Below are 70052 nucleotides of genomic sequence, written 5' to 3' on the forward strand. Positions count from 1 at the left end.
CTGGTTGCCCTTTGAGAAACTTTTAGTTCTAGTCAATCAAAAATTGATCAACGTGACTCACTAATACAGCTCCAGGTACAGACAGGAAGTGAGGGACACCTTCCCAGTGTCTTAGTCATGTTGACTCTTGGCTTCTTTGTTTTACCAAGAATACATCATTTTCTAGATAAGTTAAAACATTTAAAAGATAACTCCCTTAGTACCAGTCATGTGATAGGAATTTAACATATGATTACTAAATACGTATAGGGGGTTTTTTTTCACTCCATGTATCAAGTGAAGTCTTACAGTTTTGCCAAGTACAATAAACCAAGAACCTTGAGGAATTCTGATGCATTGGAACTCTTTTCACTTTCTTCCCTTCACCAAAATGCCTAGATCAGGGCTGTGTAAACAGTACTCACACATGCACATACGACTACACAGGAACATGCATGTACACACAGGCTATTGTGTGACTGTACAGCACCCCAAACCAATCAGCTTTGAAGTGTATCTACTGAAAGTGTGACTATTTCCCTGAATGTGGAGAATAGCAATATTATTACAGGAACTCAAGGAGAGAAAAAAAAACTATTTGTGTTTATTTTGATGGTTGCTTAGCACTTTTGATTTTAAAGTCATAGTTATAGTTGAATAACTGATTGTCCTAGTAAGCAGATTTCTATCTAATCTTTTATCACAAATAAATTATACAGCGTAATAGTGCTGTTGACTGAGAGCAACCCGCCGGTCAGATAGTTTTAGTTATTACTTAGGTTGTCATTAGCACTCGGCCCAGTCTGTTTTGATATGGCCTATTTTCTTTCCATTCAAAGCTATGAACGTAAATTTTAAAAACACTTAAGACAGTGAGAAATGGGGATTTGGGAGTCAGGCGGAATATATGCTAGGCCGCATAGGAGATGGAAGGACTTCGGCCTGGTTACTCAATTCTTAGAACTTTACTTTTCTCAGCTGTAAAATGAAGATAACAATAGTACACACCGCTTAGAGTTGCTGGAGGGATTGTGCGATGTAACGTATGTAAAGTATCTGGCTAATAATAGGCCTTAGAGAATGTTAGCTACAGTCCCCCTTCTTCCCTAGGATTAATAATCCAAACAGTGCCTACAATGTCAGTGTAAGAGCATTTGCCAGGTAACAAGCACTTCCCTTCCATGGGCCGTGAGGCCGGGGAGGTCCAGGGCTGACTACCTCCCCAGCTCTTTCCCTTGTGCTGTGCTTTGGATCTGGAGTGCTCCCCAGGGTCTCAATGCTGGGGGCTGGGTCACCATCTGATGGGCTTTTGGAAAATGACTGAATCATGGGGGCTCTAACTTCGTCAGTGGATTAACCTACAGATGGCTTCATAATTAATGACATTCGTGGGAGGTGAGAGGAGGCTGGAACTAGTGGAAAGTAGCAGATCCTGCAGCCATGCCCTTGGGAATTATATCTTGTCCCGGTCCCTCCTCCACCGGCTCTCTCACTCTCTGGGCTTCCTGGCTACTGCAAGGTGAGCAGCCTTCTCTGCCATGCTCCACATGATGCCCTCGTACCTACTGGCCTCCTCCTGTTCCTCTGGTCACCGTGCTTCTCCCACTGCAGGGCCTTCTCAACCACTCTGTCCCCAGGCAGTTTCTAGAACATTCTAGACTGTCCCTCTACCTGTGTAATCACCCCTCAACCTTCATCTATCAGCTCAAATGTCACTTACTTGGCAGTACTTTCCTGAGATTATGCATCCTTTTATGCCCATTCATGTATCCAAGACTTTCTCTGTTGTAGTTGTCACGCTCTTAATTGCACAGTTTTCCATAATTGTTTGTTATGGACTGAACTGTGCCCTCTCCCCCATTCACGTGTGACGCCCTAACCCCTAGTACCTCTGAATGACTGTATTTGGAGATAGGACCATTAAGAAGCAAATTAAATTAAAATCGAGGGGACCCCAATCCATTCAGACCTGTGCACTTATAAGAGATTAGGACACACAAAGAGAGATACCAGGGATGGGTGCACAGAGAAAGACCACAGGACACAGGAAGAAGGCAAGGAGAAATCAAACCCACTGACACCTTGATCTTGGACTTCCAGCCCCCAGGACTGTGAGAAAATAAATTTCTATTCTCTGAGCCAGCTAGACTTGACAGCCCAAGCCAGCCAGCACATATTTAAGGCCTGGCTCCCTCTGCTAGACTATGAGCTCCCCAGGATGGAGAATGTGCCTTCATTTCACCACTGAAATCTCTGCGCATGGTCCAAGAAGAACTAGTGCTCTTTGGTTTAATTCATGAGTTCATGGATAAACAAATGATGCAGGGATATGTCAATTTCATGCTAAAAACTCTGTCTTCTGGGTTCTCCTAAGAGACTGACAGCAGACCTGGTGAGTATTTATTTGGGGAAGGCAGGAATACCCCGCCCAGAAGTCTCAAACCCTAGCCTGCTGAAAGGGTTGAGAAATGTGTCGTTGCACTGCAGGACACTGGGCAGCTCAGGCACAAGGGCCTGCAGGTGGTTCTCAGAGGTTCACTGCTTTTTCTCCTGGGTGCGTGCCCAGGGCAGGATGTGCAGGGCTAGGCTTCGGGGGCACCGTGGCTGCCCTCTAGGATCTTGCCCTGGTTCTCAACACTGGGTTTCCAAACGTGCTGTGGCCCCACAGGACCATCTGAGTTCCAGTTTCCTAGAGTTGACCAACACCAAGAGTCTCACACTAGTTTTTGGTGGACATGGAAAGCCAGATGCCTCCCACATATTTGCAAGAATTATGGACACCAAGCTCATGACTTGTGTGAACGGTACTTGGAGTTATACGGCCCCTGGGAGCCCACGCATCCTTAGGTGTATGAAGCCATCTGGTCACCTGACCTACAAGAAAGTCCTTTCTCTACCTCGACAGCATCTCTGTCCATTAGTAGGTGGCTAAACACTGAAGATTAATCGAGAACATGTCACTTTGGGTCATAGCACCCATTTGGAACCTCTTTTTAAAAGTGAATCTGCACCCACCAGCTGTGCATCCTTTTCAGTCGTGAACTTTTCACCCTTAGTTTACTAATTCTTTTCTCCAGATGGACCTGAGCTGGCACAGACAGGGAGATCTATCTTGAATGTGATTTCTGCACTGTTTGTGTGCAGCGCTCAGGTCCTCGATCCCATCCCCTAAATACCCCCTGAGTCATACACAGGGGAGCTCCGGCATCCACAGCGCCAGCTAGGGGAAGCCAAGCTGTGGGAGTCCCCCAGCTGGGGAGGGTAAAGGTCACAGAGGGCATTTCCTGTGCAGTGGCCCTTTGTTCCCTTGTCCCCACTTGGCTATAAATGGTTAATCTAGCTCAGCTGGCAGGAGAAGGTTTCTGCCGGCTATAAAGTTTGACTCCTGGAGGCAGATTTTTTTTTAAATCCAGCAAGTGTCAGATAATTGGAAGGGTGGAGTAACGCTGTAAACCACAACACGCCTTTGTCAGGGCTTGTTTGGGAGCAGAGAGAAACAAGGAGGAGAGATGAAGTGAACATTTTTGGAGGATCACTCAGCTCTAACACACCTTGGCTGGGTCTGGATAAAAAAAAGTGGGCACTGCAAACCTGTGGAAGACAACGTCAAAGGAAGAAAGAGAGGGGGATTTACTAAAAGTTCTTTCCAGTTCCGTCAAAATCGCAAGCCAGGTAAGCAGCAGGAAGACTGACCTTCCTCTTTCTTTCTGAGACTTTGATTTAGGGGTTTGAGACTTAGGAATCAAATTTTTATTGGCAAAAATAAATAAGATGAAGTTCTTCATTTCTAGAGTTCTTCTAGTTGAAGTGATGGATTTTGGTCATAAATGACGACTCTGATATATGTGTTTGTGCATAGGGCAAGTCTTTTAAAGGAGTAACAACAATAAAAAAAAATCCAGGGGTGGAAAAATGAAGCCAGTTATGACATACTGGGCTCCAGTGGCAAGATTTGTCTGTATGATTCTCGGTATTGTGGAATGACTTGTAGTAAGGCATTTTATTTAGACTCTGATAAGGACTGTGATTCCGTCTCTCTGCACCCCAGTTCCCTCTCTCACTGCCTGCTCTCCCCCTCCCTCCGTTTCCCTCTCCCCACTGGACAGCAGAGAAGGGCAGGGGGAAGGTGAGGAGCGGGTGGGGGCCTCCCAGGAGCAGGCCCCACGCTGCCCAGCCTACCTGCTGACAAGTTCAGATGGAGCCCCTGGGGCTGGGCAAAACATTGCTGCTGTTCATGTTGTAAAACTGTTACTGCCTGTAATCTAAGGTAAAGTGAAATCTCTGAAATGGCCCAATTGATCCAGGAATTTCCTAGAGTTGACCTCAGAGGTGTTAAAAAAGAAAAAGAAGAAGAAGAAAGAATATTTTTTCTTATACATACTCTCACCAGTCAGGTCAGCCTCCTCCCCCACCCCCAGGATCACTTTGGGATGAGAATTACCAGTTTATGCATCTACCTAGACTACAGTAACTGCAAACTAACAAATTAGCACTTCACTTTTTGAAGCGAAGGCAAAACCTCTGGCGCCTCACTTCTTTTGAGAAGCAGTTAACAGGGAGTGTAAAGTCGGACTGGCTGTGTCCACAGAAGCGTAGTGAGATATTTTAAAAGGTGTTTGTTTGAAAAGCAGAACCGTCTCCTCTCACCTACATTATCCTGTCTGGAAGCCGAGGCACACATGTGAGTCAGAACTAACCCAGCACACCTGTCCAGCCGCTGAGAGCCTCAAAGAAACAGAGCCTGTTTTTTTCATGGGCGCTGTGAATCTGATCAGAGTTTGTCGGGGATGGTTAAAGTGACCACCTTGCTTCAAACTGGCATAGAAACTCCTTCAACTGGAGAAACTAATCAGGCTAAGAACTACCCACATTCTAAAATTGGGCCTGACCAAAAGGAGCCTGTGCCTGCGTTGATTTGCTCCTTTGACATTATTAACAGCAGCAACCACACAACCCAGCTGGCGTCCCCTCCTGCACCCCTGTGGTTGTGAAAATCGAGGGTGTCAGATGTAGCAAGTGGCAAGCTCATCCCGTGGTGTTGTAGAGACAAAACCTCCAGCATCTCCACCCCAGGGCACTGGTTTTCCTGCGGTCAAACTGCTCCTTCCTCGTATGTTATCCGGTCAATAGGCTGAGGATGGTTTTCTCACATTTTAGCAATGACGTTTTTGTTTTAAATCTTCAAGTATACAGAGATTGAAGTAATAATTGTAAAAAAAATTTTGTTATTCCTTAGCAGGCATGAAAACATTTGTTCCTAAAATTAGAAAATAGAAAAACACTTAGCATCCTTATTCTCTCTCTTTTTTCCCCCTGCATCGAGGATAAAGTGTCCCTCACATCAGGAGATTGGATGAGGTCCGTGTGGTAGCAGTTGGTCCCACTTGTGGGTTAGGTTATGTCACTATCTGAACAGTTTTAGACAGATGTGACATCATTTAAATAACAGGGAAAGGATAAAAGAATGAATGAAATTGTATCTTCTTGCCGAAGAACATGGTGTGGGATCATTTTTACATCTTCCAGAAGACATCAGTTGTGAACTAACCCCCGGCAGCCCCTTAGGAAGTGCAGACAAGCATGTTTTCCGTTACGTGGAAGCTGAGAAGTAGAGTAGCTATTCCTAGAGGCTGGGGGACAGCAGGGACCAAAATACAGCTAGATGGGAAGAGCAAGCTGGTGTTCAGGGGCGCAGCAGACTAGAGTGAACAAACAGCTCAGTATATATTTCATAAGGTACTGGAAGAGAGAAGTTCACAGGCTCCAAACACTGAAAAATGATCCATGTTTCTGAGAGGCTGAGGTAAGAGAATCGTAAGTTTGGGCCCAGCCTAAGCAATTTAGCAACTTGGCAAGACCCTGTCTCAAATAAGGAGGTAGTTCAGAGCAGAGGGCCTGGGTTCAACCCCCAGTACCAAACACACACACAATCAAGGATAAACGTTTAAGATGACAGAAATGCTAATTACTCTAATTGGTTCGTTACATGTATACATGTATCAAACTATCATGCTGGAGCTCATAAATGTGTACCATTATTATGTCTATTAAAAATGATTTTTTTTTTTTTTTTTTTCTTTTAGAGACAGGAGTCTCGCTATGCAGTTCAGGCTGGACTTTAGCTCATTTTGTAGCCAAGGCTAGTCTTGAACTTGCAACAATCCTCCTGCCTCAGCTTCCTGAGTGCTGGGATTACAGGCATGTGCCACCACGCCCGGCTTTAAAGATAAATTTTAATCTGGGCATGATAGCACATGCCTATAATTTCAGCACTCAGGAGGCTGAGACAGGAAGATCACCATGAGTTGGAGGCCAACTTGGGCTACATGGTGAGTTCAAGGCTAGTGCAAACTACATTGCAAGCCCCTGTGTCAAAAAGAAAAATAAATAAATAAACAAATATAAGAAAGAACTACGGGTGTAAGTTAGTATAATTTGGAATTGAGGACTTGAATTATTTGCTCATCCTAGTGCCAGTCCAGTAACCCCAATGTCTAGGAAGTTAAAAATTATGCTATTCCACAGAGCTTCCATTATGTGGTGCTTTTGGAAGATGAACTCAGGTGAGGCCTGCTACGAAGGGCAGGCTCAGGCAAGAACCCAGGCAGACTTTCCTTTCCCGGACGTTACACTTCCAAAACCCCCAGCACCTCCAGTGTTTCACAGAGAAGTCCTATAGGTACCCTAAGGTGATCCTGATCGGAGTTATACCTTCCCCCGCTATTTTCCCTGAAATATCTCCCTTACAGAGAGACTCCTCTTACTGCTAGTGTAAAAGAATCTGTCACCCAACACATCCCTGCCTCCTCTGTCAGACTGGCAGGGAATTCTGCAGGCCTCTGCAGGCCGAGGGACACACAGCTGTTTGAGTGACTTTAAGCTGAGAAACGGGCATCCTTGTGCCCCTGCCCGGGGCAGGTGCCATCCACAGGGCGCCTCCCCCTGGAGCACTCCCAGGCCTTGAGGGGGGCACCTGACTTCTTAACAGGCTGTTCCTTTGTGTCTCCTGCAAGTTGGGGAGCCCTCAGCTTTTCACTATAGAAATTGAATCTCTGCCATTGGAGTTTAGGGAAGAGATGGCAAGTCTAGAAGTGCCAGTTATTTTCCAGGAGGCAGAGAGAAGGGGCAGAATTTGCCAGAGGAGCTGTCTGGAGACAGAACTCTCCCCAAACAGCTATCATCCATCTGCCTTGATGCCTACAAGTGGAATAAACCCAGCTAGTCCTACCTGTGAATTTCACTGAAGGATCAAAAATCAGCAAGAACTTATGGGTAGTAAGAGCTTCTGTGAATTGTTACAGACAGACCTTTTTGGAAAAATATTACCTCTCCTGGCTGTCACCCCAGGCAGCAGTCACCTCCCCACCGGCAGCCAGGTATACTTAAATGTTTACTCTCCCCCAATGCCTCCTGTCCCACAGCTGATGACCAGTGGGCATGGGGGAGAAGGCAGAGAGGGGCTCCTGAAGGCAAGTTGTGCTTCGAGAAAGGATTTCTGAGAGTCCAGCTGCACAGGTTTGCAGGCCAGAGTCCCACGGGCGCAACTGGAACACAGACATAGTCATAGGCCAGGTGTGGCCTGTAATGAGGCCAGCCTCTCCCATAAACTGCTTACGGGGCCCTTCCTTTTAGCTCCAGGAAACATACCTAAAAAGACATTCTGTGGCACTGCAGATCCAGATAGAATTTTTTCCGAGATGCCTCATTATTTGCCTAGAGCTATGTTTCAGACACATTGATGAGCAAGAAGTTGGCACATTCAACCAAGCCCTGGAGCTCACTGTGCTGGCCGTGGTGAATTCCACCAGGTAGTCGACCAGCTGCTCCTATGTGGGCTTGGTTTCCAGCGGAGGAGTCACCTACAGCCATATTAGGACTGTTAAGGGCCCTGGACGCTTTTGCCCTTGGGGCCTCATCCTCCACTAAGGAAAAGACCCTTAGAAAAAAGTATGTTCTAAACCTGGACTGGTACAAACAGTATAATCCTCAGTACATTACATGTGTTTTCCTTCTGATTTTAAAAGAAACTGGGACATTTTGGGGGATCCTTCTCCAATGTGCTCTGCTACGGGCCTGAGCACTGTCTGTCAGATCTAATGGGGAAGTTGATCCCAAACTCCCTGGGCGGACAAAGCGTCCCGAAGGAAAGCCTGTGGTGAGGCGCACCAGGGCAGAAAGGTCTTGCCTTGGTCCTAGAACCCAGTGAAACCCACGATCGACAGGAAAAAGGAAGAGGAAGAGGAAGTTAGGGGAAGGGAGACAACCATAGGAAGTCCCAGTTTCAGTCTTTCCGGAACCAGGGCCAGGAGCCACAGCAGAGAGAGCCCACTTGCAGGGAGGGCGTTCTTACTGTGCTTACACCTCGAGCCCCCAGGGCCCCCGCCACCCTTTGATGCCAGCTTATGCCGTGATGCTTAGGGACACACCGCCAAGACTGCAACAGGTTTCCTTCCCTTAGGCAGAGTGACGGGAGCACACAGATAACACACAGACAGGTACCCCATCTCTATAGAGTTTACGTGTATTTTCTTATCTGTTTTTCCTACTGATGTCTGCATGGTTTGTTATGAAGAGAGTTTCCATCCTCTGCAAAGTATAAAGGTCCATGTGTGTATAACAAGTAATCTTATTTTTTTTGTCCAGACTTAAATCTACCACGCTCCATCCTCCCATCTAAACTCTCAACTAAGGCAGCATGGATGTCTCAATTCCCAGAGTTCTACATAGAACAGAAAGCGCTCCCGGAAATGTCTAATGAGTCAGTCGGTAGTACCAGTGCCTTAGCAGATACCCTTCGGCTGTTTATTACCTTGGCTCAGAGCAGGGATTTATAGTCAGACAAAGTTCAGGGCACCCTGGGTTTTGTAAGTTCTCTGATGCTCAGCAGAGGGCTGTCTGGTCTGTAAGGCTCAGGACAACAAGGTCCCAGTAGAAAGGAGTGGACTCCACAGTAGAACCCTTCCTGGGGATGTAGCTCAGTGGTAGAGTGCTTGCCTAGCCGGGGAAGGCCCTGGGTTTGATCCCCAGGGCAGAACACAAATTAAATCCAACTGGAACTCTGAAATTCTGTGAGTCACAAATGAAGGCAAGGAACAACTCTTGGAAAATGGCACGAGAAAGAATCAAGGAATCAAGCTTTGGTTCTCAGCTTACACCACAGGGGGCAGGGCCTGGGCTTGCTGAAAGCAGTGGTGAAAGACTTTCACCCTTCACGGCTTCTGGCTTTCCTGCAGGTGGCGATGGGATGGATGTAACCAAGAAAAGCAAGCGAGATGGCACGGAAGTCACCGAAAGAAGTAAGAGCGTCCGAACTTTTTTTTAAAAGCCTATAATTGCTTCACTAGAAAAATAATAAGAAATTGGAACAATTTATTCGTAATTCCTTGTCAATCACTGTATCATTTTAAAATGTGTTCCTTAATGGACCCTATGTCTTTCCATAAGATGGCCCATGCTGATACTTCTTTTAACACATTTGGAATCAAAATGTATCCTGCCTTTTCTTCCAAGACAGAAATCACCTCTTCAAGGGCTGGGGGTGAGGCTTAGTAGTATAGCACTTACCCGGCATGTAAGAGGCCCTGGTTTGATCCCCAGTACTCTGGGTGGGGGGAGGGGGAGCCTTCTTATAGTTTTCACAGCCAGCATTTTCAATAACTGTATAATATTTTGTTAAATACAGTCACCACAGTTCATTTACCCATTTCCTAATTAGGGATAGAGAATAACAGCAATCTGAAAGTATAATACCCCAGTTCTTGCATGGACTAGGTTAAAATAACACCATGGTCATAGTAAAAATCTATGCTACAAATTGAAAAAGGTACAATGATTTTCTGAGACTTCCCAAATGATAACGTCAGAGACATTTAACCTGTACACCTAACAACTTTAAATTAGAGAGTTTTTTTTTTTTTAACTTATTCTGTGACTTTCATTTATTTCCAATTAAAAAATAAACTTTTCTCAGATTTGGAACTTGAGGTTCAGAAATAATTTACTCTTATGTGTCAAAGAGTTGCAAAAGGCTACACCACAAAAGCTTTACATGCCGCTGTCCTCTGACAAAGTATTCATTTCCTTTTATGCACTGAATACTGGTGCTGCTACATTCGGCCCTGTTCTTGGTAGGAAAAGCAAGCTAATTAGGAAAACACAGGGTGAGGAAGGAAGGGATGGATGAGACAGTACGGACTGGAGCAGACCAACAGCATGGCTTTCGGTGGCTCAAAATGATCCTGCCCCATCTTCCGCCCTTCTCTCCTTTCCCCACCTCTGCCCACCTGCATGTGCTCGTACACACTCACACACACACACACACACACACACACACACACACACACACGCCCACAGGAGGTTGTCTTTTAAAGAGCAGCCACCCCAGGCGGATGGGTGCACCTTTGGCCCAACAGCCAGGAAGGTAGCGGTGAAGGTCACGGTCAGCTGTAGAAAGGACTCTGCTGAGGTCCTGGGCACCCACACGCTGCTGCTTCAGGAAACAGAGGGCTTTGGGCGGCACGAAGTCTTGATGCTGACTGGCAGCCTCTCAAACACCTGAAGCCGTAGTCCCTCCTTACACTCACCATCACTCGGGTCAGAGGATCGCAGTTTTAGGGGCCGCGGGGACTGGTCCTCCAGTCTGTCTTTGAGGTTCATGGATTGCCGATTGCACTAAGCAGCCCATGTGACTCACTCGAGCCCCATCCTTTCTACACCTTCCACACTTGTGCTGGCCCTGAAGGTTGGGGATGAATCACAACGTCCTGGAAACACCTCCAGCTCACCAGGAAGCACACAGCGACCTCAGCGGAGGGGGTGGTGTCCCAGCTGGCCAGGACCTTGGGAAGGAGCAGGACAGAGAGACAGCGTCACTTGAGAAAAGAGGGCCAGCACTCTTTCAGAGTCTGCCCATGAGAGACCCTGATGCCAAGACAGCCCATCTTTCAATTCAGTGTATAACTTCTTTTGGTTCCGAAGAGTTATAGACTTTTTTTCCAGGTACTTTGACCCTGCGGTTATTGCTTATGATTTCAGATGCAGGGGTCAGATCCCATACTGTAAAGCACAAGTGCTGAATTTAACTCTACACATTAAACTTATGTCAGATACCAAGACTTGTCAAAATATGGAGGCGTTGGTCCCCAGCGTAAGATCTCCTCTTCTTATGTCTTTTCTAGTTATCACTGAAACAGTAACCACAAGACTTACCTCCTTACCACCAAGTAAGTGAATGCTTCTTCCCAGTAAGTTGTGTGACGACCCCACACCATAACTTTGCCCAAGGGAGGCTGCTCTCCCAGCGAGCAAGTCCAAAATGTTTGACTTTATTTTCTGTTAACAGCTATACTGAGATTAATGTGTATACCACAGAGTCCACTGGTTTGTAGTCCACTGGTCTTGGAGTGGGTGTGGTTACTGTAGCTACAGAGGGTATAACCATCACCACAGTCTAACGTGACAGCATTTCCATCCCTCCAAAAAAAACTCCTGACAGCAGAAGTCACGGGGCCTTCTCCCCGCCCCTCTCAGCAGCCCCTAGAACCCACTAATCAGCTTTCTGCCTTGATTTGCCTATTCCAGACACCAGACACTGAACTATCCCCCTGACCGTGGAGTAGCTTGACGCCTGTTAAGCTTCCCTTCGCTCCACCTTTCTGCAGGGGCTCTCAGGCTTAGTGGATTCTGTAGTGTATTTTCAAGCCCCCAAAACTACCCCTGCACCTCTCAGGAGGCCTGGCGACCAGGAAGGGGGAGCCCACCCATCAGCAGGCGAGACTGAGCTGTGAGGGGCAGCCAGATGGAGCCCAGAGATGCCACGTGTCCCTCCAACCTCTCTAGCGGCTGCCACATCTGGGCGCTTACCAGGCATCCGCAAAGAGCAAGCCCAGCCCAGGGGCCTGGACTCAAGGAGCTTTTTGTCGTTCTGCTTCTGTGTCTAATATTCGGTTTCCTAGGGAGTAACTCGCTATGCCCCACAGGGGGATCCTTTCTGATCAGTACAATATCCACTCCAGAAACCCATGTCCCAAATACTACAGAGTAGCGGGAGAAGACCCCAGCCAGGAGGGTCCTGGTGAGAAGCCACAGGAGGCTTCTGCTGCACAGGGGGTGAGAGGGTGTCACGACCTGACTCCACCCTGAACTGTCATCTTCTCTGTGGTTCTGACAGAAGGGGGGACCAGCAATGGCTATGCCAAAACGGGCTCTCTCGGTGGAGGGGGCCGGCCAGAGAAGCAAAGCCTGACCCATGGTGGCAGCAGCTACACAAATTCCAGTAAGTACCACCAGGGCAAGCGGCTGGGGGCAGGAAAGACGGACAGACAGGGAGGGAGAACAGGTAGACACGAGCCTGAATCAGTGCAGGCATGGGACCATTATAGCTGTCCGTCTTCTATTCCAAATGCCCCAGTAGCAACCTAATTTTCACAGGACGCAGACCCTGCTGTGAACTGGGCGTGTGAGGGGTCCAGGTTTCATGCTCCTTATGAGAACCTAATCCCAAACTACCTCCTTCCCCGCACCGTCTTGGAAAAGCTGTCTTCCGTGAAACCAGACCCCTGATGCCAGCAAGCTTGGGGAGCCCTGGCTAAATGACACGTGACCCAGGGAGGGTGGAACTTTTAAACCATCAGCATTTGAACCCTGCTTAAAATGGGATGGATTTTCACTGGGTCCCCAGTATAAACTACTCATTCATTAGGAAACCCACCTGAGTAGGAAGCTGTGTTCCCCTGACTCGCTCTCCTAGTCTTATCTTTTAGGAGAAGGTGTGCTGGGTAAGGTCGACAAATTAAATTAACAACAAAAGAAACCTAGCAATCAGGTTAGAGACGGTGGTAATGTGTAATCCCGTGAGGCAAGTGTCCAACGTAGACCCCCTGCTGCCCACGGGATGTTCTTCCAAACAGAAGCAAAACAGAGCAAAGCAAGAAAAAATAACACAAAGTCAAGAGTGCACACATAATCCCTGCAGCCACTGACAAACCCTTATAATGAAGCCACAGGCAAACCCAGGATGTGGGAAGGGCTAGGCTAGCCAAGAGAAGTGCCCCCCTACTGCTGAGGGCCAGTGGGTCGCGTATTCTAGCCCAGCCAAGCAGCGGTCTGCGACTCCGCGTCCGTCCTCGGGAAAACCCTTGCTGTGTTGTGGCTAGGTTGTGCCCTGTAACTGCCTACTGAGGGGCCTCCTGCCTTTCTGCGTCTGCTCGGGAAAGGCAGTGGCCGTGATGCCCCCAGCCCCCTGCAAGGCTCTCCCTTAGTTAAGAGCTGCCTAAATGTGCTTGGTTGCGATGACTGGACTTCAGGGCCACAATGCCATGAGGCTCTACTCCTCCTCCCTTGCAGGTGGAAGCTTACGAGGCAACGCCTCCACTTCCAGTTATAGGAGGGCTCACTCCCCTGCCTCCACCCTGCCCAACTCGCCTGGCTCAACTTTTGAGAGGAAAACCCACGTTGCCCGCCATGGAATGTACGAAGGTACCTACCTGTTCTACAGACCTTGGGGAGAACTACCCTCTCCCCGTGTGCTCCACCTACCCCTGAACACTCACGGACTGGCATCGGGCTTCACTTCCACCCTCATTTCCTTTATAGACTCACATTACTTGAAGATTTTGTTCATTCATCCATCCCATATGCACTCATGCATCCATCCATTTAGTCACTCTTTAAATCAGTATTTCTTCAAACACCTGCTAGGCATTTAACATTGAGTGGAGGGAGGGCCTTGATGGTGCTGAGATGAATCAGACATGAATCTTGTCTTCAAGGAGCCCAGAGTCTGTTAGAAAAGTTAAGGTAACAGATAGGGGGGAAAAAAACCACAAAAAACTATCATGCAGCTAGTTGTGGTGGTGCACACCTGTAATCCTAGCACTCTGGGAGGCTGAGGCAGGAGGACTGACTGTTAGAGCTCAGCCTGGGAAACCTAGAAAGACCCTGTCTTGCAATTTAGAAAGACCCTGTCTCAAAAAAAAAAAAAATCATAGGTGCTTGAGGGTGTAGCTCAGTGTAAAGACCTTGAGTTCAACCCCGAGTATAGGAAAAAAAAAAAGAGGAAGAAGAAGGAGGAAGCGAAAGAGAAGGAGAACAAGAAGAAGGAGAAGGAGAAGGAGGAGGAGGAGAAGAAGGAGAAGGAGGAGGAGGAGGAGAAGGAGAAGGAGGGAAGGAGGAGGAGGAGAAGGAGAAGGAGGAGGAGGAGAAGAAGGAGAAGGAGGAGGAGAGGGAAGGAGGAGGAGGAGGAGAACGAGAAGAAGGAGAAGGAGGAGGAGGAGAAGAAGGAGAAGGCAGAGGAGGAGGAGAAGGAGGAGGAGAAGAAGGAGAAGAAGGAGAAGAAGGAGAAGGAGGAGGAGAAGGAGGAGGAGGAGAAGGAGAAGGAGGAAGAGGAGAAGAAGGAGAAGGAGGAGGAGGAGGAGAAGGAGAAGGAAGAAAGAGAAAAGAAAGGATAAAGCTATAATGCAGAGTAGATGAGATCACCATCTTCAGCTGAAGAAATCATGGAGAATCATGCACAGAGGAGGTGACATCTGAGCTGGGCCTCCCTAATGTGTAAGATGCTGACAGGCAGACGCAGGGCAGTCCAGGCAGGAGAGCCCAGGGCTTGTGCAGGAAGCAGCAGGGGCTTGTGTGTGGCCAGGAACTGGACAGGGCTGCGGTGTAGCTCAGTACAAGCACACGGGAGGGTTCTAGCAAACAAAAAGGACAAGGACAGGGTTTGCAGGACCAGAGTCAATGCTAGGATACGCCGCACACAGCGGGCAGCGCGGAGACTTCTGAGAGAAACAGTGGATCACGTCTGAGGTCCAGGACTAGGAGAAATAGGAGGCTGAGGCTTCAGGCACAGGCTGGGAGACCTGTGCCTGGGAGGTCTGGCTCCACCAGGAGATGGAGTCAACAACTGAGACGGAGGCCTGAGGAGAGGACTCCGCTGGAATGGGTTCAGGTCCTTTGTCCTGAAACCGAGCCACTTGCAAGCTCTGGAGAGAAGGTAGAAGCAGCGGGTGGAGGCATGGGGCTGGAGCTCCGGGAGGAAGTTCAAGCGAGAGCTGAGTTTGGGAGTGGATCACGAAGGGTAGACTGGAAGGCTGCGAAGTTTGTCAGGGAAGAAAGTGTCACAGCAGGAAGACGCAGAGAAGGAAGGCTGGGGAGGAAGGAGAAAGCGGGCCCTGCGAACCAAGAGAGAAGGAAGAGCTGCCGAGGGCGGAGACCAGGGACGCAGCACAGCCTTGAGGAACCGCTCAGGGAAGAGGAGGACGTGGGAGGTACACGGGTTCCAGGACTGAGGCCACTGGGCCCCAGGTCGCGCAGGAGCAGTTCTAGTGGGAAGCGGCCAGACGGAAAGTGAGATTAGCAGTGAAAGGAGAGGGGCACTAGCGAGGGGAGCAGGATTAAGGGGCTGATCTAGTAAATGGTGAGAGTGGGCTGGAGGCTCCACACGCAGAGGCCGGCCTGCTGCTGCGCGATGGGAGTTGCCAGGGCGGCCCAAGTTCCGGCCAGGTGAACTTCAGCCCACAGTGCTATCTCCCCGCTCCTTGTCCCCCTCCTGCTCCTTCCCCTTGTCCTGCTCCTTCCTCTTCCTCTTCTTCCTCCGCTGGGCTACGTCCCCAGCCCTCCTCAGTGCTTTCTGACACTAGGCCTGAGCCTGTCATTTCAACAGGGTCCACTTTCAGAAACAAGCATCTCGAGGTCAGAGAATGGAGGTGTCCTGTTCTAAATCATGAGCCTGATTCATTCCAAATGTCGGCTCATCCCCCCACCCCCGAAATGCCTCCAGGCTGTGAAGAAGTGGCTGGAGTTGTGCTAAGTGTTTCATCCCTTTCTCCAGGGAGCTCCAGTGGCAACTCCTCCCCGGAGTACCCTCGGAAGGAGTTCGGTATGTTCTCCCCTCGCTCTCGAAGGACAAGCTCTGGCACTAAGGGAACGCCTGGGGCTGGGGTGGTGGGCAGGAAGCACTGTGAGCTAACTGGACGCAGCTACAGGAGTTGACCTCTGTCCACTCACGTGTTCCTTGTTCCTCAGCGCAAAGGGGCTGTCAGCCGTATTAACGTGCTGCCATAAGCATTCGCTCACAGCACTGTACAAATGCAAGCTGTTGAAGATTCACGATTGGGTAGATACACCGCTGAGATCAAGCAATCATTCCTGGGATTCTCCCTTCCATGACAGGCATAGGAACCTGCCAGCAAAGAGGCGCAAAGCAACGAATGCCTCAGCCTAGCTTGCTTCCGAGAGCAGCAGCACAGCCTAGTGAGCCCTAGGCCGAGTCTTCACTTGGCCTTCAGTCTTTGGCCCATATTCCTGGGAGCTCACTGTGCTCATGAATTGCGGCTGTGGCCACTGATTCTACAGTGATTATTTTATTTCGTTGCTTACACTTGAAAACCAAGGCAGGCTCTAGTAAACGTACCAAAGGGACGACTTGACAGCCTTTGGATCCATTTGGTCAGTGTTGTCAGCCAGTGCAAATGGATCATGCTCCCAAGTGGACTGCCTTAGGTAACAGTGCTGTCCGCTAACTTGACATTCGTTTAGCTAAGTGAACGTCTTACGTGCACTGGGGTACACAGGACACGCTCTGCCCTTTAGCTATGTAGTCACCGTTTATTGCCACGTGGTCATCATTTATTCAGCATCTGCTGCGCAGAATTAGCCTCTCGCTGGATTTACACACAATAAGAAAATACCCCCCCATATTTACCTTCACGTCAGCACACCTCTTCCTATGTACGTCTAAAACGACATTTATCTCTTTCTCAGCATCTTCTGCAACCCGAGGACGGAGCCAAACGCGAGGTGAGCACTGTGGCTGGGTTCACTTCCACTCACTCCATCAGCATTTCCTGGGCAGTTCCTCAGCATTTCCTGAGCCAGGAAATATGAGGTGCACAGAACAATGCCCGGCTCCTGCCATCAGCTGCACACTGTCGGCTTGGGGTTCTCACGCCTGAGACCACAGAGGCAGGAGAGAAACTTGGTCTTGCCATTGTGGAGTGAACGGCGGCAAAGGGAACGGTCACTGCGGAGTGTGACGCAGCCCCTTTGCTCAGCTGAGACTTCATGAGGAGGTCTCAGGTGCCTGAGATGGACAGGCATGGTGAGGGAGGGGAGGGGCCCTCCCTTTCTTTAGTGGCACTCCTCTTAGGACATCTAGGCTTCCTGCTCTTGGGACACAGACATCTCAGAGCAGCCCCGAGCTGCTCAGAGTTCAGTGTCAGGAACTGTAGTCACAGCCTGTGTGTCTCTTCCCTTGTACAGAGAGCGAAATTCGAGTACGGTTGCAGAGTGCATCGCCATCTACCAGATGTAAGTGTCAACGGCTTGCTGCAAAGATCTGGGAAGCCTTGGAATTAAATCACGCATGAATGCTGTGTACTACTTAGGAGTTATGGACTAGTGCTGTGTGCCTGTGTGTGTGTGCACATGCATGTGTGTGTGTGAGCATGCTCACATGTGCATGCGCTCGATCATAAAGCATCTGTAAGGGGCTTCCGTGACTTAGCCCCTGTGCTCGGAGCTGGGGATTAGTTGCGTGTCCTTGCTGCTTAGCAGCTCACAGGCTAACGTGGAGAAGGCGAACCAGCTAACCTTCACGGCTCAGTGGCGAAGGGGCATGGAGGAGCAGCTGCACATCAGCCTATGGAGACGGGGACAGGCGCAGGGGCCAGAGTGGCCTTCCTGGGTGAGGTGTCAGCTGAGAAGCGGAGCTGAGGATGCAACCGGGATGGGAATCTGAGGACAGTTCAGGATGGGGGCACAATGGGAGAGCTCAGGCTGGACAGGGCCAGAAGTAGACGAGGGAAGCTTTAACTTCATCTCCAAGGTCAAAGACTTCCCGGCCTCTCCGCATTAGGTATTAGACTATTGTTGCTCTTTTAAGAGGTTATTTGGCAACATTTTGAAAGGAACCCAACTGTTAGCGGGGCACCAAGTACAAGGAATAGAAGGCCGAGCCAGGCTGGTGGCTGTGGACACAGAAACAGGAGGTGACCCGCAGAACTCAGCGGCCGGGGAGGTGGGCCCTGGCTCCGGGCCTGGTACTTTCTCATCTGAGTCCTTCCAGGCTCAGGGGGGTGGAGCCCAAAGGATGGAGTTTTCAGGGGGCCCGGGGAAGGAGCCTGGGAGTCCCCAGCAAGCACTCTCTGCAAGTCTGCTTGACTCCTCCTGCAGGCTGCCCTTGTACAGTGCCTCCCTCCTGTCATGTTTCCCACTCTGAAGGAGGTACAAGGAGCACGTTCCCTAGTTCACCTTGCTGCACATACTATCAGCTGGATGAACCTGAAATTCAACCGCACACAAAAGCAGCACAATGTCCAGGGCTTACATGCCACAAACTCCTTTCGACACTCCTAGGCATGCAAGGTCAGGACCTGACAGCCGAGGCGTCCTGTGCAGGGGATTGGGATACCACATGTTCCAAGGGACCTGGTTTTCTCACTGCCTGGCCCCAGGTGACAGCCACAAAAGCATCCCTGTGGTGTCTGTGGAGGACAAATGCTTTGACCTCTCCCATGAAGTATTATATGGATGAATCTGTGATATTATCAAGGGCCAGGCTGATAAATGTTATAATTAGCAAAACGTGAAATTATAAAGCTAATCAAAAATGCCTCAATGTGTGAAGCAGATGGCGTCCTCCGCAGTACTCAGGATGCCATCGAGGTTCCCCTCACTGCAGTTACACTCAAGAAAGAGCCTGGGCCTGATGGGAAGGTTTGGGGATTCTTCCGCAGGGACAGAGTTGGATGATGTCAAGCGTTTGCTCAAGGGCAGCCGATCCGCAAGTGCCAGTCCCACCCGGAACTCGTCCAACACACTCCCCATCCCCAAGAAAGGCACCGTGGAGACCAAAGTAGTGACAGCGAGCTCTCAGTCAGGTAAGCCCCAGCCAGGCTGCTGGAGGGGTGGGAAGAAGGTGGTAGATTTGCCCTGGCTGGGAATCCAGCTGTGCCCTGGAAACCTTCCAGGCTCCACCAGAGACTTCCAGAACTGGGGAGAAAGGGCTTAGAAGGAGAAATGGGTGAACCCCAAGACAAGAGTAACCCACTTTTCCTGCCGCATGAACACGAGATCTCTGTGCCTCTCACCCACGCAGTAAACGGCCTCACACGCGTGCAGGCGCCCAGCTCCATATCCCAGGACTCTGCCCCGGTGGGCTCTGGACAGTCAGGCGTGTGGGCCAGGCTCCCTGGCCTGAAGAGTACTAGGGAAAGTTGAGTGTTTTCACTCACTCTCTAATGAGTATTTCCTACTTGCCTCTTCTGTGTCCAGCGCCAGGCATTGAGGGAAAGCAATGGACAAGACAGAGGTAGCCACAGGCCTCCTGGTGATGGGGTCTCTGTGGGACGTGGAACAGGAAGCCAAGAGCCGGTCAAGCAGGATGAGTGGTGTTCAGCACCTATATGTCAAGTGCTTACCAGGTGCGAGGGAGGTTCTGCGGGTGCAGGAAGACAAATTAGCAGAGCGTTGCAGGGAGGAGAGGGAAATCGACCGCGTTATTTCTGACGCGCAGCTTTCCTCGCATTCACTCCTAGGAGAAATCAACAGGTCCAACCTTCTTTGTGCTTTTCCTATAAAGCCAAGCCTTGGGGTGCTTTCTCACTGGCTGGCTGGCTCCCTCTCATGGAGCGAGTGGGCAGCACTGGCATCAGATTTGGAGACGCACAGGAAGCCCTCAAGGGCAGAGCACCTTTTGGGTTAGGGGTGTCATGCAGGAGGTATGCAGTGTGGCCTCAGACTTGAGGGCTGTCCTGCCGGACACTCCCACACTTGTCATGATGCCTGGAATTCTATCAGATTTTTGATTTGGGGGTCTCAAGAGAGCTGCTCCTTGGCATCCCTGCAGATGGAGGAGCCAGCAAAAGGGAGGACTTTCCATCAGGAGTGTCTAGATCTCAGCAGCTTAGATCTACTTGGAATTTCACCAAGCGCTGGCAAGAATTTCCAATCCAAGAGATCGGGTTTTCACCAGCTCCAATATTTCAGTCAAAAAAGGGATGATGAGCTGCCCTGGCTGTGCTGGGCCAGGGGAATTGCTGGGATGAGGGAAAACCAGGGCTAAAAGCAGGGAAGTCCCAGGAAGCCACGCCACTAAGTTCTCCCAGCAGGAAAGTGTGGACTCGTCCCTCACTGACAAGTGCTCACATTTCTGTTTCCAGTGTCGGGCACCTACAACACCACTATCCTGGATGCCAACCTGCCCTCCCACATGTGGTCCTCCACCTTGCCTGCGGGGTCCTCCATGGGGACCTATCACAACAACATGACAACCCAGAGCTCCTCCCTCCTCAACACCAATGCCTACTCAGCAGGATCAGGTAGGTGGCAGACGGGGTGCTCCTTCTCGCCTACATCATCAAAATCGCCACACCTCTGCCCTGGAGCTGAATGACCCGTTGGGCATTTGCCATCCGCGGGGCAAATGGGGAAGTTTTCTACAACCAAGCATCCCAAGAGCCTCCCACTGGAACTTCAGGTTAAGGCTGTCTAGAAGGTGTTTCTTCCCATGGATGCCCTGTAGAAAGGAGTACAGTAGCGGGGACCAGGAAGAATACAACGGGAAGAAACGCTGAAAGGATGCTAGGGATCTGTGGGACCTTGAGCAAGTCGTGCAACTTCTTAGAGCTCCAGGGCCCTTCTGCACCCAGTGGGGTCAAAACAAGAGCACCTCTAATGGACCCACTTTCCACCACTGACTAAAGTTCGCCTGCTGGCTGGGACCTAACAGCCTAATGTTTGGTTCTCCACTGCCGGGTGCCAGAAGTGAACATGAAATGTTACCAAAACACAAAAATGTAGGCAGATGTGAGAATCCAACCCCGCTCACCCACCTTGCCTCTCCCCTGCAGTCTTTGGAGTCCCGAACAACCTGGCACCCTGCTCCTCAACCCTGCAGCCCGGACTCAGCTCCTGCTCCTCAGGTCGGTATTGCCACCCTGAATCGCCTTTTCCACGCCGCTGGCGCACAAGGACACAGGCGCTCGTCCCAGGGAGGGAAGTGGAATGACAGCTAGGGCTGTCCTTTCTGCCCGCAAGCAGGAAGGACTTCACCATGCACTGTGACCAGAGGCCAAGGCCACAGCATTCAGCGGCCCGATCAGACACGACCCCAGACCCCACGGGAAGCACCAAGGAGAGGGCCTCGCCTGCCAGCAAGCCGCTTCTGTGCCGGCGCCTTCCTTTCCTAGGAGAGCTGGAGAGACGAAGTAAAGGGGCGTAGTGAGCGCAAGACATTTTCAAGGAGAATAGCGCTAACTTATTTCAGATCTTTCTATAAATACAGCAGCTCCCTGGGGTACCTACATAAGGAAGATAGCATTACTGTTTAGCTTCCAGTGCAAACTTAGAGCTATTTAAAAGAAATATTTATTCACTGTTTCCACATAGGTCGTAATAGTTCATATGGAAATAAATTACCAGGCACATATTTTTTTTAAAAAATTTACATTCTTCCTGTCGTATTGCAGCTAATAAATATAACGACCCGGGCCCTTCTTTGTCTACTTGGCTGGTATCCCTGCAAGTGCAAATTTAGCAATACTAGAGGCCCACAAAACCCAGAAACCCCTGGCTTCACGCTTGCCGTCTTCCACCCTCCTGTTATGTTGTACGAAGTTCTGACTGAGCCAGGCCCGAGGACAGGCTGGGCTGATGGTGGAAGCAGGATCTGTGTCCCAAACACTCAGTAGGATGGAGTAGCGGAAGCTGAGGTGAAGGAGGAAGGGGTTTCCAGTGCTGTTAATGAATAAACACGCAGCCTTGGAAAGGATAATGGGGGGAAGGGGAGTTTTACGTATTTGACTCAGGAGAAAGAGTTGTAGGGAAAACCAGGAGTTGGTCAAGTTAGACACACAGTCCCAGTGTGTCTGTGTGTGTCCAGCACAGCGAGCACCAAATCGCCCCAGGGTGCTGTGGGGAACAGGAAGCACCTGGGATATTTCAGGGTGTCCAGGGATGCAGCAACACCTACATCCCCGGGTGAACTACATTTGCTATTTGTGCGGTCCCAGCTCCTCAACAAAAGGAACCGGTGGGGAGGTGGAGGCATACAAACATTTACTGTGTCACGAACAGCTTGGAGACAAGGCAGACTGGAAACCTGTTATCTGCGAAGTTATTTGTCACAAAAGTGGTTTGGGGGCTTCGGGAGGTGGCCTGCGTCTAGGAGGGGGACATCTTGCGTGGACCTGTTCTCACCTGCTCTCGATCCTTCTCACAGTGTTTGGGGTACAGAACAACCTGGCTCCCAGCTCGACTGCTCTGTCCCATGGCACAGCCACCGCTTCTGCAGGTTGGTAGCCCAGGTTTAGTTTAAGGGCTGGGAAGTGGCACCTCTTTGAGGCTGTAACTCTCAATAGCCTTTGCAGCAACTCGATTAGAAGGGCCCAAAGGCTCCTGAAAAGCCACTGGTCTTTCCGCTAAACAGCCCCCTCCCCCAACCTAGAGATGGAGACCTTGACCATCTGAGGGTCTGACATGAGTTAAACACACAGAGGCGCCTGTTCCATCAATGGCATCTACGCCCTGTGACACGTCACCTGCACATCCTGTGGATCTCACAGCCCCCTGGCCAGCCTGGTGGTCCCTCCAGCCCACAACTTTCTCCTCCTGCACAGTCCTCTGTCTCTACAAATCAACCCACTGGTTGATTTTATGATGAACCCTTATGCAAAGCTGGAAGTTGGGGTAGGGATGAAAGAGACATAAGCCTCGGCCTTTGCCTTCAACGTGCCTACTGTTTAGTTGAAGTAGAAAGTCTAACACACATGAAACAGCGACAAGAAAGAAGCAACACGCTGTGCAGCGTGGATATGCAGAGAGAAGGGATGGACTGAGGTCGAAGAGGACTTCTTAAAGGAGGGGTGGCCTTTGGAAAGTTCTAGAAAGATGAGCATGATTATATCCAAGAATATTCCATCTAAGCCCTCTTTGCTGCCCCAGTGGCTGGAGAAAGTTAAGTCTGTTGCTTGCTCCTCACCTGGGGAGGCCACCTGTCTGCAGGGCTGATTAGCTGCTCAGAGCTGCAGAAGCCTTCCTCATGCTGGTGAGCCCACTCTGTGGTTCTTCTCCTGCAGCATACGGTGTGAAGAAAAATGTGTCCCAGACCCCTGCTGTTGTGAGCACCAGCATGTCCACCACCTCCACCGGTGAGTCCTGCTCTCCTCTGCCAGGGATTGGGCCAGCACCCGGGATTGCCCAGCTGTGACCCAAGGGGTACTGGGGAGAGGATAGAACCCATGCACGGTCTGAGGTCCACAAACACAATTCACCCCAAAGGTCTCTTGGATGTTTCTGTGAACACACAAAGATAAGAATGCGCTGAACTTACCGTGGCCCTCCCTACCCAAGGGGCAGAAGACCCCGCCCACCACACCTGCTCAGAATCTGCATTTACCCTCCAGCCACCCCTGGTCTGCAGTTCTTTCACCTTCTCCTGTTACATGTAACCCACCATAAGAACCAGGGAGCCCCTCAGAAACTGCCAGAACCCTCCCTGCTTTCTACAGGATCTTTATCAACTCGGGTTCATGCCACACCCCGAGCCACTTTCTCCATTGCTCTGACCCTGGTGCTGCTTCTGCTCAGCAGTCATTAATGTGTTTAAAAAGTACCAAGCGCTTACTTTGTATAAGACGGACCCTGTTCAGAGTGTTGGGAGTAGCAGTGGTGACAGCTGGTAGACTCCTGCCCTCAGCAAACCAATGACTCCAGTGGAGTAGGCAGATGACAAACATAAAGACAGAATGTACAAGATAATTGCAGAAAATGGCAGAGATTCTAAGGAAACGGTAGTGCATATATGGAGAGGGGGACATGGTCAGGGAGAGCCTCCTCAAGAAGGCAGACAACTCACCACACTAGTTAAAGGACCTGCCTGGCTGTAGTCGCCCATTTGGTAAAGATCCCATGTGTCTGGGTGGGGTAGCTGACCAATGACCGCTTGCCTGACACTTCTGTCATTGACCCAAGCTCCTGAGGGCCAGGCCCATCCAGGGAGGGAGAAGTAGTCTCCAAGAAGCTTCACAGTTCCACTGCTGGGGACAACAGGAGACCCTCGCGAGCGTTCACTGATCTCTTTTCCTCCTTCTCCCCCCTGTTCTGGTCACTGCTTCCTTCTTCCCTCTCTCGTCGCATTTTCCTTCCCCTTCCCGGGCCTCTTTCCTCCCCAGCCTGCACCACCAACATCCAAAGCGATGACAGCTTGCACAAGGACTGCAAGTTCCTGATCCTGGAGAAAGACAACGTGCCCTCCAAGAAGGAGATGGAGCTGCTGATCATGACCAAGGACAGCGGGAAGGTCTTTACCGCCTCCCCCGCCAGCATTGCCGCAAGTATGCCAGAGCCCTGCGCCTCGGGCTGCGGAAGAAAGGCTAATGTGCAGGAGGCCAAAGGCCCTAGCAAAGTGGTCTGAGGAGATTTCGTCATGAACCCAGGGCTCTTCTAGTGAAAAATGCCTGCGCTACTAGTGTCCCAGGGGCTGCCTGAGTGCAGAAGAGCCATGGAAACTCAGAGAGTTTCCAGAGAGTTCTCTGGGCAACAGCAGGTCTAACCACAAGCGCAGATGGGGGAGACCAGCCCCGCAAGAGCAGGGCTTTCTTCGTATCCGGCAAGCCTGACCTCTCCAGGCAGCCAGGGGACGGGAGCAGGTTGGGAGTTCGGGAGAGAACACATCAGGTCATCGCGGGTTCTGTGCACAGCTTCTTTTTCAGAAGACACGCTGAAAAAAGAAAAGGAGGCTGCCTACACTGCTGACACCTGCCTACAAGCGGAAGCCAATGGTAAGAGCAAACCCGACCACGGCCCACTTGACCTCAGCCACGCCACGTTTCCTTCCTTCGCCTCCTGAGCCCTTGCTGCTCAGCATGGCCCACAAACCAGCACAGTGCCCGCCTCCCGGACCTGCTGCATGGGGAGCTGCGTTTGAACAACTCCCCGGGAGATTCTGGGCGCGCGAGGCCTTCCTCCGGCCTGGCACGGTGACACCCTTTCGCTGTTAGCCCTCCCTTCACGTTCAAAAGGAGTAGAAAAGTGCCTTGCAAAGAGAGTATTGTTAGCTTTATTCTTTTTCTTCCCAAATATATGTCTTGGTAAACACATTTCCTCACAAAATCCTGCAGCTTCTCTCCAAACAACTGATTTCAGGGAGGTCAGTAAAGGAAGGGAAAGGTCAAGTGATAGACCAAGTTAAAGTAAACGCAAATTAAGTCAGTTACCACTCTGACTAGTGAAGAGGCTAGACCCTGACTCTGAATCGACAAGGTTAGCACTTCCTCACATTTTAGGGGTGGAGCCAAGCCTATGAAGTCAGAAAACACTTTTTGGAATATGATGAAAGAAGTTAGGCAGGGCGTGGTGGTGCACGCCTGTAATCCCAGCACTCCAGAGGCTGAAACAAGAGGATCATTATGAGTTTGAGGCCAGCCTGGGCTACAAAGTGAGCTCAAGTTCAGCCTGAACTGCATAGCAAGACCCTGTCTCAAAAAGGACAAAAAAAAGAAAACAATTGACAAAGAAATTGACAAACTCACAGAAAATTCCACACATGCCCACAAATCCTCAAGTAGCATCACAGACTCAGGAACAGCCTCTCCAAGCCTGTCCTTGCCAAACATTCTCGGTTCCCTCCACCTGTGGAGAAAGACACTGCACCCTCGAGGAAGGAGGTGCAGCTGCTTATCATGACTGTGACCTGTGCTCAGAGTCCCTTAGCCAAGAGAGCGGAGTCAGGGCTGGGCGTGTGGCTCAGGGCAGAGCGTGTACTTCGTGTTCAGGAGGCCCTGCGTTCAATCCCCAGCACCAAAAGAAGAAAATTGTCGGAGTCATTTGTCATAAGCAAGCTTATTGTTTGAATGTAACTATCACCCCTGACATGATCTTCCGAAATACTGACGCTTCGAGGTCTGAGGCTGCGAGAGAGTTTAAAGGCTGTACTTTCTCCCCTTGTTACTTGTGGCCAAGCCATGTCTTCATGGCTGCAGTCATTGCAAATATCAGATTCCAAGGACTGAGTGCTTGCTGCTCTGCAAGGTGCCTCGGGAGTAAATTTATCCCCAGAATCGATGCGAGGGGCAGGACAACACCTCAGGTCCAAACCCCTACTTGTCCTTTCAGGAGATGTGAAGGCTGCGTCCACCAAGGGCAAGTCTGCCTCCAAAGGTGAGTGAGCAGGGCCCCAGGTGACAGGCCCCGGGGGGCGGGGGTGGTTGGGTAGCAGGATGCCCCTTGCCTGGTGCCGTGCACATGGGAACCACCAGCTGCGGCTCCCTGAAGGCCCAGAACGGAGTAGGGTGGACAGGAGCGGGCGGCTGTGGGCTAGAGGTGGCCTCGGAAGGAGCCCAGCTCATGGGATGGCGCTTTATGGGCCCTGCTCCTCTTACCTGGCAGCCTCTGAAGTCCTAAGTCCCAAGGTGTCCTGCTGGGGCAGGAGCAACACACCAGGGCCTCCCTGGGGGGCCCAAGGTGGCACGGAGCCCTCACGGTCCTGCTCTCCCCCCCCTGTGCTGTGACAGGAGCCGTGCATCTTACCACCTCACTGTCTTTGAACCGCAGACCCCGTTCTTCAGACCAACTTTTTAGACTTACTGGTACTGCTAAGTCCTGAGTGTGACTCCAGCTGCCGTGAGCACGCAAAGCCTGAGCCATGCCAAGCAGGGAAGGCCGTGGGAAGGCTTCTGGGTCAGGCGTGCCTGGAGGCAGGAGGTTGTGCAGATCAGTGGAACGCTGTGCTCACAGTGAGGAAGGTTTTAAGCCTGTGCCATGTGCCACGTCCTAGCAGATGACAAAGCTTACCTCATTTAACTCAGTCACTGTCCTACGAAGTAGATCATCTCAGCACCCTTTCAAGGGCAAGTGACCTCGTCAAGGTCACACAGCTCGAGTCCAGGATGGTCGGATGCCTGCTCCTCACCAGCCACTGCTGCTTGCACAGAGATGTGCAGAAACTTAAAAGCCCCCTCCCGGCACTCAGGCCACAGGAAGTCACCCGAAACCGGGAATTTGGAGGGAAAAGGACAGAGGTGCCTGACCACAGCTTCCCTGCCCTGTCTTTCCTACAGAAATCCACAGTTATGACCACTTCAGTGGAGGCGGCAGTGGAGGCGGCAGTGGCAGCGGTGGGGGACCGTGGGGGGCCGCGCCCGCCTGGTGCCCCTGTGGCTCCTGCTGCAGCTGGTGGAAGTGGCTGCTGGGCCTGCTGCTCACCTGGCTGCTGCTCCTGGGGCTGCTCTTTGGCCTCATTGCTCTGGGTAGGTGCAAAGGTCACAGGGCCGGCTGTGTGGTGGGAAGCAGGACATGCCCAAGCCCACTGCCCTGTCGGAAGGCAGGCCTTGGCCAGAGGTCACAGAGTTGGGGCCAAGGGGCCTGAGATCATGGATGCAAACCCCACATTGCTGCAGATGAGGAAGCTGAGGCGGGAGGCACTTGGCCCAGGGCCCGTGGCCTCCAAGTGTGGAGCTGGGATGCAAAGGCAGCCCTGGTCCCACCTGCCCTCTGTGCACTGTGGCTGCCCGGAGCTGTCTGCTTGGGCCTTCCCTGGCCCTTTGGCTTTTCAGCTTTTCCAACAGAGGGAGGGTGAGATTTGTCCCCACTTTAGACGACAGGACTGAGGCCCAAGCAGTGCCCGAAAGGGTGACGACAGAGCAGCCCTGCTCCACATACGTGGCCGGCAGAGTGGGCTCAGCGGCATGGGAAGCTGCGCAGACCAGGGCCCACGCCAGCCTCCCCAGGAGAGTGTCCCCAGGGCGAAGGACGGGGCTCTCGCTGACGGGGCCATGTCTGTCTGTGGTCCATCCACAGCGGAGGACGTGAGGAAGCTGAAGGCCCGTGTGGACGAGCTCGAGAGGAGCCGGGGTGGCGTACTTTACTACGAGGACAAGATGGAGAGGGGCCACAGGGAGCGCCTGCAAGGGGCCACGCCCGGTGAGGGGGCCGGCGCAGGCAAGGCCGGATTCGATGGTGGCTTCAGCCAGGAGGAGCTGTGGGTGTTCGTGAGGAACAAGCTGATGCTGGAGCAGGAGAAGGGTGAGTGCGTGCCGGCTGCAGGCCTGGCTCACCCCGGGGACACCGCTCAGCCACCCGCGGCCTCCCTCCCACTCCCAACCTCTTCACAGCCCCCAGAGGCAGGGAGCGCCGACACGGGGACCCCGTGTGACTGTGGGAAAACTCAGCCCTGGCGAGGACACTTGCCCAAGACAAGGCACAAGCCCGACCCCTTGTGCAGCCTCGGTTTCTCCCCTGTGCGTGTGAGGGTCGGAAGACGTGACAGCGTGTACTTTCTCTTGCAGGAAACCTCCGAGGAAGCCCTGGCCCTAAAGGTACTGCAGCAAATTGAGCCCTTTCCTGCTCTTGTTCCTGCCGTGGGAGGCGGCGCTCTGCGTGGAGTGGGAAACATTTTCTGCTTCTTCCCAGTGGAAGGATGAGAAGCTGAGCCACCGCCCTGGAGGGCTGAGCCCGGGCTTTAGGGTCAGAAGATCTTAGCATGGGGAAGGACTTGGTGACATCCAGGATAGGCTCAGTGACCTCCCCGAGTGCCACATACAGGAGCAGAGGGACCACACTTGTGTCCCCTTGACATACGGCTCGCGTACTGTCACACAGCTGTGAGGTCCGTGGCGAGAAGAGCCCTTGGGTTCTGTGCCTCTCATCTCTGCATTTCTTTCTGATTTTAGGTGACATGGGAATTCAAGGTCCAAAAGGTAAATACAACATGGACATTTTCGCTTTATTTTTATGTTTTTTGTTAGTACATGCTTACGTTTGTTATGTGGCGTTGGCTCGTGTGCAAAGCACATCTTCACTCCGTTTCTCGTCCTCCTCCCGTCCTCCCTCCAACTCTCGGTCCCTTTCCCCGCTAAGAAAGATCTAGCAGGGTTTAAAGTGGGGGCGTCAACCCTGGGGTGGGGACCAGCACTGGCCCTGAGCCGGTAAGGAGCCACCTGCACAAAGCGGAAACAAGCAAAGCTCCGCCTGTGCTTACAGCCGCCGCCCATCCTCCCCGTCCCTGGGCTCACAGCCTGGGCTCCAGCTCCTGTCAGATCAGGAGGAGGAGCAGGCGTCCAACCCTGAGGGCCCCACTGGACACAGGGATGTTCTCCTGGCCCTGCCTAGCTGGGCTGGACAAGCTCCAGTGTGTACAGAAACGGCTAGAACCTCCCTTCCAGGGCCCAGATTCAGTAGATTTGGCTGAGGCCAGGAGTCTGCGGCCTTAGTCACCCCAGGTCACTCCGTGGCCAGGACGCACGTCCGCACAGAACCACCTCTTGCCACGACGTGGTCACCCTTTGCTCCCTACTCCCCTTGCTTCCCCCTAGGTCCCAGCACAGGAATTGGGCTCCCCCACTTAAGGACCCTCCATTTCTCCTCATTCCCTGCCCGCAGCCCATACTCCTTGAGACCCAGCTAGGGACCAGAACTGATGGTTCTAAGCCCCTGAAGCTGCTGTTGTCGAGTGAAATACAGCACCCCCAGTTACACGTGAATTGCGGATGTGTCCATAAGTACTCACTAAGAGTATATCCCAAAGAGTTTATGGGACATAATTATACTAAAAATGTATTTTTGTTTATCTGCAACCCAAATGTACCTGGACATTGTATTTTCATTTGCTAACTTGGCAGCCCTAACCTGATTCCCCCCAAGAACTGGGCAGGGGCCTCTGGCTGACAGGTCTTTACCTTTGTTCCCGCAGGAGACCGAGGCCTTCCTGGGACTCCAGGTTTGTAACCCCGGATGTTCTGGTGCTACTGGTCCACAGAGGCTCCATCGTGGCTGCCGGCCTCCAGAAGGAATAGGGGCTGAGGTCTTCTTGTGTGTCCACAGGTATCATTGGGCCCTTGGGCCACCCCGGCCCAGAAGGACCAAAAGGACAAAAAGGCAGTGTGGGTAAGAGCCAAATTTTCCATTCGTTCACCCCCTCACTCGTTCATTCAGGAGACATTTATTGCGGGTCTGCTGCGTGCCAAGCCCTGCTTTAGGAGACAGCCCAGGACCCCAGCAGCAAAACCCCTGCTGCCCATGGAGCTGACACGTGGGCGGGGGAAGCGTGGGAAACAAGCGAAATCTCAGCAGGCCAGAGGGTGATGTCTGATCTGAGAAAGACAGGGCCTGGAGGACCCCAAGAGACAGTGGGGCTCAACAGAGGGCAGGGAGCAGAGATGAAGACAGAGGGAGGGGGTCAGGGAAGGCCCCAGGCCAGCATTCTGCTGCGGAGGTGCATGGCTGTGGCATGGGACCCTAACTGTGAAGCTGGTCGTTCTTGTCTTTAGGAGACCCTGGTATGGAAGGACCCATGGGCCAGAGAGGGCGAGAAGGTCCCATGGGACCTCGTGGTGAACCAGGGCCTCCTGGATTTGGGGAGAAAGGAGACAGAGGTAAGAGGCAATTCCTTCATCAGGACGGTTAGCTGTGTTGATATATATATAATTTTCCATGAAGTCTGGAACCTAGGAGGCGCTCAGTAAATGCTGGCTGCCTGGACGAGCGATACTTTTAAGAGAAAAGTAAGACTAAAAGTAAAGCTTTGGCACTAGAGGATTTTAGGCGCCCACCTTGGTTTCCTCTGATAAAAACAGGCCTGTATGGTGAAGGATCTAATTGCAAACCCGAACCCTAACCCTCCAGTGCTGCGTCTGCACCTGGGGCTCTCCTGCCTCCCTCCCCGCGGGGTCCTGTACCCCACCTCACTCCCCAACAAGCTGCCCTGCCTCTGCTGTCCACTTGGCTTTGCTTGGCTCACCGAACCTCTCTCTTTGAGTTCCAAGCGTTACATATCCATCATCTGTCCACTGTTGCCACAGGGGCCCCAGGGCCTGCCGGGGAGCCCAGCTCAAGGAAAGCAGTCGACAAATGCTCCTGGAGCTGGGTGGGAGGGAAACTGAGGGGGCTAGGTGTCTCGGTAATCAGTGGCTTCACCAAAGTGGGTCCACAGCCGTGGCAGGGTGGGAAGCATCTCCTCCACGTGGCACTGCTGGCCTAGGGACAGCCGGGTAGGGGGACTCTCTCAAAGTGCTCCCTCCTCCATTTCTCCTCAGGGGCTGCTGGCCAACCAGGTCCTCAGGGTCCTCCTGGTGTCCCAGGTTCTGTGGGTTCCAAAGGTAGGTCAAGGGCCCAGGACAGGATGCAGACTTGCCAGGGAGAGCCACATCCCCAACAGCTGGCAGAGACATGGGGATCCTCGAGTGCCTGGGGCTGTGGGTCCACAGTGCTCCCCCACTCTGTGGAGCCCCTGAGGGTCAAGATGGGGACTGCAACTTTGGCCCCGTGGTAGGGCCAGGTCCCTTCCCGTTCTCTCTCCAGTGGCCAAAGTGTGTGGTCCCTAGGTGGGTGGATCGTACAGGACATCAGAGTCAGACAGTTTTCCCTGCTGCTGGGGCTCCCGGATGTGCACACGGAAGCCACATGTCTGGGCAGCCAGGAGGATGGGCCGTTTCTCACAGTGTGATGCCTATCTGGCCACCTCCCCCACCCCCCGACCCATGCCCCAGCCCGACCAGGAAGATACCAGAGTCCCGCAGCCTCGTTCCTGAGGAGGGCATTGTATGGGGTCACTGCTGGACCCTCTGACACGGGGTCCGGGCAAGCACCTGCCCTGGGAACAATGCACACCCACACAGTCCTCACCCACAAGTGAGCTCCCGCCAACCACACCTGCCCATCACCCTGGGCCCCATGACCCTAGCCAGTACCTGACCCTCCGCCAATCATCTCTTCTCCTTCTCAGGGTCCAGTGGCTCTCCTGGCCCCCAGGGGCCCCCAGGTCAGTATGCCGCCCTTGGAAATAGGTGCTGTTTTTCAGGGACAGAAAGGAGGGGTGTTAAAAGGAAAACCAAACCTTCAAAACAAAGGAAGCGATTACAGAGAGCTCCTGGAGACACATAAGTCCGCAGGAGTCTCCCCTGTAGCTGAGCTCTGGTGGGTCCTGTCCAGGTTCCAGTCTGAGCTGGTGTGGGGCACAAGGTCCCCAACAGCTTCAGCAATAGGCAGTTCACGTCCTGCCTGCATCTAAGCCGCTGCCTGCCCCTGCCTTGTGCCCTGTGGGCCAAAGAGCTCATCCTGCTGCCCTGAGAATAGTGAGCTGCCTCAGCGTCTCTGCCGGGGTCGTGGGAGGTGTTCTAACGCCAAAGCCCATGATCAGCGGGGCCAAGGAACCTGGACTGGGGTGGCTCCACACGAGTTCACAGAAAGCAGCCTCTGACTTTGGCTGCGGGGTGTGTGTGCCAGGGAGGTGTGTGTGCCAGGGTGGTATATGTACGTGAGCGTGTGTGTGTGTGTGTGTGTGTGTGTGTACAAGCACACACAGGTGTGTCTGCTCCCTCTGAGGATGGGACACTCATCCACCTGTATGCTTTCCCCTGGTGAGCAGGCCTGACTGGTCTCCAAGGGCTCCGAGGTGAAGTAGGACTTCCTGGTGTGAAAGGTGAGCTGGGGGAGGGCCTGGGGAAGAGCAGGTCGCCCTGTGGATGCTCCGTGTTCAAGAAGGAGGCCCGGGGGACCGGGAGTGGCTGACAGACACGACCCACAGTCTGTGCAGCCAGCAAGGGCAAGAAGGAGAAGAGAGGTCAAGGTGGGGGAGCGGGCCTCAGAGACAGACATCCACCCATCTTGATTGTCCCCTGCAGGGCTTTTTACAGTAATGTGTCTGCTTCCTTTTCAGGTGACAAAGGACCCATGGGACCGCCAGGACCCAAAGGTAGCCACTCGCATCACTGCCCCGTTATCACCACAGTCTGCCTGCCCCTGGCACCCAGAAGGGACCCCTGGAGCAGATCTGAGAACACACTGGTTCTCAGAGCCTACGACCAAGAGGGAGTCAAGAGCTCCTTCTTACCCAGTCTCTCAGATAGGGAAACTGACACCCAAAGAAAAGAAAGCACTATCTCCACGTAACCGTGGCTGAGTGGTCCTTGGGGTGCTGCAGGCGCACATTCTGAGCTGACTGCTCTGGGCCTCCTGAGCTAGGACACGGGTTTGTGAAACATCAGGATGTGGGGTGCATGGGGGGGCTGTAACCTGGGAGAGATGGGCTGTGCTCCTCTGGATCCATCAGAGCTGTGTTCTGACCGCATCCTGCTGCCGGGAGCTTCCTTATCCCTGAGAGCCACCCAGCAGCTCACGGAACCCTGTTACCCGGGAAGATGGTCTTCCTCACGACTGACGGCTTACGCCCACCCCATGTTTGTTTTAGGTGACCAGGGTGAGAAAGGACCCCGAGGCCTCACAGGTCAGTCTACACAGAAGTCCACTTTAATCCGTTCACAATTTTTAAACCTCCCAGTCACTGGAGGTGGGAAAAGTACAGAAGGATGAGATAGACACTGCCCACAGACCTTCAGGGAACTCGCTATGTAGAAAAAACACAAAGATAAGTAGGGCTGCGAGGGAAAGAGAAGCAAGGATCGAAACGTAGAGTCCAAAGCGTAAATATTTGGGCAGAAAGGGGAGTTTATAGTTGTCCCTGATTCTTTTGGGGAATCCAGCTGGGAGAATTAATAAGCAATTCTCAAAGTAGCAGAAAGTGTGTCCCATGGCACCCTCGCCGGCGCATACCTCAAGTGGCACGCCTGGGAAGGAAACTGATAGTGAGGATGCCTGACACAGCGGGGGGCTTTCGGTTTCCAGGGAATGGGACTCATCCGCACGGCCCTGTGGGTCAGGATTGGCTTCTCAGGCCGTGCCTGCTGCCCAGGGCAGGGGGAAGTAGCCCTGATCTTGCAGTCAAAGCAGCCATTCCTCCCCACTTCCTCTGGGTGGGGAGGGGCGGGCGTGGTGGGGTGCGGGAGCGAGTGGGATCTTGCTACCACATAGCTTACCTGGCTGTCCGTGCTCTGCAGGCGAGCCTGGCAGCAGAGGTTTACCTGGGGCTGTGGGCGAGCCCGGAGCTAAAGGACCAATGGGTAAGTGTCGCAAAGGGGCGGCTGCACGGGGTCTGCACTGTGAGAGCGACGGTCAGCGTGGCCCTGCAGAGATCCTTCCAGAGCTCCCTCTCCCAGCTCCCTCTCCTGCTCCCTCTCCGAGTGAGGCCCACCTGCCAGGCGGCTTCCTGGTCCGAGCCTCCCTCTGGGGGTCTCAGTGCTCCCAGACAGCCTTGGCAGGGCACAGCCCACCCACCCCAGCTGCAGCCTGGAAGCACAGGACAGGCCAGGTAGAGGTCCTCAGAACCCCAGTACTCTACCCCAGTGGCCCTCGTGAAGGTGCCTGTCAGGGGGCTGTGAAATCTGCCCAGGAACCAGCTAACGCCAGGCCTTGGCATTGAGTCCCGTAGTGGAAGTGCAGTGCCTTCATGATGGTTTATTTGGCTGTTGGTAAGAACCACCTGTATGCAGGACAAATAAGACAATCAGCTAAAAAGATACTTCACCCCTGCAAGGGGAGATGACGCTGGTGAGAGGGGACCCGTGGTGGAAGCCACCAAGTGCCATGAAGGTACAGCTGAGGGAAGAAGTTCCTCCTGCCGGAAGGGTAGAGGAGGTGGCATTTCAGGTAGTCCTGAAAAGAGGAAGATTTAAAAGACACCCAGATTGGAAAGCTGCCCATGCAGGAAGGACAGTGTGAGTAAAGACAGGAAGAACAAGACAAGGGCCCGGAAGGACGCCATTTTGGACAGAGATGAGGAAGTGGCCTAGAGCGGGGCAGAAAAGAACATGGAGGACCTTGACTTCCGGGAGCCACATACACGAAGGAAACACTTCGGAGCACCCAGGCCCTTGAGGCCCCAGGGGCGTCCGGGCCTGTTCAGGGGGACAGAGACAGCTGCTGGGGCAGGGGAGGGGCAGGGAGAAGGCCGCACGCATCCAGAGCGCAGCCAACACAGGGCTTCTCCCCAGGGGACAGCCGCAGGAAGAGCCCTGCCGGGGAGACTGTCAGGCAGGCGAGGGAAAGAGGCACAGAAATAGCTCTGGAAGTAACTGACAGACTTTGCTTTTCTGTCTTACCAGGCCCTGCTGGCCCCGATGGACTCCAAGGTCCAAGAGGTTGGTCTTCCCTCTCACCACCTGCCCCTGCCATCCCCTGCCTGCCCTACCCATGTCCCTGCCTGCGCTGAGTCCCCATCGTCATGATGCTGGGGGCACACAGCCTGGGGAAACACACATGGGCCAGGTCCTGCCCTCCTCCTTCCCACCGCCAGCAAGTCGGCTAGCAAAACCCCCGGAAGCCATGAGCTCAGAGGCACTGGTGGGTGAGCCCTCCTCAGGGAAACCCCTCATGGCCGATGCCCTCCCCAGGTGAAAAGGGCCTGATGGGTACGCCGGGAACCCGTGGCCCGCCGGGACCTTCTGGAGACCCGGGAAAGCCAGGTAACGGGGCAGGAAGAGGGAGCCGCTGTTCTGAGTGTGTGCCTGTGTGTGCACGCATGGGTGTGCACGGGTGTGGGCACCTGTTGGAGGGGTGTTGTGGGTTCATATGTGCCCAGTTGTGTGTGTGCATGGATGTGTGTGTGCGTGCACAAGTGTGCCCTCAGGTGCCTCACCCCATTTTCTTCCAAGCCCAGCAGGGGGCCCACACAGCCAGCTGTATGCAATAGCTGCACACCTGGCAATTTGGAAGAGCAGGGTTAATAGCCAGAAGCTAGGAGCTGTGGAAAGGGAAAGCATTCTCCTAAAATCGCAGGCTTAACCACTAGCTCAATGTCTCGCTCCTCTGGGCATTTCCCTTCCTGTCCTCTCCCTCACCCAGACCTACCAATCCCGGAGGGAAGCCCCTGTTAGTCTCCACCCAGCGCCACAGGAGAACAGGGTTCTCAGGTGGAGGAAAAACAGTGACAGACCAGCCAAGGTCTAGGGCAGCACTGGGGTCCATGCATGTGTTTGGGATTCCTGGCTCACCTCAGATTCCAGAAGAGTCTATAAGACAAAATGGGCCCAGAACCAGCACCCAAGGAGGCAGTGGGTCACTTCCCTGCAAGCTCCAAGGCTCATTCTCTGCCCGGTGCTGGGAGGAGCGTGGACTGCCCCCACCCCCGGCTCCCACCAGCCCCTCCTGGGCCACATCCGCCTGCCCCTCCAGGGTCAGGGTGTGGGCCCTTGGGACCGCTCTCAGCCCTGAGACTCTTGCCTGTTGTGTCTTACTTTCTGCAGGTCTCACAGGACCCCCAGGACCTCAGGGTGAGTCATGGGGTTCCTCCCACCTTCTCCTAGGACAGAGCGCTTAGCCAGCTCTTCTCCTCCAGGGTCCACAGTGTCATCTCCTCCCCCAGTCCCCAGAAAACACGGGCTCAGGGCCTCCCCTGGGAGTCTTGAGACACACCTTAGGGAGGAAAATTGAGGTTAGATTGTGCGCTGATTCTGTCTTGCTGGGATTCGCTCCTCTGATGTAGGAACACCCAGGATGAGGCCCTAGACTTATGGGAAGCTGCTGCTGGCTAGGAGTTCTGTAAGCCCACGGAGGCCCATGTCCCCCTCTGGCAGTGTCCTCTCACACAGACTGTTTTTCTGGAGCAGGCTCTTTTGGGTTTGAGAAATCATCAGCACATCCCACCCCTCATTTCCTAAAGGAAACTAGGCAGAGATATGCACAGTGACACCCTGCAGATGCCCCCGGTGAAGGCGGAAGGCAAGCAGGCCCAGCCGTGGCTCCCCATGTAGAGGGTCAAATCCCACACAGCTGAGCCCATGGCCTCTGCCAGCTTCTGCCCAGTGGCTGCCCTGTTTCCCAGGGAGGGACAGACCTCAGGGCTGCCTGGGCTAAAGCTGTAGGCCTGGCTGGCGTGGGTGTGCTGGGTGACGGAGCTAGTTACCCGGGCCACCTGGAACTGCAGGGCTGAGTTACCCTGACTGACCTGTTTTTAATCCCGTCAGGACTTCCCGGGACCCCTGGCCGACAGGGGAGTAAAGGTAAGTGACTTTCCAAATGAGATTCTCTTCTTTACACAGGCCATTTTTGCAGGAGGGAGGGCTTGGCAGGTGGGAGGCCCCTCTCCAGCCAAAGCCTGGACCAACAGTGGCATCTAGTGGCTCCAGCCGAAGGCTGAGGGGTGGGAGCCCCCTCTATGATGAACAGTGGGCTGGGTCCTCAGGCCACTGTCCCCAGTGCTGGGGACACACTGCCAGGCTGCTGTAGCAGCAAGCTCAGGAAGGGTACCGCCTGCCCCTGACTTCCCATCCCCTGGGCTGCTTCTAAAACATCCCCCTGCGGCTGGGTCCCCACCTACAGGCCTCTTCCCCAGGACAGGAGCCACCCTTGGCCTAATCTTTCTCAGAGGCTCTGGTGTGACACCCGCGGCTCCAGAGAGGTGGCCCTCTGTAGACAGAGAGGAGTGTTACAACCTAGTAAGAGGGTAAAGTCAAAGGACCAAAGCAGGACACGATCCTCAGGAGTCTGGCTGGGGCAGTGCGGTATGCGGGCACACTTTCGTCCCGCTCTGCCCCATGAGACTCCAACACTAAGCAAGCCCAAAAGTACGCAGGACTCAGTCCCAGGCTCCCTGTGTCCCTGTGACCCCATGCTCCTGAATACTGATGTTCTGGAGCTGTGCCATTGTGACCTGTCACTGCAGTGGATCCCTAGGAATAAATCTTTCCAGATCTATTCCCAGTGGCTGCTGGGGCCAAGCACTTTTGGGAGATCAATAAATGGAACACAAAACAGCGACAACTGAGAACCATAAGTCTTGTAGGTTTGAGCATACCAGAAACGCTATTCTTCTTCCTGTCCAAGGGGGCCTCAGGGTAAGGTGGCCAGGAGAGGACATCTTTCCTCATGTTGGATTTTGCTCCAACAAAACCCACTCAGTGGCTTCTTCCGTCTTGCCTGGGCCCCTGGCTGGTGAAAAGTGAGCAGAAACCATAATCTATTGTCCTTTAGTTGCTCGCAAATCTTTGGAAGTGAAAAAGAGAAGCCCCTCGAGAATTCCCAGCTGAGGGGCTTTTTTGCTCCCTGCTCCGCTTCCCCCAGCCCGCCAGGGATTGCAGGTTGAGAGGCATCGGTGGTGGCTGCATCTGTGGACATGTGAATTCCACTTCCTCTTCTCAGAGGCCTTTAGATTTTCAGCACTCGGAGATACATGGCAGGAATGAGCTGCGACTTTCTGTTGTTTAGGATTTCCCAGATTATCAACCACATAGCTCCTGATCCTGTCATCCCAGGGAAGTAGAGCTCTGAGGAGCACGCTGGGACCCCCAGGCCCCCTCATGGGCTTGTGGCCTCTGTCCTTTGTCCTCTGGGTAATTTTCCCACCTAAGGTGATTTCCAGGAAGAGAGGATGGAAAGGGAGCTTGTGAGTGACTCTCAGCCAGCCTCATTCTGACCCTACTTCCCTCCTCCTCCTGTGAAGCCCTTCTCTGCAGGTGGACTGAGGCTCAGGCCTCCAGGGTCTGAGACAGGCCAGGAGATATCCCGCAGAGCCCCTGAGATTCATTAAAAAGCCTTTAGACCGAAGGCAAGAGCCACAAGTGGGCCTCAAAGGTGACCAGAAGCCTTGAAAATGATGTACTGAGCCACTAACTGACCTTGCTGACCTCTCTTCCTCACTCTCCTCGCCCCAGGTGATCCAGGCACCCCAGGCAGTTTCCTGACTTCAGGTACGTAGGCCAGGAAGAGCTGCTCTTTGTGGTGTCCTTACCCCTCCTCTGCACCAATTACCTAGTGGCCCTTCTTGAGCAAGATTCTTGGGGCTCTCTTTTCAAATAAATGTCTTGCAGTTTTATAACCTTGAGCCTGCAGTGGGTGAGATCTTGGGACTCCTAACATGCCTTTAGATTATCTGTCCTATTGCCCTGACGCAAAGTTCTTGGTTCCTTTTTTGTTTGTTTTGAGACAATATAGCTGTCATTATGAAACTATGTCACTGTGTAGCTCAGGCTGGCCTCAAACTTGTGACAATCCTCCTGTCTCAACCTCCTGAGTGTTGAGATTATAGCCATGTGCCATGATGCCCAGCTTTTGGCTTCTTCTTAATGTTAATCTTTTCAGCAACCACATACTTCAAGGTACCAACTGTGCAGGTACTTTTCTTTGATGAAGCTACAAACTTTATGCATTTGTCTCTCCCATTTGCTCCTGATTCTCACTACAAATCTGGCTAAAACCTATCAAGTAGTACCCATACCACAGCATGAATGTTGGGCTGCCTTGCAATTTTCTCTGCAAGATTAATTAGTTGGTTGACCTTGATCTCAGTCTCCAACAAAGTCTCAGAACATGAGAAAAACATGGATAAATTTTCTGGCAGAGCGTAATACATGCCTTCTAGTCTGTCAATGGACTTTTGTTCTCAGCTGAAACCTCCTGAGCTGGGCCTTTACTGTCCACAACTCTATCATCATTCTGGTTTTCTGAGCTTTTGCTAGAATCTCCCATCAAGTTTCACTTTAAAGCATTGCATGGGTCACCTGCCCTGGCTCTACCATGATGTTTCCCAAGAAGTACCAGTCAGTGCTGGGGAGAGGTGTTGTGGTCAGTTCTTTGGGTCTGCACCTGGGAAAGGGGAAGTACAGAGGCAATGAGAAGCCAAGACCTCAGCCTGCCCTGCTGTGGACACCAGTGTTTCAGAGCCAAAGATTGGACTCAGTGTTCCCTGTTCTTTCTGTTTCCAGAGGGCTCATCCATGGTCACTGTCCCAGGCCCCCCAGGGCCTCCTGGAGCCATGGGACCTCCAGGACCTCCAGGTTCCCCAGGTCAGTTTGTTTTCTTACTTTGCCCTAATGATCAGGAGGCCGTGGGTGCCTTTGACTCTAGCCACGTCTGCTCAGATCCTGAAACCACAGGCCAGAACCCAGGAAAGAGAGCAAGGGGGACCTAAGAAAGCCAATCCCTGTTTCTAGGAAAGGAGGAGGGTCGCTCAGTAGTAGAGGAGGGAAAGCTGGCTCTCACAGAGGGTAAGTGACTTGCCTAAAGTCACATGACCTCTAAGCAGCAGGTCAAAGATTCAGTCAATGTCCTTCAGTGTCCAGAGCTGCAGACCTCTCAGAGCACAGGGCCTTCAAGCCCACCGTTTCTTCCTGGAAAACAATTTGAAAAGAGCATCCAGGGCAACACAAATGCTCGTTGTCTACTAGGGAAGCACATCTTCCAGCACCACGGATGGTCCCAAAAACATGAGGACTTTGGAAAACCATTGTTAAGAGATAATAGTTGTAGTTAGAAGAGCAAGACATCAATTTGTGTGCTCTAGGGTTCTGGCTATATTTTTATAAGATGTAAAAGAGAAAAAAAGATGGTGGGAGGAAACAAAATGCTCAGAAGTTAAAGAATTGGGGTTTTCCCTTACTTTTCCAAAATGCCTACTATTCTGTATATGTGTTTTCAAGGGTTGGGGATGTACCTCAGTGATAGAGCTTAGCATGCATGAGGTGCCTGCTTCTATCCTCAGCACCAAAAATAATTAATTAAATATTTGTGAAGTACGTAATTTAACACAACCAGTGCAGGTACATACCAGTCTTGTTTCCTGACATACTCCATTGAGAAGGAGGTTGCAAGGAACACGCGGAAGTCACTAACCTGTGAAGGACAGTGTAGACAGGACAGCCTGCCGCCCCAGGGCTCCAGTACCAGTTGGAGACTCTCAAACCACTAGTCTCATTGGTTGTCATTGTCAATATGAGCAAGCTGACGCGCACACCTTGGGAGGGGTTCCGTGTGTGCCCTGCACCCGCCTTCCTTCAGCTCTGCCCAGGACCCCAGAGCTGTGACTCAGCCTTTCTTCCCCAATGCCGTTTCCAGGCCCCGCCGGCCCTGCTGGTCTGCCAGGACAGCAAGGTATGTCACACCGTGAGAAAACACAGAGACTCTCCCAGGCAGGCCTGGGCGCCTGTGCTTTAGCTCAAGGGACAGATGTGTGTTTCGGAGATGGGGAACAAGGGGCTACCTCTCTTACCCGGTTTCATATTTCTAGGAGGGTCGGGGTCCTTGGGACAAGGGGGTTGAGGTTTTGTGGCCCTTGATCAAGACTGAACTCAGCTATTTGTGACCTGACCCTGATAATCAGTTTTATCCAAATATCAAAACACAGCCAGGTCCTAGGAAAAGCCATGAAGTTTTGGCTGTAGACAGAAGTGCCCACTGTCAGGGCTCTGGCCCCACTCTCCCCGCTGTGGGCCCCGCCCCCTCTCCAGGCCCCGCCCCCTCTCCAGGCCCCGCCCTCCTCGCAACTCCAGGCTCTGCCCTGCACCTGGCTCTGGTCTGCACCTGGCCTTTCCTGAGGCGCTGTTCCCCCTAAACCTGTCCTTCCCACAGGCCCGAGAGGTGAGCCAGGACTCGCTAGCGAGTTGTCTGTGGGCACCGGCACCTCCATCTCCGAGATCATCTCCTCCCGTGAGTGCCACCACTCTCTAGAGCGGGTGACAGTGGGGGTGGGAGCAGGGAAGACGTCAGCCCACTGGGGTTCTCTGCAGCTGCAACAGAGTCATCTTGAGGGCTCTGTGTGAGGAGGACCGGCTCCTCTCCAGCGAGTGACAGCTGGGAAGAACAGCAGGGCTCCTCTGGCACAGGAAGGTCAGGGACTGGGGATGCAACAGCTGTCAGGGAAGCTCTGGGACCCTAGGAGGACCAGGGTCAGGTGAGGTCTTGGGCTGCAGCTGGCAGAAGCAGGGCATCTCCCAATGGAGGAGGGCAAGGGCAGGATGCCCAGCCACAGCCTGGTCTACAAGGGGTGACTTCTTCATCCTCTTGTCCACAAAGCCCTTTCAAGAGCCCAGGTGGCCTGGGTCTGGTGGCACAGGTCTGTAATCCCAGCTGCTTGGGAGGCTGAGGCAGGGGGATTTCAACATAGCAGATTGCAAGTTCAAGGCCAGCCTAGGCAACTTAGTGAGACCTGTCTCAAAAACAAAACAGGTTAGCTGGGTGTGGTACCACACATCTATAATCCCAGCACTTGGGGATCACCATGATCCCCAGGAGGGATCATGGTGAGGCAGGAGGATCACCATGAGTTTCAGGCCAGCCTGGGCTACATAGTGAGTGAGACCTGTCTCAAAAAATCAGAACAAATAAGCAAACAAATAAAAGGGCTAGAGATGCAGCTCAGTGGGAAGGTTTTCCCAGCACACACAAAACCCTGGATTCAATCTGCAGCATGACCAGAAGAAAAAAAGCCCCAGCAGAGCTGCCAGGACTCCTGGAGCCCTGAACAAACAGCTGCCAGTGTTGTGCTGGAAGCTCAGCGTTCTGTGGCATCTCACTGAGACTTCACAGCACCCCTGGGTGTAGGTTTGGTGGACTCTGGTTTACAGAGGAGGAAACTGAGGTCACAAGAGGTTGAGAACTTGCCTGAGGTCATCAGCTGGACTTGCAGGAGCAGGGATTTAAACCCTAGCTGACCCCGAAACCCGAGCTCTTAAAGATGGCTCCACACTCCCATGTGGCATTTGACTGCTGCCCCGTCCTGCCTCTGAGCTGGGGGCTCCCCTAGCCTCGGAATCCGGGAAGGTTCTTGCCCAGGCTGGGTGCACCCCAGGGTGTCTGACACCAATGATCCGAGAGGTAAGGAGCCCGGCAGAGAACACCGCGGCAGAACCCTCACTCATTTCTGCTTGCTTCTCCCCACAGAAGGCATTGATTTACGAGGCCCGCCAGGCCCGCCGGGGCCCCGAGGACCGCCAGGTGAAGATCTCAGGGGCGGTTAGTGGGTGGGGGTCTAGGGGCAGCGGCCTCGGGCACTGAGGGAGCCAGCCCAGATCTCACCTCAGGGTGTGTCCACCCCCTGAGCTCAGGATGCCCTCTTGCTCACTCTCTCCCACAGGGCCAGCTATCCCAGGGCCCCCAGGACCCCGAGGCCCACCAGGTGAGACAGAGCTCCCTGCTGGATGGGATGGGAGGCGAGAGGACCAGAGCCATTGCAGGAAGGAGCATCTCTGCTTCTTCTGGGCAGAAGGCTCCTGGCCACCTCTCGGCACTCATGAGTCTTGGGGCTTCTTTCATCCAGGGGAAGGCTTCCCAGGCCCCCCGGGCCCCCCAGGATCTCTCCTGACCACCTCAGGTAAGGCCGTGGCGCCGAGCACTCTGCCCCAGTCTGTGCGCTTACCCTGGCCCAGGGCTTCCTCTGACTCTCCACTGGGCCCGTTGCTGCCTGCGAGGAGATGAACCACCCCAGCCCAACCTTCTGGGGAGCTTCTGGAGTGACTGGGGAGGCCAGTTCCTATCTTTGGGGAGCCCAGGTCTAATAAAATGGGCAGGACTCAGGCCCATGAAAGAAGTGCCAGCAGAATGTAGAAACTCGGAAATAACTTCAGAGCAAACGTTGGGCCAGAGCTCTCGTCACTGTGGAAGATCCATCCATCCATCCATCCGTCCATCCATCCATCCGTCCATCCGTCTGTCCGTCCGTCCATCCATCCATCTACCCATCCATCCATCCACCCATCCGTCCATCCACCCGTCCATCCATCTGTCCATCCATCCGTCCATCCGTCCATCCATCCACCCTTCCATCCGTCCGTCCGTCCGTCCATCCGTCCGTCCGTCCATCCATCCATCCATCTGTCCATCCATCCATCCGTCCATCCATCCGTCCATCCATTCATCCATCCATCCATCCGCCCATCCATCCATCTTCTCATTCATCCACTCATTTCTATACCCAACCTCTCAACCACGCAAACATCCAAGCATCCATCCATCATCCATCTGACAGGCGTTGATTGAGCATCTGCAGCGTGCCAGGCACTGTGCTAGAAGGTGCTGCTACCCCAGAAATATCACTCACCTTCCCTCACACTGTTGCCTTCCTCTGCAGAAACCTTCTCTGGCCCCCCGGGCCCACCTGGCCCCCCAGGCCCCAAGGGAGACCAAGGTGAGAACAGAATCTCAGGGAGCCCACAGCCAATGTGTGCCCCCCTTTACCCCTAGTGGTCAGGATGAGGTGGGATGAGCAGAGGCTGTTCTTGGTCCTCTTGCTGGGTCCCTTGGCCTGCAGCATGGGGCGGGAGGGGGAAGGGCAGGTGGTAGGAGACTCTGAAAAGAACCCCTGTCCTGTGGTGACGTGGTGGAAGGAGGGGCACTGGGAGCTCCAGATTCTCTGTCCCCTCCTCCACTGGCCTGATGGAGTCACAGTGCCTCGCTGGTAGGTGCCTCACGGCTCTCTGCCTCCTTCCCACAGGTCCCCCGGGCCCCCGAGGACACCAAGGTACAGTACAGCTGGCGTCAGGCATCACCTGGGCCGGGGATGGGGTGGCAAAGGCTGACTTCCTGCAGCTTTGAGCTTAGCAGAAGTGCCTGTGTTGGGCCGGACAGTATTCGGTGAAGGGCCGAGTATCCTGTGTTCTGTGCACATTTGCAGTGTAGTTGTGTGTGTGGCCAGCACTGACCAAAGGGCTGCACAGACTGGGCAGGGGCCCCAGAGGGGAGGCGGCGGGGAGTGAACTGCCTGTCCCCTCCCGGCAAGCAAGGCCTCCCAGGATTCTTGGCCTCAGGGAAGTGCTGGGGCGCCACCCGACTCGGCTATGGCCAGAGCCTCTCCCCACTCCGGCTGACTGTACGGTGTGTGTTATTGGCTTCCAGACACCGGTTCTCTTGGATTCAACCTGCAGGGACCGCCAGGCCCACCTGGTCCACAGGGACCCAAAGGTGACAAAGGTCAGTGAGGGAGCAGCCTGACCCCTGAGCCCGACCTTGAATGGAAGATCCGAATGCTTCGGCGCTCCAGGCTTGGGGGATAGAAAAGGCAGAAGAAAGGAGGAGGCTGGGACAGGATATGAGAGACAGTCTCCCCCACGGGAGCACGGGGTGTCACTGCAGAGACAAGACTAGGAGACACTAAGTGTGCGGGGCTTCAGCGGGGGGGCTTCTTGGAAGAGGGGACACAAACAGGGCTTCTCCATTCGGACTGCAGGTGATCCTGGTGTTCCTGGTGGTCCCTCTCGAGGTAAGAGCCAAAGGCAGCCATAGTTCCCCTCCTCTCCCTCAAGAGAGGCTGAGCATTCCTTGAAGACATCGCTGGGTGGGCTCGATCACTCAACTGTGACTCACGCCCCTGCCTTGGCGGGTCCATGAGCTGTTGAAGGAGGGGACGTGCTAGGGGGCAGCGGCCCACGCACATCCAGGGGTGACCGGCAGTCGGGCCGCAAACAGACCAGGGCCTGGGGGGATGGGCAGGAGAGAAACTGGGGCACTGAGCGGGTTGCTGAGGGAAGGGGGTTTGGCCGGGCTTTGGCCTGGGGCAGCTCCCAGCTCTGCCTTTCACAGATGTGGCCTTTCTCGTGCCGCTCTTCTCTTTCTCCCACTGAGAAAGCACAGCTTCCTCAGCCAGGGAGGCACTGCCTGGGTCTGACCTCGGAGAGAGAAATCAAGTCAGGCCGCCTTCTCTTCCCGCAGGGGGCTCATCGAGCACCACCTATACAGCAGGCCCGCCTGGCCCACCAGGGCCCCCTGGGCCTCCGGGCTCCCTCAGAAGCTCCAGCCTGGAGATCCAGCAGTACATCTCTGAGTACATGCAGAGTAAGTGGGGCCAGCCACCGCGCCTTGGGATTGGCTCGAGCAGTGTGCGTGTGTATGCGGGCGTGTGTGCACGTGCACTCACCACGTGTGCTGGGAGAGCAGCTTCGGGCCCTGGACCTGGCCTGCAGTCAGTGGGTTGTGCGCGCATGCCTGTGCATACACACAGCCTCGTCCTCGCCCCACACGGAGGCACACGCGCACACACGCACACACTCACCTCTGCATGGGTAATTTGTCAAACGAATGGCTGCCTGGAGTCTTGTTAGTAGATGCCCCTCAGACCACCTGAGCAACCCAGGCCTCTGCCTCAGTTTCTCCATCAGTAACATGGGAGTCAAGGCTCCATGTGGGGTGGGGCAGGCATTTCCTCGTGGGCTGCAGGTGACCTCTGTGACCCTGGGGAGGACTGGCCTCCTGGGGACAGGCTTGACTTCTTTATTGCTTTGCTGGCAGGCGACAGCATCAGGGCCTATCTTTCTGGAGTTCAGGGTCCCCCGGGCCCACCTGGTCCCCCAGGGCCCGTCGTCACCACCGCAGGCGAGACTTTTGACTACACAGCGCTGGCCAGGCACGTTGTGAGCTACTTGCGGGGTAAGCCTGTCCCAGCCCTCACGCACTGGCCTCCGCTAGGGTTCCTTCCGCGTCTCCTAGCTCTCCATTCACTCCTCCCCGAACATGACCTCGATCGCGCACTCCCCACCGCCAGGCTCTGCCATCAGCCTCGGCAGGGTGCTTCAGGCTGAGAGCCGAGGCCACACAGGAGCACCGCACGCAGTGGGCATTTGCCCAGGGTGCTCCTAACTTGTCTGAATCTCCAGGCTGGTAGGATGTACTAAGAGTGAGTCCAAAGCATGTCCTGGCAAACAAGTTTGCCTTTCTTGTCAAATCAGCAGCAGCATCTCCTTCTGATCCTGTGCTAAGCAGCCTGCGCTGTCCGGGCCATTCCCTTTCACCCAAGAGAGACCTAGTGGGCCAGGGTTTTCAGACACCATGAGCAGGGCCACTGCAGGTCCCACGAGCGGTCCCCTGAGGTCTCCTTCCCACAGCTTCGGGCTACAACATCGGCAGGTCCTCTGGCTCCATCTCTGCGGAAGACATCCTGGCCATGCTGCAGCGTGAGTTGCCGGGTAGAGGGCGGGAGGGTGGGCCATCTGTGCTCCCTGCTGGCTTCGCCTGGGAGCACACCTTTCCCCCACCAGTTTGTGAGGGCTGCAGACCAGGGAGGGCAAAGGCCTTTGGGACAAGGAGCCACTGGCTCACGGCTCCGACGCGCTTGCTGGGTAACACAGGGACTGGAGAGGGGGTGGTGAGTCTGCCCTGCCCTGATGCCAGGCAGCCAGGCAGGCATCCCTGCAGGGACCTGGAAGTTGCCTGATTGATCCCCCTGACCACTGTGGGCCCAAGGGCCCAGAACGCACAACTGCCACTGGGGAGCCAGATGGTGCAGGGGGTCGGGCTGTGGCTGGATGGGGGTGCAACAGCCCCGTGGCTGGGGGAATCCACGTTAGCACATCCTTCCCTTGCCAGGGGATGATGTACTCCAGTACCTGCGTCAGTACCTGACGGGCCCTCAGGGTCCCCCGGGGCCACCAGGCGCCAGTGTGGATGGGTCCTTCCTGTCGTCTTTGAACTACGCGGAGCTGAGCAATCGTATTCTCAGCTACATGTCAAGTGAGTGCCTGCCCTCCTGCTGGCCCCGTGCAGTGGTCCCGCTGACCTCTCCTGCTGGGCTGCAACAAACCCCACAGAGGGAGTGGGTGGCTCCAAAGCAGGTCAAAGAGCCTGGCAGGGGAAGCCAAAAGGACATCTCGGGCAGCATTTTGGGTGGAGCTTGCACATGCACACACACACTCACTCACACACACCACACTCTCATGCACCCAGCTGCAGGATTCCTGTGGGCAGCAGTGACCTGCACTTTCTTCTCAGTGCCCTCCTCCTTGGGGCCACTGCCCAGGACTGCACCTCTGCCCCATTCCTCTCTGCCACCCCTCTTTACCATTCTTGGGCTCCATTTCTGTACAGACCCGTGTCAGGCATTGGAATCTGCCCTCCCCTGCCCAGTCTTAATCCATCACAACTGGGACTCTGTCCCCCAGGTTCTGGCATCAGCATCGGGCTTCCTGGCCCGCCAGGCCCCCCTGGCCTACCGGGGACATCTTATGAGGAGCTGCTTGCCTTGCTCCGAGGTAAGGCCGGGAAGGCGCCTGTGTCCAGGGGGTCTGGGGTGGAAGCAGAGCCCTTGGCCCAGCCCATGACTGACTCCCTGCTCTCTCTGGGTGTCTCAGGGTCTGAATACAGAGGCATCATTGGGCCCCCAGGCCCTCCAGGCCCACCCGGGATCCCAGGCAACTCGTGGTCCAGCATCAGCATGGAGGACCTCTCGTCATACTTGCACAGTAGGTCACTGGGAACAGGGCTGAGGGCAGAGGGCTGCAGCCGGCAGGGTGGTCACGGGGCGTCCACTCACCCGTCACCTAGTCCTCCCGGAGGATGAGCAGAGCCAGGCCTCACTTGCTGAGAGGTGCCCAGCCTTAGCAGGTGGGGATGTGGAGACGAACTCCCAACCGCAGCCCTTGGCGAGCTCACAAGCCCACCCTTCATTAGGGTCCCGCTCCTCCCTCCTGCTCTCAGGGAAGCTCAGCCACAACCCACCCCTCTCCAGACCTCCTTTCAGCAGGCCCTGGCACTGCGCTGTATTGCCCTTGACCTTCCTCTTCTCTTCCCTCCTTCTCAGCTGCTGGCTTGTCATCCATCCCAGGCCCACCAGGCCCGCCTGGCCCCCCAGGTCCTCGAGGGCCCCCCGGTGTCTCAGCAGCTCTGGCAACCTATGCAGCTGAGAACAACGACAACTTCCGGAGTGAGCTGATCAGCTACCTCACAAGTAGGTGCTCCAGTATTTGTGTTCACCTCTACCTCCTCCTTAGACCCTACTTGTCCCTGTAAGTGTACCTTAAGAGTCCAGGAAGCTGGTGCTCAACAGAGGGGTGCTTGGAAGAGCCTGGGGGCCAGCGGTGGGAGACGCCCAGGGGTGCTTGGAAGAGCCTGGGGGCCAGCAGTGGGAGACGCCCAGGCTCTTTCCTCAGCAGCGTTTTCCTGCTCATGTGCAGGGATCCTGAAGTTCACTTCCTCCCTAGGGGACACTGAGCTTTAGGAGAGACCCTGTGGCTCCCAAGTCTTCTGTCCTCCAAGATCTGAGCTCCTGCTCACGGCTTCCTTCCCAACAGGCCCTGATGTGCGCAGTTTCATCGTTGGCCCCCCGGGGCCCCCAGGGCCCCAGGGCCCCCCTGGAGACAGTCGCCTGGTGTCAAGAGACGGCTCCTATGGTTGGAGTAGCAGCTCTTCCGTCCGACGGGGCTCCTCCTACAGCTCTTCAGTGGGCGCCGGAGGAGCCAACAGAGGCTCCTTGGGAGAAGGTGCAGCCTTTGGTGCAGGAGACGGGGGCCCCTATGGCACTGACGTCGGTGCGGGCGGAGGCTATAGGACGGCAGCAGAAGGTGGTGTGTATGGAAGAAACGGTGACTCACTCCGGGCTGGCTTCGGTGGAGACCTGGATTACAACGAGCTGGCTGTGCGGGTGTCAGAGAGCTTGCAGCGTGAGTAGGGGCACGGCCTGGGTGTGGGGCGAGCGCCTTAGCACTGAGGCACTGTGGGGTGGAGCGCCCAGGCTGGGCAGACAGCAATGCCACAGTCGGACAGGCCCAAGGGCAGGAGGTCCTACCTTACCTCAGCCCGCTCACACATGGGCCTCAGCATGAAAGCTGAGCTGCGGGAGCAGAGCACAGGGGCGTCTTGCTGTTCTGCTTTCCCAACACTTAACTTGCTCAAGGTCTCAGAAGAGTCCCAGGGACCACAATGACCTTCTTCTGGGGCTGTAGGAAAACCTATTGGCTAAGAGGTCCCTTCTCCCTGTAACTGTCAGCCGATCACAGAGGTCTCGGAGGAAACAAAGCCCACAGCAGGCAGACCTGTGCCGTCACATGGGAATGCAGAGCAAAGCTGCAGGGGTGGCCCTGGGACAGTGTCCTCTAGTTCACCTGCTTTGGGAGTCATGGTGCTGAGCATTCCTGCTGCTGGCCCCACACTCTGGTGTTTTGCAGGTCAGGGCCTGCTACAAAGCATGGCCTACACTGTCCAGGGCCCACCTGGCCAGCCTGGGCCCCAAGGGCCCCCCGGCATCAGCAAGGTCTTCTCTGCCTACAGCAACGTGACTGAGGACCTCATGAACTTCTTCCGAAGTAAGGGCACCCCATTACTTGCCCAGCACTGAACTGTTGCAATCTCTCGGGGGCCTGCTCTACAGACACCAACTCACGGAAAACCTCCCTAAAAATACCTGAAACGGTGAAAATCAGAGTCTGGACGCTGTTTCCCCTTACACGTTCCAACTCCATTCTGCACATCTGTGTTACTTTGAACAAGGCACTTGACCTCCCAGGCTCAGGCAGTCTCTAAGACCAGTTTTTTGCCCTTGCAGCTTACGGAGCCATTCCAGGACCGCCTGGGCAGAAGGGAGACGTGGGCACTCCAGGACCTAAAGGTAAGGGAGGCACGGAAACGGCCACCAGGATCCTGTGCAATGCCAACCCTTGCTGGTGCCATACGGGGGACCTGGGCCACACCTTCAGCAGCCCAATTACTCATTACTCTCCCGTCCCATCTGTCCGCCCAGGCGACAGGGGCCCTGCCGGACCACGGGGTCTTCCTGGACCACCTGGCTCTCCAGGGCACAAGGGGGAGAAGGGAGACAAAGGTAAGTGACGGTGCTGCTCGCTGGCCCTAGAGTGCAGGAGGCTGGTGCTCAGTAGAGGGCGATCTGGTACAGGACAAACCTGAGAAATTCAGGTAAATGCCAAGGCAGACACTGCCAAGAACGTTAATTTGCCTAAAATCCCAGGGAGAAAGAAAGGAGCGCCAGTGCAGGGAGGAGAGGGAAACCCATCTGGTGGTGACACAGGGTGAACACTTAAATAAGTTCATAGTCTTACAAAAGCTTTAATCTTTGCAGTCATCTGCAGTAGCCACAGATGCAACTGCCCACGCTAAGGTCGCATCTTCTTGCAGGTGACCAAGTCTACATTGGGCGGAGGAAGAGGAGTGTTGCCAGCAAGCCATGAGCTGGCCTGGGCGGAGCGGCCGCTGCGCCAGTTCTCACAATGTCTGCGGGCCTGTATGTCAGATTTCTCTCCAGAGGTAAAGCTGGAGTCTGTAAGCGTCCTGCTGAGACAGTCGCCTGCCAGCTATGTTTAGCCAAACAAAAGACACGTAGAGAATTCAAAGATACACGACGTGGAACAGCCTCACGGGGTGGCCCTGAAGAGTAGTCGCAATGTTCTAGGATGAAACTTACTTCCCTGCTATCTAGATCGAAGTGCCCTGGCTTCTTTAACACTTAGTTTGAACCCCAACCTAGGAAAGCTAGTAACACAGAAAGTGGCTTAGGAGGCTCAGGGCTTTGCCTAAAAGCGAGCCCTAAAAATGGAAGATGGGGCTTCGGTGCCTCCCTGGAGGTGACATGTGAGGGCGTCTTCTGGTTACTGTTGCAAAGCCAAATGTCATCTTCTTACTCCCGTTCACTCTGCGTCCTCCAGTCACGGAAGAATTGGCTAAGAAGTGACTCTCGCAACGGAACACATAAAGAAACTCACTTCCTCTGCAAGAGGTGACAGTGTTTTTAACGGCTATTCCACTTGCTGAGAAAGTCTGATCATAGCTTTGATCTGTACCCACAGGTCCAAGCTAGCGTTCACAGATACATGATCCTGCACTAGACGGCAGAAACGGGGCACGAGTGGCAGCGGGCAAGGAAGGAGGGAGGAGGGGAAGCGAACACCTGATGCTGGGGAAGGCGCTTCTGCCCGTGGTGTCACTCTCTTAGGAAATGGCATGGGGGGCTGAGCATAGCTGGCTTATAAGCACTTTTCACTGCCTAAACACATATGTACGTGGTCTGTAAGATGAAATGTCATTTCAAGTGTAAAATTTCCAATTAAATTTTTTCTTTTTTAGTATGTTTAATGTGAACAATCTGAACAAAAGGTTAAAAAAGGTATTCTGGGTTCATCAGGCCTGATACTTTCATTACATACATGAGAAAAGAAAACCACTTGTATGACACACTTCTAGCATTCTGTTTACTCTCTGAGATGTCTGAAGGCAGCCTTTTTGCAACTATGAACTCAATCTGGAAACATCTCGAAGCACCTGAAGGTCTTTCCTAAGCACAGATGTCGTGAAGTAAACACAGGTGCAACACATGAGCAACAGGCTTATCTGCGATTAACGCAGTGACTTATCCTGGGGCCAATCGTGATGGCAGGGTAAGTAACATGTGGACCATCGAGGCTCCTACTAAGGGAAAATGTACGAGTATCACCTGCCCCAAAGAAACCCACAGTAAAATCAGACATCCCAATTCTGAAGAGGCTGCACTCGGCCAACTTATAAATTTGTTAGAAGTTCTAACTCTCAATCGCTTATTAAACACGGAGCTACATTAAATCTACTTCTGTAACTCTACTCTTCTGAAAAGCTTTATTCTCCTATCTGGCCTTTGCTGAGGACCTCACATACTTCCTGGAGAAAACAGCTGACTTCCACCGTATCCATCAGCTGGAGCAGCACCCACCGATCAAGTACGTTCTGCATGGACTTCCGGCTCCACTGTTATGTCCCAATAGCTACCTACTTTGAATCGACACGGGAATTTCTGAAAGGGAGTTCATATGGCCGGCAGAATGTCAAACTACTTATTTTACTGCCTAATGAAAACTTAATATTGTGTCAAATGCATGAATGAAATGTACCTTTTACAGTTTTTAAAAGAATTCATCAGTTTTACCCAAAACATGAATTTACTTTTACTTTTTAAATGTACTTTTACTTTTTACATTGGGGTTCAAGTACTATATCCCCTTGAATAATAATTCCTACTCTCATTAATCAGACCAAGGAATTTCGCCCTTGTTAATAGATTTACTTTACTAAGATATCCAAGTCTTGCAGTCATATACTCAAGCAGAACAGAGTAAAAGTCCAAACTTGCAGACACGAGATGTATGTCCTCAGCTCACCATCAATGGAGCTGGGCCTCTTTTGTTTCATTACAAAAACTGAGCTCAATACTGCACAATGCTCCTAGAATAGAAAGGACATGCTACCCCTCTCTCCAGCCAAGCTGGATCCTGCCAAATGATGCCCAGTGAAATGCCCACTGAATCTGCTATGAACTCATCAATGAATGACGAAAAGATTATTTTAGCAGAAGCGAGGTCATAGGACTCAAAACGCTTGGTGTGAAATCTAATTCATAGGGAGCAGTAATAAAAACGTACATCTACCTACATCTACGGAAATAATATAAGCACCTCCAAAAGGAGAATCACATGTGAGAGACATACACCAGCAAGGTACCAGTGAATATCTGTGTGTACATGTGTGTGTACACCTCAGACAGTTAGGAGCACTAACACATTTACAAAGTAAAGGCCTGGAGGACGGCAAAGTGTAACTAGAAGCCCAAAAAAGCTGCAAAGTCTTCCCATGCAAAGTAACCTCGCTTGAAAGATTATCAATGTAAAAAAACTGCTTCCCAAGATAGATTAAGAAATAACTTTATTGTTTGTCAATTCCATGATTGAAAAGACAATATTGATCCCAAATAGACAAGAGGCGTAATCTGAAACAAAATTCTCTCTGAAAGTTGAGCTTGTGAACGTATTACACTGCAAAGGATCACAAAAGCTGCAGCCAGCGTTTATGACTGATAGAACACTCCATTCCAAGCTTCACAGCAGAATAGTAAAGCATTACTGAAACCACGTTAGCCACAGAACAGCAACATTAAGGCATTAACTCTTATGCCTTTGATGTAAGAAAAACATTTAAAATATCATCCCATTTCCTACAAAATATCATTTCCCAGAAAAGTATAGATTTACTGATTCAGATGACTGTTAGAACTGGAACTCTTCCCCCCTTGCAGTTCTAGGTTTCTCTTTAATCCACAGTATCTCCAGCTAATACTCTGACTGAGTCTGGCTTCTCCGAAGAGTCATGTAAGCACAGTACGGAAAAGGAAAGTGTGCAAAGGGAAAGAAAGAGTACAAAAAACAGTCACTTCTGAAACTTGCTGATGCTCAAGAAATCAGAAACCCTCCACTAAAGAGGGTCGCATATGCCTGAGAGCTTTGTGCTTGAGGAAACACTACTTAGAGGTAGCTGTGGTTCTGGTTTATATTTAACTGTAATTTGCCGTGTCCTGTCACGGGAAGGATCCAATATTCTCAGCAAAGTAAAAACATTCTGAATTTCCTCCTCATCCCCCCATAGCTTCTCCCTAGAAAACGGTAAGAATTCAATGTGACTCCACCTGGGGTAGGAGTTAATTCAGTAATTCCACAGCCTTGGACTGACAGGACTAGGGAAGGCAGCTGGATGCCTGAGCGTTAGGAGTGGGCCTGCATAAGTGTGGAGGTCTGGCGTGTCCACAGCACACCGGGAAAGAGGGGACTGTTTGGGGTGAATATACAGATGACCCCTTTTATGTACTTCATGGCACCTTCTGCCATGGCGACAACATACTCTAATCAGAGCTGACGGTACTATCATATTTCAAAGAAGTCCGTGCCCCCAGCCTGCTCTCCACCTACACTCGCGCAAGAAATAAAAATCACTATTAGCTATTTGATACAGAGCCTTACAAAAAGCAGGCAGGTGGGGGTAAAACAGCATATTCTACAAGACACTTTGGATAGGTTTTTATAACCTGAAGTACCAGGGTGAAGCCCCCTCTACGTGTGTACCACCGTATCGTCCTGTGCTTACATGAACACCGAGCACTGAATCCACAGGCAGAGCTGCAGGAGCTGTGAGAGCTGCTGGCAAACTGACCCCATGTGTCAACCGCTCTGCTCTGACCCTCTCCTGGATTCAATATTCTCAATGCTAAATTGAAAGGAATAGAAAGAACCAAATAATCACATCAAATTATGTCTAAAATTATTTAAACGACTGAAAAAATGGCTGAAATATTCATTTTTAAAAAGCCAATGAACTGAAAATTTCAGAAGATAAAGCGGCACGAAGGTCTCCTCCGTCTCCCTCTTCAGGTAACATCACACTGTCTCTTCATCATAACAGTGTGAACGCTTCCCATCACCACCCTGAATAGCACTTTATAAAGACGTATTTTAAAAGGCTTTCAAAACAGCTTTCAACCCAGCAGTTGAGAATAAAGCATTAAGAGTTTTGTCTACAGTAACATATTTATGTGATAAGTGTATGAATTTACAACCATACATTGTGTGTGTGTGTGTGTGTATGTGTATATATATATATATTTATATTTATCTTTATATTTATATAAAAAAAACTTGGCCAGAAGTTAAGGCTACCTACAAAGTTGTCCAAGTAAATTCTGCTTGTCAAAATAATTACAAAATTAAAATTACACATGCATTTTTAAATCATCTAAATCACTGACAAAATAAAATTCAGCATCCAAAGTTTTCAAATTAACTGGAAGAAAGTGCTACAGGCATTTATTTACATTTTCTTAATACGAATCAGTGTCCTCACATGACATTTACATTTTTCACCAGCCTCAAAACAAATGTGACTAAAAGCTAAACATTTGCAATTTGGTACCCAGCACTCTTAGAAGAGAGCAGGCTGCAAACGGCGGGCAGCGAGCGTCACATACGAACCTGCCGCCTTGCACACCAGGGTTCGGGTTGTAACACTGTCTGAGCTGACACGTGGTTAGGGTCTGAGCCTCAAAAGAGACTGAGAGTGAACGTTTCACTAGTAATTATACATCCCAGCAACCACGATAGAAGTTTCAAGCTTTTCCCACTCAAATCAAAGTAAATAATTTAAACAAGGAACAAAATAAAAATAAAATGTATGTATCTTCATTTCAAAACAAAGTCATTTATAATGTGTGCCTACATATTTAAATCTTTAAAAAAACTATTCTGAATAAATGTTTGAGATTAATTTCAGAAAATATATTTATAAATATAACTCACTCTATAGACCTCTGAGAGCTTTAAGTGAACAGAATTTGCTAAGATGAAGATCTCATTTAACCAGCTCATGTATTATTTTAGGAAATAAACTAAGACAGCTAAATCTGTATTACTTCTAATGTAGTGAGTTTTCCATTTTGTCTGGACATTTTAAAATACCTTTTTTCCCCATCATCCCAAACATTGTACAGCATATACTTTAGGATGAAAATGGTAGCAGAAGCAAGATTTTTAAAACAATAATGTTCAGTACTAAGAGTGTTTTGTTCCTGATGATCAAAAAAGAAAATCCCATTTTGGATGTGGCTGAAATTTAGTATGTACTTAGGCACTATCTTAATAAAACCAGCACCTCAATTATTAGTACCTGCCTAATCAGGCAATGTTTAAAACAAATTACTGAAATGATTTTTCTCTTTTAAAAGTTTGTTCCTATTAAATGATAAAATATTTTTATTTACTGAGTCAACAGCATATTTTGAGCAACTGATAGCTTTTTTTATGAGTGCTGATTTACTAAAAGAAACTTATTCCAACTCTTTACAGCAAAGTTCCAACTACAGAATTTAGGCATCATTGAAAAGGTGGGTCACGTGAAAAGGTATTAATACTTAGTGATGTAACAGGGTTTTTTTAAATAACTTTAAACATTATTTCTCTAACAGTTTTCAGTAACAGTGTCTAAAGAATACAATATTTAAGGTTGATATACAAAATCACCTTAGGGAATTACTGCAAGATGCTATTTTGCCAACATGGCCTAGCATCTGTCTTAGTTCATTTTCCCTTCATCTTTGCTTCAAACAAAACAGAAAACCACCAAGAAGGTGAGTCAGGTGATTGTCTTTGTGAGCTATTTGATATGGACTGTGGCAGAAGATGAAGAGAACAGAATGACATATTTAAAAAGCCAAACCCAAGAGTATTTCCACTGTTACGATCCAGTGGAATGCAGGCTAGGAATAGGATAGAATTTGGAAATCCGGCTCTGTGCTGATGGGTTAAGGCATTCCGACTCTCCAGTCATTTTAAAGAACACTTCCTGTTCCTGTAGTTTCCTGGCAAACTCTTCTTCTAGTGTCTAAAACAGGAAGGGAGAAAGAAATTGTTATGTGCTGTATTATACTGTACACAGAATCTACTCTGGCAGCCCACATAAAACTACTGGCCCCAATACTTTCTGTGTAAGGAAGACGTGACTGCTCAGTAGTTAAGTGCGTAATTTTTGCACAATTCAGGTTCAAGACTCAGCTCAGTCATGTGAATAGATAGCCTGAGTCAATTGATTAAGACTAATTTCTCTGCTGTAAAATAGCAGTAATACCACCTACCTCATTGATATGCTGCGTGGAGATTAAAGGTGACAATGATGTACTTAACACGTTGGAGGCATCCAACAGATGACACCTATAAACTATTATCTGTCTCTCCCACGTATCATTTACCACTTCCTATGTTCAGTATTGATGTAATGTTTTTCTTGTACACTGGATTGTGTAAAGCTATGTAAAGTAAGATCTACGCCAGATTCACATTTATATCCCCGTAACACAGAGCAAAAACAGTACGTGATAAATATCTGAACTCAAGGAGACCTAATCCTGCAGGTGCTGGTACTGCATTAGGAGGCTGGGCCTTTGGGATATCACAGGCCATGAGATGGAGCTTTCTGGGCACTAGCAATGTTATAAAAGGCTGAACAGCAAGCACTTCCCTCTCTACTGTGTGAACTCACAGGTGGGCACTCAGCAGTCTGTGAGCCAGAAGAGGACCCTTGCCAGAAAATGGCCATGCAAGCACCCTCATTTTGGAATTCCCAGCCTCTAATTTATGGTATTTTTTGTATCGTGACCCAAATTGCCTATGACAGGATCAAAGACAGTGAACAACTGATGCAGGGCTAAGTGCTATTGTTGAGGTCAAAGTATAGGAAAGGACGGAAAGACACAGGCATGTTTGTCAGGAGAGGCAAAACTTGAGCTCAGTCATGAAGGAACAGTAGGAATGTGATAAGCTGAAACAGTGACACCAAGGCAGGAAAGCACAGAGCACTGAATGGCGCGTCCACACCGCGGGAGCATGCACGGGGAACAAAGCGGCGACTGGGAGGGGAAGCTCAAGGTTGACCCAAGTGTGGCACGACACCAAGGCATTTCTATTACACCCTGATGGCACCGACAGCTTACCAACAGCCCTGTGACAGCACCAGAGATGTTCTGCAGGGTAGATGCTCTGGTGGCGGCAGGCAGGTAGGGAGAAGAAGAGAAAGGGAACTAAGCGTGGGCAGAGGGCCCGCGAGGACATTACTGAGCAACTTCAGCAGACAGCAACACAGCCACGGGAAGGAGAAGGAAAAATGGCACCAAGAGAATCAACACTAGTACCTCGCAGCATGCCACGCTCACAGAAAAGCAGTCATCCAGGTCTCCACCTGGACGGCGATCAGGAGAAAGGAATGCAGGGAAGAACATCTGACAGTGGGCAGAGCTGCAGAGAGGAGGGAAGGCACGATGAATGTGAAGGAAAAAAGACAGGGTTCGGTTTGAGGTTTCCTGAGTTCACTTCCTTCAGTCAGCTTCAACAGGTATGCGCTGCTCACTCACAACGTGCCAGGAGCTCTTCCACACCTGCGCACGTATCAGTGGGTGAAGAGATGCTGTCCCTGCCTTCACGGAGCTTAAACTCTCACAGAAGACGAGAACCAAATCCACCTGGTAGTGACGAATGTTATGAAGAAAAGCAAAGACAGAACAGGCGATACCAAACGTCTGAGGTAAGCAATGACGAAACGACGCTTGAACAAAGGCCTGCGCGGAGTGAGGAGGGACAGAATACCCTGACGGGAAGGGGCAGCACCAGGCTCAAGCCAGGACCAGCCAAACCAATGAGCAGCCACAGCACTGAGCAACGGCACCACTCGGCACCCCGAGTACTGAGGCAGCGCCGCACGCGCATCACTGCCTTTAGCTTTAGGGAGAACACAGCGCCAAAATTTTACAAGTGAGGAAAACAGAGCCTGGAAATACTCAATGGCAAAATGTATCACTGGTGTTCAGCACTGAGATTTGAACCCACATCCATATGACTTTCAGGGGGGCGGTTTCTGGTACCGGGAACCGAACTCACGACCCTGCGCTTGCCAGGCAGGGGCTGTGCCGCTGAGCTAAATCCCCGGCCTCTATCAGAGTTTATATCTTGCACAACCCTACTATTTCAGCTTTGGAATTGTTCTTAAATATACAACAACTGACATACACTATCAGGACGGTAAAGGACAGAACTGAGAGTGTAAAATGCGGAAATGTCTGTATCTCAGGAGACTGGATGACAAAAGGGGACAAAGAGCACGAAGAGCGAACAGAATTGTCACAAAAACTAAGTGAGAAGAGACTTTGTTAAGGCATCTCTAATGAGACACGATTAGAGGACTTCCTTATCAGTAACTCCGGTGACTACTGTCAAGAGCTCCGGTGAGGACTCAGAGGGAGAAGCCACACTGCGAGGAGCGAACAAGTGAACCTGAGAAAAGGGCAATTGCTGTTCATTCTTTTGGAGCTTTACAGTTCTGAGCCACAGCAGTGTTTTACCCATTCAAAAAACTTAAAAATAAATAAAATTTCATCTTTAAAAGTACACTGTTACTGAGTCTGTTATTTCACTTCTTCTAGAAACTTCAGGCCTATAGCAGGAGCTGAATAGCTATTTCTTGACTGAGTGGACAGGTGAATGAAAGAAAGGAAAGCTCAGGTGTATAGCCCTTAAGAAAACAAAGGTTTAGGCCTGAGAGTTTACAGTGGGATAGGAAGCGCAGAGTGACAGCCACACAGAGTCGAAACGGTTAACCAATGAGACCAGGCCAGCAGGGAGTCAAGTATAAACAAGAGAAATGGAGGGGGGCGGGGCATTCCCATCTTCCTTGATTTTAATGCCACACAGCATACAATGGCCTTGTAATCTGGTGCCAGGCAACTCGTCCAGACGCAGCTGTCATCACTTCCTTTCCTCCTTTACTCCTCATGCCCGCACTTCTGCCCATCCACCCTCACCCACCTGCACCACGCTCGGATGACAGGGAACTGCTTGCAATTCTCTGTACACATCATCTTCGCTCTATCTTTTTCTCTGCTTAAAGTGCTCCGTTCCATTCCAATCTGGCCATTTGCCTAGAGAGCTCTTACTCACCCTTCACAGCGCACTTGGCTTACAAGAGGCCTCCTCTCTACAGCCCAGACTTCCAGGCAGCCTGAAGCACTCCACCTCTGTTTGTCACTCTAGCCCCTCCGCACAGCCTACACTGACTTCCTTCGGAATAACGATGCCACCAATATGTAACTGTGTGTCACTAGATTCTAACCCTTTTAGGAACAGCAACTTGGTTCTTTCCTCTCTATTCCTGTCCCTGACACTGTACCTGACACACAGGAGACAGAGAGCCAAGAGCTGGTGGTGGAGGAGTACAGACACAACACTTCAGGTCAAGTCTTTAAAATTACCTTCTTCTCCTACCACTTTGTTTGTAACTCTGTAGTGTCTGTACTGTTCTTTTGCTATTTTGTAAAAAGCTGTCTGTCTGTTAATGTTTTCCTCCTTTTATTTTTAAAATTAAAAAAAAATTACCTTCTTCCGAGGCCTCAGCTTCTCCCTCCATCCCTTTAATTCCTGGCTGTGCTCCTCATCTAACTCCTTGAGTTTCTGAGTCTCGTGCTCAACCAGCAAGTGGCACTTTTCATTCTGAAAGTAGAGTTAGGATTAAATCAATTCCAGATAAACCAAGCACTTTTTAACAAATACAAGTATCTTCTAAAATAATAAATTATTCAAACATAAAGACGTTATTTAAGTTCAAACTCTCTAAAAACCAGGCCCAAGAATTATGAAATAAGAGTTTCATTTTTGTAAATTTAGAGCTAGATCTATTAAAATACCATATGAACAGAAAAACAGAATTAACTTGCTCCTTTAGTACTGCTTTTTATCAAATGGTACCAGAATGTAGAGATAGGTACTGTTCTACACCAGAAAATTAAACAAATGTCTGGAGTACCCACACATGGTCTGTACAACTCTGAAACTTTGAACATTTTAGGTTATGCTCTAAACACGCTGCCCACTCCAGGTAGGATCCAAAAACAGCCCCCTCTAAATTTCTTAGGGAAAAAAATTCCCATCTATTTATCACATCTTTTCAAAAACCTAAAAGAAAATTAACCATGCCCTTCCAAAAGGAAAAGAAATTTTAAATTCAGAATCTCACTGAACTGCCTGCATCATTTTGAAAACCTTCAATCTTTTCGTAAAATATCATTTACTCAATAATGCTTTTGCCTTATTTATTTATTTATTTTTGCTCTTTTGAGACAGAGTTTCACTACATAGTTTCAGCTAGCCTTGGACTCATTATACAGCCCAGGTTGGCCTCCAATTCCCAGCAATCCTCCTGCTTCAGCCTCCCAAGTGTTGGGATTATAGGTGTGCACCACCATGCCTGGCTTCTATACTGCTTTTGAATGACTCCATTTCTTAGGTTATAATTTTGCTTCATTTTTACATTAATCACGGTTTTATAAAATATAAACAAATGTCTATTATACTAAACTGATCTTCATTTTGGCTTATACAGGAAATATAATGTTTAAAATCCAGTGTTTTCAAAAAAGTAAGCTGCCATTTCTCCGTGGGCAGCTACTACTTTCTCAACCCCAGCCAGGTGAGCTGCCTGCCTCCCCCACGCTCTCTGTCACCCCTGTGCACCCAACCTGCAGCTGATGCAGTTCTCGGACATTGGCTTCACACTGCAACTGAAGATCCCGCATCTGATTTTCATGTTTTTGGTGCTGTGCCATTCTCTCATTTTTCTGCCTCTTTTCCTCTTGTGCAGCAAACTACAGATAAGAAAATCAAACATAAATTATGGTTAATGAACAATGTGATTTCTACATATTCTAAAGGAATTTAACAAAATTTAAAATACAATAAACTAAAGCTGCAAATAATACTATCCTATGACTCAAAGTGAAGTCTTCATCATGACTTGGGCAGGAAAATAGTACTTTTGATTAAAAATCTTGGTCCTTCAATTAAACTGCTCAGTGACCTCAGTTAATCTGTGTGATACACCTGTGAATTTGACTTATCAAAGTCATCATGGTAAGAGCATGTTTTGACTTAAAAAGCTGTTCAAAGTGGTGGGGCACACACGTAATCTAAGCATCTTGGGAGGCTGAGGCAAGAGGATCGGTGAACCCTGCCGCAGCAACTCAGCAACTCAATGAGACATAAAGGGTGGGCGGGGCTGGCAACGCAGCTCAGTGTGAAGGCTCTGGGTTCAATCCCTCTACTGCAAAATAACAAAAACAAAACTGTCCGAGCCATCTCATTCCTAGGGCTCAAGATCTGTTTGAGGGCACAGGGAATCTGCCCTCCACAGTCACAACCCAGAGGAGACTACACGGGAATACGCCACGCACACTGCCCCAGCCAGTGTTACAGTGAACATCAATACCAAGGTGGCTCTAAATGCTTACAATCCAACATGCGAGTGGCACTTCAAAGTCATTCGGAAACGTCAAACTTAGAAGACAGCAATTTGCTCATTTACCTGTTTAATTTTGTCGCGGTCCTGATCGGGTGTGGCTGTTGAGTTGATTCTCAAACTTTTCTTAAACATGGCCATTCGCGTCTTGGCTTCACCGCGCTGAATCTTGGGCAGTCTCGCTCTTTCTTGAGTTTGTCGGTTTTTCAGTTCCTCAATGAGCCTCTGATTGTAACGCTGCATTTGTTCTGTTTCCTAGGAACGTTTCATACACAATCCAGTTGTGTGTAATTTAACATTCAGCGCCCACACACCTGGCTCACTACTTCTCACACTTGCTCCCCTTTGGCACAGTGACCAGTAGAATATTAGGCAAAAACTAATTCTAAGAAAAGTAATTAGTCATGAGTCTTATATTGAAATTCTTTCACTAAGTAGAGGAAATCCACATTTTTAAGATATTCAAACTGTAACTGGAGCTACAACAGCAACCTCTGAGATATCAGATGAAGATTACAACCTTCAGTGGTGGCGAGCCTATGGCACATGTGCCGAAGCTGGCTGCAATGTCACTATGGGAAGCTCTACAAGGTTCACCCTCACTGATCCAGGCCGTTAAGCACTGCAATTAGTTACCTTACCTGTAAGCTAGAGAAAGAAGTTTGCAGTCATGATCAAGATACAACTAATCAAATCTAAAGTACATCAAAGAAATTTCAAAATAAAAGGAAATAAAAAACTGGATCTGTAAGAAACATAAACACTAGCTTTGTAAACTTTAAAATGAATTAAAAAATAAGAAAATTTTTCTTTAACCTTCTCATGGCGTTTAAGTAGCTGATGTCGTTGCATAAAATACTGATCTTTAAGCTGCTGTTTGAGCAGCTGGTGTTTTTCTTGTAAGTGTCTTTCTTCAAGCTCCCAAATTGCAGCTTCTCGAGCTGGAATAAAATAATTTTCAAAATGTCACTTGGCTCTTTTTACTAATATACTTTGCTCTTCATTTTAACATTTACATAAAAGTATTCAATATATATTACCTTGTACACATAAACACACTCTGAGGTACAAATAAAATGTTACCAATGTAAAGATAATATCTACTACCACTTTCTATTCTATTTTAACATCTTATAAACTGGAAGTATCGTACCATGAACAGCAAAGTTCTGTTCTGTCATTGTAAAAACAAACAAAAAAAAAAAAAAAATCAAAGATAATTTGCAGGGGAAAGAATATTTTAAATCCTATTCCATCATGTAGCTATTAAGTATACCAAATTATAAAGTGTAATTATATATAAAGCTATTCAGATATATTTCTAGCCTCACCTGGGTCAGGAACATGCATGTTTTTGTTTTGTGTGTTTCTGGTTTTGTACGATGGCGCTGTGCGAACTAAGCACCTGATCTACCACTGAGCCACACTGCAGCCTGTTTTAAGCTATGTTTCTATTCACCTCTGCTGTCACAAGGAAATTCCATATCTGGCAATAGCTCTTAACTTTAGTTTCTTCCTATTTACACAGCTTTCCTTATCTTCCCCTTCACCACTCTGGCAGAGGAAAGCATTCAAATCATTTCCAAGGTATACCTCAGCAATGTTTCTGAGACATCGTATTCTGTGTACACACATGCCGTGGAATTTAACATACCTCTCATGAGCTGCTGTTTGTTATTCAGGCACTCCCTTTCAATGTTGGCCAATTCTGCCTTCTGTTGTTGGATGATCTTTTTAAGAGAGCCATCTAATTCTTGCTGTTGCTTCTGAACAAAATCTTGTTCCTATTAGACACAGTTAACCACCAGTAAGTAACTAACCAATGAACTAAGTACCACTTACACATGTGACCACATATGTAAGTACATAGTAAGATTTACACATTTATTTATTTTTGTGATACTTGGGATTGAACCCAAAGCATCACGCATGCTAGACAACCATTCCACTACTGGGCTCAATCACCACTGGTTAACAAGATTTCTAAACCAAGTTTACAAAGTGAGCAGGATTTTAAAATCACCAAAACGATACAGTACGTATATAATATAAACATCTTAGTCATCCAATTCAACTTGCGAAAAACTTTCACAATTATAAAATATTCTAAATTCACTTTTAAGAATGATACACACAAATAAGCTTATAGCCTGCTCATAATTAAAATGCCCTATGACATTGGCAGCTTTGAGAAAACCACTTGTAAAACTGCTCTTTCCACTACTGCATAACTAGAAGAAGAATAATAAGAAATGCCTTCCAGAAAGAAGAGCACTAATGAGCTAGCAGGCAGAGAAGACATCAGAATTTTAAACTCTATTTTTTTAAGTTATAAAGAGTAAGGAAAAAATACCATGACTGCACTAACAGAGGAAGGTGGATTCTCTATAGCCTGTGCCTGAAGGAAGAATAACTACTCGAGGATTTAATTAGAAGTAATATATGACTACAGAAATATAAACTAGAGCTACTAGGAAAGGGAGTTACATGCTATCAGTCTACAAATAAGACTCCTATAATCATGAAATTCTACCGACATAGTTGGAATTTACTGATTCACCCAACAAATACTGAGAACACACCATCTGCCAAATTTATGCGTGTCATTAAGCAGAGCTGAGTTTACTCGGCACCAAGTAAATGTGGGCCTCACCCTCTTCTTGGCAGTGACAACAGCTGGGGATGAGGGTTAGCTCGAGAGACTGCAGACCATTTTAACTGCGATTTAAAATTCATTAAGATTGAAGCAGCACATCACCTATAATCCCTCCTCTTGTACATCCAAAGGAAGATCAAACCCCAAAATCCACTTTGGAACTACGTGGCCTTGAGTAGCCTGGTTCTCGCTGCACCGAGTGGTCTAGTAGGTTCTCAAGATATCTGCCTTCTGACAGTGCCTCTGGCGGTAACCACTTCAGACTGTCACGTAGAAGTAATGTGGAGTCAGAAACGGTCCTATTTCATCTGTATCACCATTTGGATTTTAGCATAAGTACAAATATACAGTAGCAGAAAGCGAAGACTAATAAATGGCCTCTATAAAATATACTCATTTGACTATAGTTACCTAGTATATGTAACTATCACAGTCAAAAAATTTAGAGTATTTAAATTCAACTATTAGAATAGGCTTTTTGAATTTTATTAAACGGATACAAAATCTCTAAGTTTTAAGAAGTAACAAAAAATGTTCAAGCTTCTTTTTCTGTATGTATGTATGTACATATGTATATATGTTCATTTGTTCGTTCATTTGAGACAGAGTCTCTCTGTGTAGTTCAGGCTGGCCTCGAACTCACTATGTAGCCCAGGCTGGCCTCAAACTCATGGCAATCCTCCTGCCTCAGCCTCTTGAGTGTTGGGATTATAGATGTGTGCCACCACGCCCTTACAGTAAATATTTATAATAAAAATTAAATTGTTTCTCTCATTTCAATTATAAAATTTCTATATGAAAATGTGTTTAATGAACATAATCTACAGATACAGCAAAAAGTTTATTTTGATCAATAATAATTGGTTTGCATAAACAATTTTTTAAATATATATGAATAAAAACAATGGGTCTAACTTAAATAGCATATAATCTTACATTTAGACTCAAAGAAATCAAGTGTGAAAGTACAGAATGAAGTCAATAAATATGTGAAAATAAAAGGTAAATATAAACCATGCCACTAAAGTGAATATAATTGCTTATCTATGTAAATTTTGGTCATATTACCATAATATATCCCTGTCTACCCAAGAGAAGAGTTCAACTCAGCTTCTCGGCCTTTTGGCTAAGATCAAGTGAAGAGTTCAATTCAAAGAAAACTTTCACTAAGCATTTAGTAAGTGCTGGGCACTGTACTAATTACAGTTGAAAGTTAAAAAGTTTTGCTTCTAAGGAACTCCCATTACACTGATCCCTCATATCAATGGTCTTGAACTGGCAATCCCTTCTTGTAGTATCACACCTCAATAGCTCAGAAGTACACCACAGAAAACTCAGAGCCAGCATAGAGGGCCCAGAAACCAGGCCTCGTAATAATGAATGAAAGGAATACAGAAGTGTGCCCCGAAGCAGCTAATATCTATGGTACAGAAGAGCTCCAGTGGCTACACAGGAGCAAGCAGAACTAGTGCTGTGGTGCTCTAGGAAGTGAAATAAGAATCAGCAGGTATAACTCAAGGTAGGAAGGTTTTGTTTTTCTGAGACAGAGTCTCACTATGTAGTCAGGCTGGCTTCAAACTCACGGTGACCCTCCTGTCTCAGCCTCCTGAGTGCTGGGATCACAGGTGTCATCACACCTTGCACAAGTAGGCAGTTATAAGACCAATGTAAGGAAGCGGTTCTTCACAGTCAGAGTCTGCAAAGAACCTAGGTGCTTCATAGCTGAATAAGTAAGCAGGGTCTGAATAACAACATAGTCAAAGACACAAAGAATTTTTTATATTAAAGTTAAAAATTATCTGACAATGTTCCTCACACACAAATTAATATATTTAACCTTAAAAGAAATGAAACTTTAGTATTATTATGTACTCATTAAATTTTCTAACTTCAAAAGCCAAGTATAGTACATCCATAATGGAATTTGTAACTAGAAATTACTTTTAGGAACTAAGAGAAATCTTACATTCTCTAAAGATTGCACAAGTTATATTCACCTTAAAAAAAAAAAGATGGGCTTAATCACTAGAAATAACACAACAGACAACAACAATCAAAAACTAGTAAAGCCAAAAGTTATTTTACAAAATGGTCACATAAACTGTAGAAAGACTGCCCTTTACAAATACAAATTTAAATTCTGATAAGGAATTTTATCCTGTTAGTTAAATAACTATAAACATCAAAACTACAACTCTGGGTTTTAGGAAACTAAGAAAGGGTTAGGATACACTGAGCTATCTGTACAGAATGTGATTATTTTAACTCAAAAGATGTACTCCAAATGGTAATGATCAGAAAAGTGATCGTACTTCGTAATGTCTCCCATTTTTAAAAACTCCTTGTTTTGCTAGCTCATTTAGAAGACTTTAAAAAGAGTGAAATATCTGCCAATAATTTTTTAAGTCTAATTTTGTAAGAGGGAGAAAAGGAGTTGAAATCAAAGCTGCATTCTACGTACTCCGGTTATAAATAAACTAGTCTTCCCATGTGGAAACCATGGGAAAGAATATGGCCTGGAATTCCAGACTTTGGTTAAAACTGGCAATAAGAACGGCAACTCACTGTTCGTCATTGACAACTGAATAAATGGAAACTAGAGCTAAATGGAACTAAAATCACTACTTTATCATGGCTTTTCTGACCATATCCATAATTAAAACATCTACATACACATGAGCAATCAAAACATCACTTCACACAAAGATAAAAATCCAATCACAGCACTCAATTTCTCACATGTGCAAAACTTATAAAATACTATTGGGGGGATAATTTACTTTTCTTTAAAAAGATGCAAATCTCAAATTAAAATTTGTGATAGGGTAGATTTAAGAAAAGAACACTATTTTAAGTGTTCTAGTTCCAGCTCTACCATTAATCCCTTAGGCAGCTTTAGACAGGTCACTCAGTCTTCTGTGCCTTGATCTCTTCGTCTGTGAAAGGGATGTATTCCATCCCTGTAGTAGGGTGGTGGCAGTGAGAATCAGATGGGAAAACTCTCTGAAGGGCACTGTATCATGAAGTTCATGTCAGGCTACTAACAGTATGGTCATTACTGACACAATCACCTATCAATTTTCTAGACTTTAGCAAATGAAGTCAACAACAAAAAGGCACATGTGAGTCGAAGAAAGAGCAGGTAGAACAGGAGAAGGCATCCTCCCATGGGCACCTGGGACTTACGTCCTGCATTTGGGCGTTGAAGACTGCGCAGGATGACAGCTGAAAAGACTGAATCATGACCTGAGCAACACCCTGTGGATCAGAATACAGTGCACCTCCCAGGTGAGAATGTATCTGAATGACTTTCCCCGAATGTCAGGAATAATTACACAATGTTACGTTTCGTTTCTTGAAACCTACATCAAGTCAAGTCAATTACCAGAGGGGACTCTTTCTCATCTGTAGAAGGAAAGATCTCCATCAGTAGTTTCCAAACACTAGTGTGTTGCCGGTTTTTACACCAGCAGAACCTCCTTTTCAAAAACTCACCCAAAAGTCTGTTTAAAAGCATAAAAAGTAGTTGAAGTAGAAGCAGGAGCTCACAGACCCCCGCCCTTGCCTGCTGAACAGCTCCTGGGAGAGCAGCCTGCAAACCACTGCACTAGGTTTCAAACACATTCTAGCAGCACAACTATTGCTGCTACTAATGAATTCTCCACAAAAAGAGTTTAAACAAGACTGTAAAGTTACCAAGTTTTAGTGACTTCATCAAAGGGTAAAAAAATACTTCTGAAATGCATTCAGAGTCTGAACTCTCTATTGAACTTACAGGAAGAATTTACTACTACTTTCAGTTTTAGTTGGAAAAAATGTAGGGTAGTCCCTAAAATTATTTGAAAAATCATCAACAAAGACTTATCAAAGTATTGGGTCAGCTGGAATTCATTCAACACTAAATCCTCAATTTCAACTCTCAAGTTTGATGCATTACCCTTCAGAATTAAAGAAGTCTACATTCCTTCATAAGGCAAGACTGTATTGTCATTTGTTATCTGGTTTGGAAGCCAAATTAACCAAATGTAGAAGTGTGGCAAGCAAGGATCTCCTGTGCACTTTTGTCAGCAAGAAATGGCCAACAGCGGCTGGACCAAGTGCACGAGAGCGCAGGTGAGGCGCAGGGCGTACCTCACATTGGAGAGGGCTGCGCTGCGGCGTTATGGGCCGTTTGGGCATGAACGGCAGAGCTAACCTGTCTGCGTGAGAACCCTGCTACCACTCACCAGGTGAGTGACCGTGAGTCACGCAGCTTCCCCGCGTGTGGTTCTCTCACCCCTACCATGGAGCTGTGCTGTGAGTGAGTGTGAACACGGAAAGCTTCAGAACAGCGCTTGACACATAGTAATTTAATACTCTCATTTAATACTCTCACTCTAAACTAGAAACCCCCACAGCAGCTCCAGGCAAAAATGTATTACTGGCTCATGGCCAGCACAATAAAAACCAAAGCAAACTAATTTTACTCAAATAGGCCGGCTTTACTAAACTAAATTCTAAGATTATAATTTCCTTATTTTTCATAGCATATTCTCTCCCCTGAAATGGCAGTGACAAACAAACGGCAGTTTAAAAATGACTTACTTGACAAAAAAATAACTATGGCAGTCTATGTCATGGTCCCTGGGGTAAAAGTCTGAAACCACTTCTAAAAATCACACAAAGCCACATGGAAAGACTAATTCAGAGCAGTAATTAATATATACTTCATGTCTCTTCTGTTTATTGACATTTTTAACTAAAAGTTGAGCTCCTTTCTCTATCTTTCACTCTAGGATTAATACAAACTTAATTAAAAGATTCATCTTTTTAGTATAAAAGACCTTATAAAGTCATGTGAGGAAATTCTGTTAAAAATATTAATTTATTTTTGAAAAGAAGTCACCCATCTTATGACCAACCCTTATCAATCTAAAATCGTTTCTTTATAAGAAAAATGGTGTACTCACTTAACTGCTGGATTCTGAATCAAAAAGAAAAATAACATACTTAAAATGATTTTTTTATTGGTTTTTGTTTTGTTTTGTTTTTCTCCAGTACCGGGAACCGAACTCACGACCTTGCGCTTGCCAGGCAGGCGCTTTGCTGCTGAGCTAAATCCCCAGCCCCTTTATTGGTTTTTTGAAACAGGGTCTTACTATGTAGTCCACGCTGGCCCTGAACTCATGGTGATCCTCCTGCCTCAGCCTCCTGAGTGCTGGGATCACAGGTATGTGCCACTATATCCAGCTAAAATCTGATTTTAAAGTTGCTTATGTTGTCGTCCAGCTTGAGAGTAATGTTTAATCTACCATTTAACATTACACTTACCATTTTTCTTCTAGTTTCACACTTTAGAGGAACAGCAGCCTGACAGGCCTGCTCTCCCTCAGCACAGTGTCTATACACTCACCCCTTTCTGTCCTACAGTGTCTCTATTACATACAACCTCCACCCAGACTAACAGTGGGTAACAGTGGGTTTTACATTAACATATCTGTTTCTTTCATCTGGA

General features: G+C 50.1%; 2 protein-coding genes across 3 annotated transcripts in view; one reads left to right on the forward strand and one right to left on the reverse strand.

Moving 5' to 3' along the window:
• The first annotated feature begins 3416 nt into the window (after nucleotides 1-3416).
• Nucleotides 3417-52211, forward strand: Col17a1 (collagen, type XVII, alpha 1). 2 transcript variants are annotated; one of them, XM_005403792.2, is made up of 56 exons: nucleotides 3417-3651; nucleotides 9213-9275; nucleotides 11157-11201; nucleotides 12149-12253; nucleotides 13324-13455; nucleotides 15803-15850; nucleotides 16735-16770; nucleotides 17233-17280; nucleotides 18708-18851; nucleotides 20133-20291; nucleotides 20823-20894; nucleotides 22193-22264; nucleotides 23049-23120; nucleotides 24144-24305; nucleotides 24672-24752; nucleotides 26086-26130; nucleotides 27030-27218; nucleotides 27769-27993; nucleotides 28257-28286; nucleotides 28641-28667; nucleotides 29660-29686; nucleotides 29791-29853; nucleotides 30237-30341; nucleotides 31002-31064; nucleotides 31691-31726; nucleotides 32333-32386; nucleotides 32624-32659; nucleotides 33155-33190; nucleotides 33801-33863; nucleotides 34905-34940; nucleotides 35193-35264; nucleotides 36045-36071; nucleotides 36765-36800; nucleotides 38451-38486; nucleotides 39501-39581; nucleotides 40630-40665; nucleotides 41143-41220; nucleotides 42454-42507; nucleotides 42647-42688; nucleotides 42830-42883; nucleotides 43640-43696; nucleotides 44003-44029; nucleotides 44404-44478; nucleotides 44735-44767; nucleotides 45217-45339; nucleotides 45793-45930; nucleotides 46386-46454; nucleotides 46867-47010; nucleotides 47439-47528; nucleotides 47628-47738; nucleotides 48077-48223; nucleotides 48567-48935; nucleotides 49440-49577; nucleotides 49817-49879; nucleotides 50012-50092; nucleotides 50404-52211. In XM_005403792.2, exons 2-56 carry the CDS (start codon nucleotides 9224-9226, stop codon nucleotides 50454-50456), a joined length of 4497 nt encoding a protein of 1498 aa, XP_005403849.1. In that variant the 5' UTR covers nucleotides 3417-3651; nucleotides 9213-9223; the 3' UTR covers nucleotides 50457-52211. The 2 variants fall into 2 exon arrangements, with proteins under 2 accessions (XP_005403849.1, XP_013359556.1); XM_013504102.1 differs by having other exon boundaries at nucleotides 24684-24752.
• A 725-nt stretch (nucleotides 52212-52936) lies between these two features.
• Nucleotides 52937-70052, reverse strand: part of Slk (STE20-like kinase) — a gene marked incomplete at its 5' end in the record, with an annotated part of 67523 nt that continues 50407 nt past the window's right edge. Inside the window, 6 exon segments of the mRNA XM_005403794.2 lie at nucleotides 52937-56451; nucleotides 59988-60101; nucleotides 61127-61252; nucleotides 61969-62157; nucleotides 62719-62843; nucleotides 63557-63686. Of these exon segments, the coding sequence (XP_005403851.1) occupies nucleotides 56305-56451; nucleotides 59988-60101; nucleotides 61127-61252; nucleotides 61969-62157; nucleotides 62719-62843; nucleotides 63557-63686 (831 nt within the window). The 3' untranslated portion in view covers nucleotides 52937-56304.

The sequence above is a fragment of the Chinchilla lanigera genome, unplaced genomic scaffold, assembly GCF_000276665.1.
Source record: "Chinchilla lanigera isolate Chin_1 unplaced genomic scaffold, ChiLan1.0 scaffold00084, whole genome shotgun sequence".
Classification (NCBI taxonomy): domain Eukaryota; kingdom Metazoa; phylum Chordata; class Mammalia; order Rodentia; family Chinchillidae; genus Chinchilla; species Chinchilla lanigera.

Excerpts from the sequence above, each read along its gene's own strand:
- Col17a1 (XM_005403792.2), top strand. The coding sequence starts at position 9,224 with ATGGATGTAACCAAGAAAAGCAAGCGAGATGGCACGGAAGTCACCGAA. Across the intron at positions 32,660-33,154 it reads GGGACCGCCAGGACCCAAAG|GTGACCAGGGTGAGAAAGGA; the intron begins GTAGCCACTCGC and ends TGTTTGTTTTAG. Across the intron at positions 48,224-48,566 it reads GCTGATCAGCTACCTCACAA|GCCCTGATGTGCGCAGTTTC; the intron begins GTAGGTGCTCCA and ends CCTTCCCAACAG.